General features: G+C 40.4%; 4 protein-coding genes and 2 pseudogenes across 6 annotated transcripts in view; 2 read left to right on the plus strand and 4 right to left on the minus strand.

The window, feature by feature from the left end:
- The window catches only part of LOC105038594 (endoglucanase 12), a 9,183-nt gene extending 2,209 nt beyond the window's left edge, over positions 1-6,974 (plus strand). Inside the window, 4 exon segments of the mRNA XM_073260090.1 lie at positions 444-751; positions 1,937-2,534; positions 4,416-4,588; positions 6,303-6,974. Coding sequence (XP_073116191.1) covers positions 444-751; positions 1,937-2,534; positions 4,416-4,588; positions 6,303-6,704 — 1,481 coding nt within the window. The 3' untranslated portion in view covers positions 6,705-6,974.
- Positions 6,975-7,479: 505 nt separating this feature from the next.
- LOC105038595 (uncharacterized) lies at positions 7,480-8,232 on the minus strand. The gene has a single exon (XM_010914444.4). It carries the CDS (start codon positions 8,211-8,213, stop codon positions 7,629-7,631), a length of 585 nt encoding a protein of 194 aa, XP_010912746.1. The 5' UTR covers positions 8,214-8,232; the 3' UTR covers positions 7,480-7,628.
- Positions 8,233-12,757: 4,525 nt separating this feature from the next.
- LOC105038596 (uncharacterized) lies at positions 12,758-25,425 on the minus strand. Its single transcript, XM_010914446.4, has 6 exons — positions 25,081-25,425; positions 23,083-23,277; positions 22,197-22,313; positions 21,941-22,090; positions 13,968-14,026; positions 12,758-13,086 (listed from the first exon to the last, which is right to left on the minus strand). Exons 1-6 carry the CDS (start codon positions 25,264-25,266, stop codon positions 12,951-12,953), a joined length of 843 nt encoding a protein of 280 aa, XP_010912748.1. The 5' UTR covers positions 25,267-25,425; the 3' UTR covers positions 12,758-12,950.
- A 16,697-nt stretch (positions 25,426-42,122) lies between these two features.
- LOC105038597 (FRIGIDA-like protein 3) lies at positions 42,123-59,752 on the minus strand. 3 transcript variants are annotated; one of them, XM_073260139.1, is made up of 5 exons: positions 59,596-59,721; positions 59,339-59,384; positions 56,272-57,322; positions 53,398-53,567; positions 42,123-42,791 (listed from the first exon to the last, which is right to left on the minus strand). In XM_073260139.1, exons 2-5 carry the CDS (start codon positions 59,366-59,368, stop codon positions 42,381-42,383), a joined length of 1,662 nt encoding a protein of 553 aa, XP_073116240.1. In that variant the 5' UTR covers positions 59,369-59,384; positions 59,596-59,721; the 3' UTR covers positions 42,123-42,380. The 3 variants fall into 3 exon arrangements, with proteins under 3 accessions (XP_073116240.1, XP_073116242.1, XP_010912749.2); XM_073260141.1 differs by lacking the exon at positions 59,339-59,384 and adding an exon at positions 57,801-57,864 and having other exon boundaries at positions 59,596-59,713; XM_010914447.2 differs by lacking the exon at positions 59,339-59,384 and having other exon boundaries at positions 59,596-59,752.
- On the minus strand, positions 45,796-49,598 carry LOC140858851 (uncharacterized; annotated as a pseudogene).
- Positions 59,753-67,243: 7,491 nt separating the features above from the next.
- Positions 67,244-69,409, plus strand: LOC114913886 (polygalacturonase-like; annotated as a pseudogene).
- The last annotated feature ends 2,680 nt before the right edge of the window (positions 69,410-72,089 follow it).

The raw sequence follows: 72,089 nt of genomic DNA on the forward strand, positions 1-72,089 counted from the left end.
GTAAGATGAATTGAGTTATATGGCAAAGGTTGCTCTTCTCCACTGCAGTTTTTCCAGTTTCTGTGATAACTGATGGTTCCTTCTTATATTGGGCATTTATTTTTTCTTGGATGAAGACTTTCTTATAATAAGCTGGTGAGAAAAAGAAAATTGTCTAATTGCTGCACTAGTTAATCACCTCTGTTTCTTCAGATCAAACAACTAAGACTCTGAAAGTATTCAAAATATACATAAAAAGGATGTCTTATTTACTGCTCTCTGTCGATATTTAAAAACACTGATGAGACTAGAGGCTCTGTTTTGAGTCGCAGGAAACTAAAAGATTTGTTTCTCAGAGCACTGGGTTCAAGCACCAAAGCAATTTTCTGAACTCAATATCCGCTCTAGAGATTAAAGTTATGAATTAATTATCTAATTTTTCAGTTGTTGACTCTTTTGATCAGCTGGTCGCTTGCCAAAGAACAATGGCATCCCATGGCGTGGAAATTCTGGCCTCAAAGATGGTTTCGATCAACCAGATATCAAAGGTGGGCTTGTTGGAGGATACTATGATGCCGGGGACAATATAAAATTTCACTTCCCCATGGCCTACTCCATGACACTCCTGAGTTGGTCAGTGATAGAATACAGTCATAAATACAAAGCAATTGGAGAGTACAACCACATCAGAGAACTTATAAAATGGGGGACTGATTACTTGCTTAAAACCTTCAATTCTTCTGCCTCAACCATTGACAAAATCTATAGCCAGGTAAGAAGGAAACTATCATTGTGGTTATGCTCTGGTGATGCATGCTTTCAGGTCTCTAATATAAGGAAAACCTCTGCTCTATTAGAATGGTTGAATTTTTCGTGCCGATTAAGATGACAGACAATTTATTCAAAACTTACTGAGTCAGAACTTTATTCTGAATTCATATGTTTCAATGGAAGTTTAACTTATTGATATTCAATTTTGCTGAGTTCTTTATTTTTTGTTTTTGTTTTTGTTTTAGGATGTGCTCTATAATAGTTTTTTTAATGTAACATATGGTTTATAAGCTAATATGATCATTAAAGTCATTGCAATGTTCTATTGTCATTGCTTGGTACTTGTTTTAGATACATATATATCTCAAAACTATAATTTTTGATATCCCTTCCATTTAACTTCAAAATTTACCTCACAAAGTTTTGCTGAAGAAGTTTCTTCTTTGAGATTCTTCAAAATGTTTTCTTTAAATTATAAATGCAGAACCAATGGTTTTCTAGGATTACAATTGTCATAAAAAAAACATACTTCATTGTTATTCACATTTATGTTCATCCCATCAGTTTTTTTTAAAATTGCTAACTCAATCTTCCTAACAATTGGATGAGACTTCTGTCGTCTCTTAAATTTGGAAGAGCATTTTCCTTAGATGCAATGCCTTTGTTTACAACTAATTTAGGAGCTTGCTGTCTTCTCATTTTACCATCTAAGTGATGGTTTATTATTTTTAAATGTGGAAATAATCCATTCAATGGAATTCTGAAACTTCAGCACTTATCCAATAACCTTTTATTAATGAACAGAATCAAATATACAGGTCCAATGCAATGTGGCTAATAAAAGCCCACATATTGGCAATTGCCACTGCCTATAAGCACTACAGCTACTTTACATCATCTCCAATCAGTAAAATTCTTGCACTGCACAATCTATCAGTAAGCCTCAGCCTGAAAATATTTTATCTACTAACAGAGAATTTTGATCGATCTCTTGGAATCAATCAAGTAATCATTTAGATACTGTCCCTACCTTGTGGGATCAATTGTACAAATCCCTTTTTGCAAACTGTTTCCGTTAAGAGCGGCCTCTAGTGTTACATGAGACTTTTTGATATCTTCTCTTAGATTTAAATCCATGCTAGCTTCCTCTCTTTCAGGCTCTTAACTTCATATATTTGTCTGTTAGGTTGGTGAAGCAACAAATTCTTCAACCACACCAGATGACCACTACTGCTGGATGAGGCCTGAAGACATGGACTACCCCCGGAGAACACAAGTTGCCGGTTCTGCACCTGACTTGGGAGGTGAGATTGCTGCTGCACTTGCTGCTGCCTCCATTGTGTTCCGCGACGACGCCACCTACTCCGAGAAGCTCATCGGAGGAGCAGCAACAGTTTACAAGTTTGCAAGGTCAATGGGCCACCGGACGACCTACTCCCGGGGGAACCCATACATTGAGCCCTTCTACAACTCAACAGGCTACTGGGATGAGTACATGTGGAGTGCTGCATGGATGTACTACGCCACTGGCAATGGTAGCTACATGAGCTTTGCAACCGATCCAAGGTTACCGAGGAATGCCAAAGCCTTCATGCGGATCACAGACCTTGGGGTTCTCAGCTGGGACAACAAACTCCCAGCTGCCATGTTACTTTTAACAAGGTTCAGGATGTTCTTGAACCCGGGCTACCCTTATGAGGAGTCTCTCAGAGGATACCATAATGCCACAGGGCTCAACATGTGCTCAGGTTTTAAGGAATTCAATGTGTTCAACTGGACCCGAGGTAATGTGCTACTAGCATTTTTTCATGAATTCATGGTTCTTAGGTGTCTTTCAACTGAACTATTTAGAAGCTATGATAATTTTTTTGAGGAATAAAGCTGAAATGGTACATCCAGGTTCAAATCCTGGACCTCTCCCAAAAACAAGCTGTTAGAAGAGGGATTTATGAAATGAATGTGCCCCATGCATGAAACATGTGTAGCACATGGACGATGCACATTGAAAAAAGATAAGGATTGGCCTAATATTACTGAGCAAGAGTCAGGATGATGCTTGCCTTTTTCTTATTGTTCTTTTTGTTTGCACAAGCCTATACATAGAGCAACGACTCATGATGGAGGTTTCCAGGTAGTTAAGTTCATAAAATCTACTAGTGTTGACACAAGCATTCCCCATGATTCATGATCTCGGTTAATCATCAATTGGCAGTTAGTTCTTCTCAGAAAAAAAAAAAAAAAAAAAAAGGAAAAACAACATCAAGAATAATACATTATTTCATAATTCACATTTACACCGTTAACGTGGAAGTGAGTCATTGTTAGTTTACCATGGGGAAGTCATTTTGATAGTTTATTTTTATCAGTTATGAATGTAGTTATAACAAGGTTAACTATGCTATTTTTTGAGCAAAATATTCTAATTCACCTAGTTATACACAGGTAAGAGGATCAAGTGAAGTAGGAGAAATAAAACTAAGTAGGAGAAATAAGTCACAGATAATCTGAGAAAGAATGACACAAATAAATTTATCAGACAAAAATAGAATTTAGCAATATATTTGAATTTGTGACGGGAAATGATATAAAACACTGATACATGATCCTTTCTTTATACTTTCTTCAAAGTATTTTTTTTGAATCTATTTACTTGAAATTTTTAAACTCAAATTTTCTGATTATTTTTTATTCTTTTTGAAGATTTTGATTTCTTTCGCACACAAATTTTTCCCCATAATAGATGGGACAACGTAGAAAGTTTAATTTAGAGATTAGCGAGTCATTCCTCTCCTTAGGACTCTATTGTGCATTGTCATCTCTCTAACGCTCTAAAATAAAAAAATATTTCTAAATACAAAAAAAAAAAACACATTACAAATGATAAAAATGAAAGTGGCAGCGAGGGGAGGAGAGGTGGCCGATGCAGTGGAGAGGCGATCGGTGCAGGAAGGAGCGATGGCGAAGGAGGAGATGATGAAAGAAGGGCCGACAGGCTGGCACTAGGAGAAGGCCAGCATGGGAGGCGGCAGACACGGGGAGAGGCGGCAGCGAGGGGAAGGGGAGGCGGCCGACGCGGAAGAGATGGGGGCGAGAGAATGATATGAGGAGAGGAGTTGGAGGAGAAGTAAAGATAGGGATTTTTTGTGATGTTTGATTTGAACTTTCCCATTAATACCTATCTAATAAAATATGCAAAAAGTAGATTAAATTACATAAAAAGGAAAAAGGAGTAGGAAGATATAGAGAGACACTTGGCAGTGGCGTGGTTTAGCATTTTTCTTCTTCTACTACGAGTTCTATTGTTGTTTTTCAGCATTTTAATCTGAATTTTAATTTCTTCCAATATCTTAATTTTTGCCATTGTATATTGGTTTATCTTTTCTCTACCAAACTCCAAATATGAGGTAGATCAGCGTCCACCACAATTTTTGTACATCCTAATTTTTGCTTTTAGTTTACAGTTTATCTCTTCTCGGCCAAAATCCAAAATCCAATCTGAAATATATCCGCTCCAAAGAGTCACTACAATTTTTGCACACATAGTAAAAGGAGACATTCAAATCATGTGATCTCACAATTATCACACAAATATTTTTCTCCAATAGCTTTTATTTTGAAATATTTTTTGCTCAATAATTTTCAAATGACACAATGGACGCATGCAGGTGGACTGGTCCAATTGAACCATGGGCGGCCTCAGCTACTACAGTATACGGCTTCTACGTCGTTCCTCGCTTCCCTCTATGCCGACTACATGGATGCTGCCAATGTCCCTGGCTGGTATTGCGGACCCTACTACTTCCCCACCAACTCTCTCCGGAGCTTTGCTGCCTCCCAGGTTCCGCTTGTTTAAGCTCTTCTTTTTTTTTTTCCACTACTTAATCTGCTTTCTTTCCCCCCTTCCATAAAAAATGGATGCCAGCGCTTGTGCAAGAAACAGAACACGAAAACAAGTGTCAGAACATGAAAGCTATGTGAGAAATGATGAACAATTTTGGAGTCAATTTTGCATTAAAAAATTATCTATCTTTCATTTTGTAAGAGAAGAATTATTATTTTATTTAATTTTTGCAAAACCACGTGATTCCGCAATGATTTTGACTTCTAGTCATTTGATACATATATTTTAAATATGAGTTTTGTTATGCTACTTCTTTAATAATTTTTTATTATGAAAAACATTTAAGACATTATACTATTATTTTTTTATATTTTATTATTTTTTAAAAAATAATATTTTATTATTTTTTATCCTCTTCCATCTTCTTCTTCGGCTTCTCCTCATCGTTGCCTACCTTTTTCTGGCCGTCTCCTTGCCACTGCACACTGCCCTTCATCATCCTCCTTCGCTTGCCTCTACACTGCTGCATGCCACCACCCATCCTCCTCCGCCTACCTCTCAGCTACCCAGACTGCCGCTGCAGCCTCCGTCGCCACTCGTCTCTCCACCACCGCTTGCTTCTCCATCACTGCCACTTAGTTCCCCACCCCTTTCACCTTTCGACGCTCGGGCTGTCACCTCCTTCATCCTTCGCCTCCGACGCTCGCCTTCCTGCGGCCATAATGCTGTCGCTCAAGCCCGCCATCCCCTTCCTCCTCCTCCGCCCACTTCTCTGCTGCTCGCCTTTCTGCCTCCACATGCCACTCTTTTCTGTCTCCTCCTCTGACCCCCTCTTCCTCCAACCTTAGCAAAAACCCAAGCTCCCCCTCCTCAATCTTTGGTGATGATCCCATCGCCCCAATCCTCTTCTTATACCCACGATGCACACCCCCCGTCCTCCTCCTCCCTCTCCTCTTCCTCTACCCTTGGCGACGACCCCGACGTCCTGCTCCTTGTCCTCCACCCTTGATGCATACCCCACCTCCTCCTCCCTCTCCTTTTCCTCTGCTCTTGGTGACAACACCAAGGCCCCGCCCCTTCTCCTTTGCCCTCAGTGCACAACCCCTCAACTCCTCTTCGGATCTTCTCCAACTCTACCACCCACCTCCATCAGAAAATCATGATTTGAAAGAGGAGGGGTGGCAAGAACACTTTTGGAAAAAAAAAGACTTGATATTCAATTTAACTATGATCTTTGAGGTCTTTACTCTACCAGCCACACATCTAATACTTCAATTGATTGCCGATGAAAAAATTAAATCATCTATTTTTAATTTAACGGTCAAAAATTGATCAGTTATAAAAAGATCAAACAACTCTTTGGAGTACTGCAGTAAAACCCTTAAAATGTATACTCCTCTGAAAGCTCAATATACAATACATAAGCGTGTGTGCGTCTCTCTCTCTCTATATATATATATACACACGCACGCACGCACGCACTACCATCTCTCGAAACAACGTTATAAGGGGAACCTAGATGATTGTTTTGTGCAAAATCTATTCTGAATAGAATTAAAGACGGGAAAGATGATATCGGGAAACTTCCGTTTCCCATTTTTTTTTCTTTTCAATTAAGCAAGCTTTGAAAATAACGCGATTCCCATTCCCATCCCTTTAACCCCCCACCCCCTTCTCTCTCTCTAATGAGCCATCCTTGCATCACGTACAGGTGAACTACATCTTAGGAGACAACCCCAAGAAGATGAGTTATGTGGTGGGTTATGGCAAGAACTACCCGAAGCACGTCCACCACCGTGGCGCCTCCATCCCCGATGACGGCGTCAAGTACTCATGCACCATCGGGTGGAAGTGGTTCCACGCCAAATCGCCCAATCCCAATGTGATCACCGGCGCCATGGTCGGCGGCCCTGACCGTTTCGATGGCTTCAAGGACGCGAGGCAGAGCTATGGCTACACCGAGCCCACACTAGCCGGCAATGCAGGCCTCGTCGCAGCCCTCGTGTCAGTAACAAGCAGCGGGGGTGCCGGCGTCGACAAGAACACCATGTTCTCCGCTGTGCCACCACTCTTCCCGGCAGCACCACCCCCTCCACCACCCTGGAGGCCATAAGAGCTCATTGGTTTGAGTTGGTTCGAGGAGCTCCTTGGCTTTTATACGTTCGTGTAGGTTTTTTTTTTTTTTTTTTCCTTTGTCATTGTGTTGTTTTGTATATAGGATATTGATGGAAAGTTTGTGTCATAGCTGAGAGTTGGATGTTTCAACTTGGAACCATGTCAGAAATAACTTGATTTGAAATGCTTGCAGCTGTAAACTACTAAACCGGGTTCCTTATGGGATCCATGCACATGAACACCGAGAACTGAAAAAAGTTTAGCACAATGAGTTGAAGTTAACTGGGGAGATTTAGAAAGATATATAATCCTTCTTATTATTCAATAACAATCACACACAATTAAAAGAGAGAAAAAACAGAGGAGAGAAAAATATGCAAACCAAGGCTTACGGCAGTTATCATGCCACACCATTTTTTTTTTTTGATAGAAGCCCCTTTGTAATTTACTTCAGAACGGGAATAATCCTCTCCCAATACCACTAAACATAATCCTCAAGAAGACAGCACGTTCGCCATCTCGGTACCGGAATCCATATGATGCCGATACACGGTTCGATACAATATGAAATGGTATACCGACTGTGACACCATATGGGTACAAGACCGGTACAATATGATACGAGATGTATCACACGATTCAGCCGGGTATAGCATTCCATGATCTCAATTAACGGGCTTTATATGATTTAGTACATAGGAGTGATTAATGTCACTTTATATGATTTACTACATGTAATCCAATCCATCCATTTCTGATGAAACAGTCGGGAATTGTGAAAGATATAATATTTCATATTAATAAGAAGACAGGATCAAATTATCCGTACGATCGGAAATTCATAGGGAAAAATAATAATACACATGAGAAATTGAAGGATGAAAGAAGAGGGGAGGGTGAAAAGGAACACCGAGTAATATTATCAGAAGAAGTCTTGGACGCCCTTGCCGGCGAAGAAGCTGTCGGATATCTCGGCGAGGATGGCGTTGACGGTGAGAAGAGCGATGCTGGAGCCGGCGATGACGGCTAGGACGACGCCGGTGGTGCCTAGGACCCTCCCAAACGCTGGCCACTCGATCTCCCTCACCTCCTCCGCCACCCCTCCCCACAGATCCGGCGCCGACGACGACTTCTTCCTCCTCGCCTCCATCATCTCCTTGAGCTGCTCTGTTTGCTCCGCACTCTCTGTCTTCTTTCCAGAAGTCTCCTCACCCGCCGCTGCATCCTCCTCCTCTAGGGTTTCGGATGAGCCGTCGTTTTTTTGGGCTGAGGAGCGAGAGGGTCGGCGGACGGATGTGAAAGCGAGGACCGGAGGGAGCCGCGACGGTGGTGGCCGGATCTGGATGAGGCGGTGAACAAGACGCGCCGGCCGGGAAAAGGTGGCGCGCGGTGGCGGTGGGGTTTGGGGAAGAAGACGAGAGAAGCATAGGACGATCATGCTGCCCCAGGCTCTCTCACATCCACACACTCTATGCCGGTGGGTGGTCTGGATCCAGCACAGTCGCATAGAAGATAGGGGCCCGTTTTAGTTTACCATTTTGATAGTTTATTTTATCAGCCATTACTGTAGTTATAACAAAAGTTTACTATTTTTGGAGCAAAATATCTCATTTGTTATACACAGATAAGAGGACCGGAGAAATAAAACTAAGCAGGAGAAATAAGTCATAGATAATGTGAGAAAGAATGCACGAACAACTTTATCAGAAAAAAATAGAATCAAGTTTAACAACGTTGTGATATAAAATGATCTTAAATATATGCATCCGGGTATTTCTCTTTCTTTATACTTTCTTTTGAGTATTTTTTTAAAATCTATTTACTTAAAATTTTTAAACTCTTCATAAATATTTGTCTTCTCAAATTTTTTGATTTTTCTTTATTCTTTTGATTTTTTGGCACGTGTGGAATTGGAGTTGTTATAGAAAATTCAGCTAATAGTAGATGTATGCTGGGCAAATTTTTCTGTTCAAAAAAGATGGGATAATATAAAAAATTTAATTTAAAACGAACAAGATTCATCATAAAAAAAAAATATATATTTTATAATGAGATGATATTCTTCGAGTCCGGTCATTATCTTCTCTAATGCTTTAAAGTTAACGGAACATCCCGGCACAACAAAGCTGTGCTTCGTTGGACAACGCTCTTGTCTACATAGAGACAGTTGACAGTGGAGTTGATCTCACGATTATCACACAAATATTTTTCTCCAATAGCTTTTATTTGAAAATATTTTTTGCTCATTAATTTTCAAATGACACAGTGGGCGCAGGTGGACTAGTCCAATTGAACCATGGGCGGCCTCGCCCAATGTCCCTGGCTGGTATTGCGGAACCTACTACTACTCCACCAACTCTCTCCGGGGCTTTGCTGCCTCCCAGTTTCCTCTTCTCTTTCTTCAACTGATGCCGCACTTAATTTACTTTCTTTACAGTTTCCACCTACAATAAAAAAATTAGATGCCAGCACTTGTGCAAGAAACTGAGAACATGAAACAAGTGTTGGAACATGAAAGCTCTGTGAGAAATGATGAACAATTTTGGAGTGAGTTTTGCATTAAAAAATTATCTGTTGTTGATTTTGTAAGAGAAGAATTGTCATTTTATTTCATTTTTGCAAAACCACATGAATCCCTAGACGATTTTGACTTCTAAATACAAGTCACCTGATACGTATATTTAAAATATATACTTCCCCAAAACCTCAATATGCAATAATACATAAACGTATACACACCCATGCGCGCATATATATATATATATATATATATATATATATATATATATATATATATATATATATATATTTAGATAAGGTGATTGGATTTGGACTTATATCCAATCAGATCAAAACTAAATAATGAAGGTCTTACATTGATGATCTAAATCGTTGGATATAATTATATTAAAAAAAAAAAAAAAAAAAAAAAAAAATAATCTACTATCTCAAAATTAATTAAAAAATATAATTTAATTTTATTTAGATGCATAGATTAAAATCTCTAAATTATATAATTTTATGCATACAAATAATTTTAGATTTCTTATGTTCTTCCTTTTCTATGCAGCAAGCTTTGAAAATAATGTGTTTCCCATCCCTTTAATCTTGTCTACATTGCAGCTGTTACAGGTGAACTGCATCTTAGGAGACAACCCAAGAAAGATGAGTTATGTGGTGGGTAATGGCAAAAACTATCCGAAGCACATCTAACATCGTGGTGCCTCAACATTGCAGTCAAAAGCTCATAGTTCGGCATGTGAGGTATAGGGCTATTCATAATTCGGTTTCAGATCGAAACTCGGCCCAAACCGAATCAAACAATCGAATCGAAATCAAATCGAATATAGATCGGTTTGATTTTCGACTTTCATTTTCAAAAATTTTGATTTTCAATTCGATTAAAAATTAAAAAATTTAAAAATTGAACAAAAAATCGAAGTCATAATTTAAATTTATGTTGTTTAATATTTTAAGAACTTGTTGGTTACATGGACGGATGATTGAATATTAAATTTGATCTATTATTATAATTTGCTGTGATACTTGATTGTTTGTTTGTATTGTATATAATGTATTTTTATATATTATATTTTATTTATTATTGATTTATTATTTATTAATTACTAAATATCATTATTTATTAATTATTGATTTTTAATGTAAAAAATTATCGAACAACAAATTCAATAGATCCTGAATTTAATTAAATGTAATGTAACAAACTACCATGAATCGATAATAATTATTTGAATATATTGTATCAAAAATAGATAATTAAAATAAAAAATTATAAAAAAATAATAATCGAACCAAATCGAAATTCTCGGTTCGATTTCGATTCGATTCCTCTCTTATTCGGGTCGGTTTTTGATTGTCATTTTTTTGTTATTCAATTTTTGGATCGAGTCGGTTCGAATCGGATTGGGTTGGTCCAAACCGAATGAACAGTCCTAGTGAGGTATTGTCCGTTTAGCCTATGGCCCATAGATCGGAGGCTATATGAGCTGTTCTTGGGCTTTACAGTATCTCATGTGGGAAGGATACTCTCTTCCTAAATAAATTAGATTCTTCTTTGACTCCAACCAATATGGACTAATGATGTCCTTTCTTCTATACACAAATAATCCTCCAGTTAATAGGAATCTGTATACTCTATAGGCCGTCTCTGTATACTTCTATAAAGTGATGTCTAGGCAAAATGGCCTCACAATCCATTAAGATGATATCCTTTCTTTAGTATCAATATTGCAGTTAAGAGCTCATATACGTGAAGTATTATCTGTTTTAATCTACGGCCTATACGATGATGTCAAATACTCATGCACCACCGGGTGAAAGTGGTTCTGTGCCAAATTGCCCAATCCCAATGTGATCACCGGCGTCATAGTTGGTGGCCTGACCATTTTGATGAGTTCAAGGCCGTGAGTCAGAGCTATGGCTACACTGAGCCCACACTAGCCAGCAATGCAGGCCGCGTCGCAGCCCTCGTGTCACTGACGAGCAGTGATAGGTCGTAGACGCCATGCTCCTTGCCCGGGCAGCACCACCACCACCATGGAGGCCATGAGAGCTTATTGGTTTGAGTTGGTTGGACCAAGACCTTGGCTTTTATACGTTTACGTAGGTTCTTCTATTTTGTTATTGTGTTATTTTGTATATAAGATATTGATGGAAAGTTTGTGTTACATGGATGTTTATAACTTAATTTGAAATGCTTGTGCCGGGTGGCATACTCTCTGCTTCCCTTTCACTCAAAAAAAAAAAAATGAAATGCTTGTAGCTGTAAACCGGTTTCCTTATGGGATCCATGCACCGAAAACTGAAAAAAAAGTTTAGTACGCGATCTCGTCCAAATAGAATGAGTTGAAGTTAACTGGGGAGATTTAGAAAGATATATAATCCTTCTTATCATCCAATAACAATCACCCAAAAATAAAAGAGAGAAAAACAGAGGAGAGAAGAAGATGCAAACCAAGGCTTACTGTGGTTATCATGACATATCTTTGTTTTTTTTATTTTTTTGATAGACGCCCCTTTGTAATTTACTTCAGAATACCACTAACCATAGCACTCAAGAAAACAGCATCTTAATCAAGGGATTTGAAAACGGCACATTCAAAGATTTTGCTTTAAAAATGATAATGTTAAATTGGATTACAGTTTTGCGGTCAAAACTATTGGACTTCAATCTATATTCAACTTCCCCCCACAACGTCTTTACTTCCATCGATATTCAACTTTGCCGGAGTTTTGCACCCTTCTCCCTCCGTCTCCAAACGTTCTCATTAAGTTATGCACCCTGGATTTTCATGATTAAAGCATGATCACCACACAGCAGGTTGCAAACATGAATATAATAATAGATAGGAATTATGTCTTTCTTAGGTTTGATCCAATTCTTAGCTAAATACAGCCCAACTTTTCCGCATTGCAGATTCACATTTTCTTTTCCTTTTTTTTTTTTTTAATTGTGGGGCGGGTGGGGGGTTGGGGTAAGGCAAGCAAGTCCAATTTTTAAAATACACCCAGCCAAGATCATATATGATGGAGTTTAATGCACATCATTTTTTAAGAAAATATTGAATGCAAATATTTTGTTGGTGAATGTGCCTTTTTTTTTAAAAATTATGGATGTATATATTTTCCATAATGAGTGCACATTCTTAGGCTGCAGTGTATATTCACATGCTGAATATCTTTGTAAAGCAAGGACAAAAGTGTGCAAAAATTTTAAAACTGGTCATTCGTGATTTCTTGCAGAAAAATAGATAAGATCTGATCGACAAAACCTTTTTTTTTTTTAAAAGTAGGTTATTTCTAAAAAAAATTTATAGCTGAAATTGTCCTTATGAGCTATTTGACTGTATTAGCACACTACCAAGCCCTAAAGATGCAACAGTATCACTCAGAGAGCCAGAAAGAGATGTTCCTTTGAAGACTTGCATTGGAATTATGACCCAAAAGTAAACAAAATACTTGCGACAAAAACCATGGCCTTTGACAGCAAAATAAATATCTCGCATGCACCAATAAATATTTACTGCTCCATTGCATCTTCAACCATCTTTTATTGAAGAATAGGAATAATTAGAAGCCTCCTTTTTAAGCCCAAGGACAAATACACCTAATTCCCCCCTCCAAAACATCAAGGGAGTAAAAAAGAACAAAGTAATTGAGGGATCCCCATCTTCCAGCCTATAAACAAAAATTAGATTGAATCTCTCATCATTCTATATGGAGATCAATCCAAGTAAAATAGAGTAACAATTTTTCGAAGATTCTTCGCCTCCTGGCAGGTCTCCATGAGCAATCTGCTATCATGAAATGCAAAACAGATGACTTGCTGTACCTTTGAGAGAATGTCCATGTTGCAGAGCCTGTTGTTCCAGCATTGACGTGTTAGCAGAATATCAGTCCCTTCCAGAAACAGACCCAAAAATATATTATGCATTCATGCTCCAATAAATATCAGAAGCAAGGATGCCGTGAACTAAGACAAATAAAGTCATCCATTCCCTGCATTTCCTATTATTCCTACAAATAATGAACATCCAAGAAAGTGTGGTAACTGAGGGTTGAACCCCCACAAATAATGGAGGACATAGCTTCATCATGAAATAAACTTTGACACAGCCTGATTCCTTTTGGAGTTGATCCAGTTAGTATGTTTCTCACAGCTCCGAAATTATACAGGCTATTTGGGAACACTGATTCTTTTCAACAATTAAAACAAAAACTGTGCATATCTTTGGGTACTATTAGAACAAGGTTGACAGTCAAATTTTAGCAAAAATTGAGCAAGAACGGGAGTAGTTTTCCTTCATATTATATCTTAATGGAGATAATCTAGAATAATGTGGCAAGGGAGTTTGATTCTATTATGCTTTTCAACAATTCGCTCGTGGTAGAAGTAACTGTCATGGTGCAACAGTAACTGGGTGCGAAATTTCCTAAGCAGGGTTGAAGTTAGAGAGAAAATGGATATGATAGGTTGATCCTACGGATCTAACAATGGGCTGAAACATTGTAGAAAGATAATCATGCTCGTCTCAATTCAGGGCCAACATAATTGTAAAAGAACAAACTGATGCATTCATAAATTAGTAAGAATTAATTAGCAGTACCAAATCCAATCTCTACTAGGTCAGCAAGACAGCTGAAAGTTCAACTTGGGTGTAACTTTGTCGGATTGGTAATGTAGTTCTTCAAATTTAGGGATTATGGACAACAAAAAGGTAAATACACCGCCAGAACATACCTGCTAGCTTCAATCAATGGCAGATGATCATTCTCAGGTTTCTCAATCAGATTTTTGACCTGCAATTTTTTTTAAAAAAAAAAAAAAAGAGTTAATGAAAGAACAAAAAAGATTAACTTTTCAAGATATAACTGACTAAACAATCTCATAAGTATACCAAAAAATTAACATAACTTGTTCAAGCAGAAGTAGAAATTAATTTCTTTTGCACTAAAAGAAGCATAAAGCATGTCTTCAGATGTATATGCAACCCAGAAATTAGTCAACTTGATTATCCCAGTCATGATGCTAAATGTATAAGGGCTGCTAAGGTGGATGATGTTTTAAGAAGTTTCAGATTTCAAATAATGGTACGGTATCTAAACTAGCATGATACAACAGATTTCAGAAAATTCTGCATAGATGGTGTCATACGCCTCCAGCCACAATGTCAACAGCCACCCTTAGAATGATGGATCTTCATAACCTCATCATCATATCACATATTCCAGAGTTTGGTCCTGACAACTTCACCCTCTTTTACTTTCCGCATGAAAATGTTTGCAAACATCTTTTAGTCCTTAATTGCTTATTATCTATCTTTTACTTAGATAATACAAAAATCAAAGCATTGCGGTTGGCTATTCATATACAAAAGGTTAGTAAAATAAAAAAGAAAAAGAAAAGGGGGCACTTTTGAAGGTGGTTGAACCATGATATGTTCATATTTAATTTCTGAACCATTAGTAATCAAAATGAGGAAGTTACTGAAAGAAGAACACCTCCAAAACACCCTCCATGCTAAGAGAAGCACCCACTTTATGGAAGCCACATACGCACAGGTTTTGCAATGCTGTTATCAAAGTAGAGTAATTTTCTCTGCTTCATTTGCTTCACCCAATACCTTTTGTTTTTCAAAGGAAGAACTTGATTCCCAACCCCCACCCCAAGCATTCAATTTCATCCATGCAAATCTGTTGGTGCATAGTGCATATAGAATCATAGATAGCATCATCAGTGCTCCCAGACAAATCATAGCACTACTACCAGGATGTGGAGGGGATGAACAAGCATTTTGCTAGTGCTCTTGTCCTTTTTCATGGTTGCACAAGACTTCCCTGGAGATTCTCAATGCCAAAATTTGGCAGGGGTGCAGTCGGTTTCTGCTTCCAAGCCTATTTTGATATCTTCTAGCCGGGTTTTAATTCCCAGAATTACTTTGTATGATACTTGGATAGATGGTTCTATCCATCAGGAAAGAAGACATCTGAAAACTGTGATAAATTAAAAAAGAAAAGGATCTTTTAGGTGTTTTGATGCACAGCAACATGAGGCACTAGCATCCTAAGCTTTGCCCTTAAATAGACATGATGGCCAGGCCCATGTAGCTGATTTACAATGGTCTACTAGTGATTTGGCCGGTGTTCTAAAAGCAGTCACATTATGCAGCAAGTAGTTGCTTAGGTAAATGCAAGCCACATAGGTAAATGCATACTTAGATGTACTTAAAAAAGCATTTAAATTTTAATCAAATCTCATGTGCATAAAAAAACAAAATTAGAATAAAAAGTAGAATAAAAATAAACATGGAATGGAAAATTAAGGAAATATTGTTATACTTAAGGACCTGCATTAGTTTAGCAAGACATGTTAACTACTAACATTACCATTTTTTTCCCAAAATACACAAAAGTATTTATCAATCACCCAGAGAACAACTGATCCAGATGAGTTAATGCAACAGGCAACTCTATCGCATGATGAGGAACCTATATCATGTCACCAAGGATTTTTAGCAGAAATAAGAGATGCGGAGTTATAACCTCCTCGCCTACAACAGTTGACAATCCAACCTGTCTGCCTAATACCCAGCCAATTGAGAAAAAGAGAAAAGAAAGTCAAATCTAACTCACCTGAGACACCTAGGTCTGTGCAGTTTGCCTGGCACTTGTTCGGTGATTGGCCTACATAAACCTAGGCAGCTAGGCCTAAGCAGTCCAAAGATGGGATACATTAAAGCTGGGCAGCTAAATTCTAACTATAGCGGGGCTCAAACTCATAGTACTTTCTCTATTTTCATCAATGTAAAACAGCATATATAACGTCCAAGAGGAGAACTCACATTGCTTGACGTTATGGATAACTAGGTAACTAAAACATGCTATACATGAGCCATTCAGTAGCTTAATTATTTAAGAAATTTATTAAAATCTAGCTCATAGCTGTGCTTCTTTATTTTCATGACCAACAATGAAAAAAAAAATCTTTAGAGATTCATTTTAAAAAAAGATCAAAAGCTTAAAAAGGAAATATGACTCATTAGTAGCATAAGTGACCTTAGAAAGAACAATTAAGCTCTGGTTAATTTTCATTGCTATAAATAATCTGGAGCAGTTGATGCGAAAACTAGTTTGCAAACAACCAATTTAAATAATTGATGGAGATGACTAGCTCGAATATTGAATATGTCAATGACCTTGCATTTTCACATTTGAGAGAAAACGTAAATAACTTCTCCATGCCATCCATGCATATCACATAATAAAAATTACCTTGCAAACTCCATCATAAATAATAATCATTCGAATTGCAAATGGAAGAACCCTTCAAAGTCAACACTTTCAAAACATAGTGTTATCTATTTTCAATTTTCATAATGAGTTTACAATGATTAATGTTATCCTTATCTCTCAAACCATAGAGGCTTATTCAGTAATTCTATAACATTCTTAAACTAGGAACATATGAAACATAACATTAATCGAGCATCATTCGATGCTATGGTACTCCCTTAGTTTCCTTGTGGTATAAGGTGAGTTAAACAGCTGTTATTCTTTTATTGACCAATGACTCAAAATGACAGCGGGTTGCCAACCATGTCTTGGTAGAATTATAAGTTGAAGTATTGGTTGATTTGTATTTTTGCGAAGTACTAGTGCTGGATGCAACAGTCTATGAATGGCCCAACCATATGAGTCTCACCAACTCATACCATGTTGACTCAGCAATCATCTCGTTCAAGATATGCCGTCTCGGTACTAGACCCCGTACCAGTGCTACCCTGTTACTATGTCAGTATGCCCGATACAAGGGCCAGTTTGGCATACAAAGTGTCGGTATGCCCACCGAACCATGTACCAGTTCAGTACTGATACAGTACACCCCCTACCATCAGGATTAGTATGGTATGGTATATCTTGAACTGAATAAAACCCCTACCATATCTTGTATCACGATAATACATTGAATCTGCACTATAATAATGGGAATAGGATTCCACCCTCCTTTTGACTCTTTTTGCAATAACTACCGAACTGCCATGTCATCTCCAAAACAGCTCTGAGTATATCATAGCATTGGGCATTTTCACTATTTTTGCCCTATCACATCCATGTGCTTTTCATGTGCCCTGTACTAGTTCAACAGTAATTCTTGAAAGGGACCATTGGACAGCTAAGACCATGAGAAGACACCAATGCATAAAGAGAGGAAGGGAAGAGATGGCATTCTGCATGAGGTAAGGGTTAGCATTCTGCATTTGTTTATTTGTTTATCTATTTTTGAGGACAGAAGGAGCCCAACTCCATGTAAAACGAGCCAGCTTAGCACCGCCTCAACCTAAGGTCAAGCATAGCTGGATTAGGCGGAGCCGGAGCCCACTGATATGCAATGATGGGTTACACTTAAGAAGGAGTCACTGAGGCAACAGCCTAAGTGCAAACCAGTAGCAGGCCAAAAGGACCAACCCATTAAACCACACAGTAGGTGGAGGACACCAACATCCCTACCAAAGCTGCCTCGATCTTAAGGCCTTTTCCTCCGAATCTGGCCACTGGATTGACTTGACTCCCCATCTAAGTAATGGGAACATGGATATAAACCAATGGTATTTCCATGCTTCAGACAGCTGGAGAACCTTCCACATCCGAGCACAACACTTGCTGGAACAAGAAAATGAATGGTAGAACAGCCTCCAAAAACTCCACTGTCTCTTCTTGAAGCTCTTATACTATAACTCCTTCGCTCCCCAAATTACTGGAGTATGGTAATGTAGAAATGCCCCATGCACCTCATCGAGCATGGATATGGACCATCGCACAGGCTGAGAAGAAAACAATCAATTCAGATGGGGAGAGGATAAACATTATGATTGCCGAAATATATCCAGGACCAGTTGGGGTCATGGAAAGCGCAAAAAGGAAGTAGCAGCCAGAAAGGGCAGATATTCAGCCAGAAAACGAACAAAAGAAAGGTTTCTTAGAAAATTTAGCAAGGGCCAAGCAGAACACCACCTTCTCCCAGAGCTTCTCTATTAAAGGATTTCCAAAGAGATCCCAAATTCTTTGTGGAGAGAGGCTAGCATTAATTGCTCAGATGTAATGGTGCAAAAATGGTATTAGGAGAATTGCTTTTAAGCCAATAAAGCTTAAAAGCAGAAAAAATGGGGCATGGATGGAAATAAATAAGTTGTTTAAATTTTTCTTTTAGGCAGATAAGGATATTGGGAACCATCAAAAACTTCGTAAAGAAGATAAAATGCTGCAAATTGATGACACAACAAGAAAGATAAAGGCTAGAGTTGCACCATAACGAGTTTCACTGATATATGTGAGAGGAGTCAGGTTCAATAGAAATATAAAAGAAAATTTACATTTAGATATAAGTATTTTTTTTAAAGCAATGACAAATTTTACAAACTAATTGTGAAGACCAAGACTAATGGTTGTCTTTGAAAATTACTCACATGCAAAAAAAAAAACCTCACATGCAAAAAAAAAAAAAAAAAAGAGAAAATGGTTAAAAGCTACAAATACAAATCAAGATATTATAATAATAAAACATAAAATAAGGAAATAAATAATTGAATACAAAATTGACTATAAGAGAAGGAAAATGAAAAGTAACAAACTAGAGAAATAAAATAAAGTGACTAGCATCCACATTCAAACTTTTCTAGGTAACTCTCAATTTTTCTCTGAAATCTAATAAGGTAATAAAAATAAAAACGGTATGAAGGCTAAACACGATTGGATTTTGAGAATATCAAAAGATCATCTTGAGTGAGTGGACTGAAATGAGACAAAAGAAAAGGGAGAAGATCTGCACACAATCTAAGCGGATTTGTTCGGATCAGAGAGCTTTCTTCTTCTTTTTTTTTTTTTTGGCGAGTCTTTTTCCTCATTTTATCTAGTATGGGGAGAGTATCGTAGTTTAGAAACCAAGGGCATTTTCGATAAAAAAGTTGATAGATAGAATCCTACAAGGAAAGTTCCAAGATTCATATTTCCTTCTCATAATATTTTATTATTTTTCTTCTAATTCTGATAAATTAATTTCAGTAAAAATCATATAAGAAAGTACACAAGATGATAAGCTCTATGAGCATCTAACTTATGTAAGGTTCAGAATATGAGAACCACAAGGCAGGTCGTTACAATTTTCTCACATGATTACCCCATCTGATGTGTATTGGATCACAATATGACAATGATGTGTATTGGATCACAATATGACAATGATGTGTATTGGATCACAATATGGCAATGTGAATTCCTCAGGATATCTTTCAGAAACTGAACTCATGCCCCATCAATTCTCTACAAAACTTTCATCTAGTTCAAGTTCTGGACCTGCCCAATTATAAACTCAACCTTCAAACTTTGCATCCATCCCCCTTCATGAATCTAGTGTGAGCCTATCTAACTTGTGTTGGCCCTGGGTAACATGATGAGCACACAGCTAGGTTGGTGGTGCTTTTGGAATGACCAGCACAACCTTCACATTGCTTATGCCAAGCATTCAAAAGCTAAGGACCTGCACCTGCTGGAGGCTGAGGCAACATCTCTGCTTAAAGGAATGGAATTAGCAATAGAACACCATATTATCTCCATACTGGTACTGCTAATATATTGTAAAGTTCTCCGTGCAATCTTCAACCATGGGTGAACTCCACATTGGCATATCCACCACATCTTGAACCATATCCACCGCTATTGACTCAAGTTTACTACACATAATATCATTAAGATTCCCTGAAAAAAGCAGCAGATTGGCAGGTCCAAGCAGCTTGAGTTGAGCAATGTAATACCTATTATATAAATCCTCATTTTATTCCTTTAAATCTTCAGAAATTAGCTACGGAGGACTTTTTGTAATATTTTAATAATATACAAATGAATGCTTGTTGGCCGCTTCTTATCAATAAACAAAGGTGGCTTACACCTAAATCCTCTGCAAGGAAACCACCATTAGCAAATAGGACTACAACATGACCAAATGACCAAATGCTATAGTGTCATTATATGGAACTTAATAAAGAAGTGAAGTGGACAATTCTAGTGTAGGGGTGATCATATGACACCTTTTTTTCTGGATCTTACATAAGTACAAAAAAGGAGTACTGTAAAGTGGAAAAGATACAAAAGGTGGGGAAACCCATACAATCACACCAAGCAGAAAACTGTAAGTTCTAAAAGGGCCAAGAATAAGTAAAAAGGTAAACATAATAAATAAGAAATGACCAAACATAGAGAAGAACAGAATTGCAGGCAAATTTACTTTAATTTCCTAAGCAGGCCGTAGAATAAGCACCCAATGGCTATCAACAAGTGCATGTCCATTCCAATTAAGTTTATCATATATTACCAAAAGGAGCTCAAAAAATAAACCTTGCACATCTTATTCCTTCCAAATAGCCTAACGAAATTATCAAGCCACAATGCATCAAGGCTTGAAGAAACAACCCTTTAGCAACAGTTGTCTTCAGGACAGACTAATTCACAAACAAGTCAATTCATTTGATGGGCAAAAGCACTTATGGAAAAATTTGCTCATAATTTCACGGTTGGAAAGGCAAAATGGATAACTTTTTGGCAGAAGTAACCCAGGTTTCCACATGGTGATTACTCCTAATGACGAAGCTGGATTTCACAATGGATGTTGGTGGACCAATATAATTCTACAGCTTGTTATATAATTGAGTGAAACTCCAAAAACATACACTCTGGCTCACATCTTTTTCGTGGATTGGTTTTTGGGTTGGGGGTTTGCAGACCAATCGATGCGATCACCCAAACAACCTGTATAAACAAAGATACAAAGTCCCCCGCAAAAAAAAAAAAAAAGAAAAGAAAAAGAGAGAGAGAGAGAGAGAGAGAGAGAGAGAAAAGAAAAAAAATCATAAAAAATTTCTACATGACAGGACTACTATTAAACCTACTTAAGTTTCACCAATATGATTTGATTAAGTAAAAACAGCAAAGCTCTGTTTCAAAGCATCCAAGTAATCTAAGAGCATCCAATAATTACGCTCCAAGAGTTACATTTGGACTTTAATACCCTATGATTACAAAGCATCACAAGCAATTATGAAACTATACAAGCTTTCTTGCTCTTTCACCCTGTGCCTCTACCACCACCTTCCCACTAGAGCCATACTGAAACTAAGTCTCTTAATTTCCAGCCCATATGAAGCCTTAGATAGGCAAAAAGCATACTAAGCTAATAATGAGTACATTGAAGGAAGCTTAGGTGCTACAAGAACAAACAACATATATATTTGGCTTGCATAGTGTCATTATGCACATGAATGCATGAGATTACCTTTAAGAATATCTAAAGAAACCAATATAAGAGCTGTGGAGAAGTTTTACAATAAAATGCAATTACCAATGATATAACTGTCAGGAAACAACAGACAAAACATAATTAGAATATTTTACTAAAATGGGACCATGCTTCTTTACCACATATATAATCATATCATCGCTGAGTATGAAAGGAAAATTATTAAACATCATTCATCATTAAATTTTGATGACTGTCACAGAAACAGCAAGAAACAGAATCCAAATGAGACGACCCATAAGTAAATGGACTTTTCAAAGTGCATGCTCCACAGCAAGTGTTGAACTGTGGGAACAAGACATATTCAGCTCACTTTTGTATAAATGTCATTCAAAATGGAAGGGGTACGCAAAAACCCTTGGTCTTACTTTAGACAATAATTCCTGGCTCTCTGGTGGTTGCATTTTCAGGCTTTGAGGCAAGATTACAGTAAGCAACTCTGGCTTCTCTGCTCTTAGAGCACCTCTGATAACAGCTGCATTAGTCCCAGATGCTCCTGAAGTAAAAATATGATTTTTCTGCAGTGACATTAACAGGTTTTAATGTCCAGAACTATGATTAAAAGAAAAAAGGATTGAAAGAATAATAAGTAGCCAGAATGGCAGTAAAGATATAAAATCCTACCGTTATCACCATAGCATAGCTCAGAATCTCAATAAGCTGCTGATGCATAAATCCCATATTACGAGTCCCAAAGAAACCGATTGCTCTAGGTCCTTGTTGTTGAATGGCTAATAATTCCTGCAAAAACAAGGATAAGAAATGAACTGAGAAGAAAACAACCCTTATCCTCTCTGTGTATAGCGATGCATTGCTATCTGTGTAAGGAAAAACAATGTATGTGCACAGAGGTATAAGCTAAAAAGTTTAAGCACTGTTTTCATATGTGCACATGAATGCAGAGAACTGATCTGCAAGTTCACAAGAACAAGTAAAGATTGAAAAGAACACAAGTTGTAATATCTACTCTCCAAGCTATGCGAATATTTGTTCTTAAATATCAACAAACTACTGAAACTATCAGTTAACAAGCATAATGTGAAGAATACTCAAGATGGATGCAGTATACTTTTGTTTTACTTACTATGCTAAGTTATTAACCATCTTCCTTTCTGTGATGGGTAATCAAAGTTTAAATCTATGACAAAATGGTGCTAATGCGCTTGCTTACCATCTAAATTATGAGTAAAAAACATCATTTGTATTTAATACCGAAGTAACTGAACTATATACAATAGTTACAGCAATGTATCAGGGAACAAAAATAATCAGCTTCTCACTTAAGGAGTACCATGTGTTTATGTCACCCGAAGATATTTAAAGCTCATTTATTGGTTTGTGACTCTACCAAGGAAATTCACTGCAGCCTTTCCCTGAATACAAGTTAAAATGCCCCATCCAATGATTTATAATTGCATTGCCAAATCGAATGTTGACGACAGGACATCTGATAAAACTTACTGTGAGCTGGACATGCCATGATATTAAACCTCAGTGATGAAAAAGATACCTGCAGATAATCGATATCAGGAATGGGCTTGTACTCTGATACAACAACTGTGCTCGAGCCTTCAACAACAGACTGAACTTGTGTAGGAACTTGGACCCCATTCTCCTCATCAGACCCAAACAATATTGCCTCATCCCTGTGTTGATTTCCCCAATTACTTTCGACCCTGTTTGCTCTCAAACATCCGCAAAGCCACTATACCAGTACATAAAAAAAACAGTCCCTGGTAGTAAATCATAAGTGAAAACCAAATATATTACAAGACCCTAAAATTAACAAAGCACACAATAAAAGAACATAAGCTTCTAACGGAAAAGGATATAATATGTGAGAAAGCATGGAGAACTCAGTAATTTGTTTCACCTAAATTCTGCACTTTGAAAGTCAACAGACACTTTTGGCATGAAAAAGAGAAAGCATGATTCAGTAGCCCTTGACATATCCTCCAGAACAATAACTCATGTGAAACTTCGATAAAAGATGCATTGTCCTATTATACAGTAGAATGTTATTTTGGCATGAAAAAGAGAAAGCATGATTCAGTAGCCCTTCACATATCCAAAGAACAATAACTCGTGTGAAACTTCAATAAAAGCTGCACTGTGGTCTTATACAGTAGATGCTAAAAATGAAGAAACATAGAATCCTCATCTGACCTATATGGCGCCAACTAGAAGCTACAGATAGTCCTCTTTTTAAGCGAAAAAAAAAAACTAAAAATACATAATTTATTACTTCGTTTATCATTCAGGGATGTCTACTTCTGTTTTTCTTCAATGTTTTTTTTTTTTAATAACTTATGTGTAATTTTTTGACAAGACTAATCTTAAGCTTGAATATAGAACTAAGATCTGAGATGTCTATTGACTGGTAACAAGTATTAATGATGAGAATCAACATCTAGTCTTTAAATAACAAAATGAAATTCACAAAGCTATACTTTCCCAATGTATGGGCAGTATATATATAGGTTCTACAATAGGAAATAATAAAGATTAATGCTTCATTGTCATGAAAGACAACATTGTTAAAGTCTCTTAAAGCCCTTAAGACTGAAGTTGCATCATATTGATAAACAACACTGAAGTTGTATCATATTGATAGAATACCCAGTACCCAATGTAAGATACTATACATTATATTTTTTCCAATATTTGAATGTGACATTTCATATTAGAAGTTTATCTTCAAGTGCCAAAATCTTTTGGGCATTTGTATGCACAGTTAAAGCCTGCTAGAACATTGTATGGCCACTCCTCTCAAGAAAATTTTATCCAACATCTTCTATTTCAACTTTATACGACTTATCTGCACAGAAATGCAAACTGTTTTCTTACCAGAATGAAACCAAGTCCCTATCATATGCAAGCAATCCTACTTCCAAATATTGCATAAAATTCAAGAGATAGCGCAGACTACAGAGAAGAATGCAAAACCATAGCCATAAAAAAACAAAAAAAAAAAAAATCAATACTTCTCTAATAAAAAAATACAATCAACGCTGAAAGCACTTCCAAAAACAATATCTAAGTATCACATTTGATATTAGATAATCTTTTGGGTATTTGCATGCATAGGTAAGCCCCGCTAGAACATGATATCTCCACTCCACTCAAGAAAAGCCTCATCTAACATTTCCTATTTCGACTCTTTATCCCCCATCGGAGTTGTCGTATGATCTCCAAGATACGAACTTTTCTTTACCAACATGAATCTAAATCCCTAAACAGTCTACCATAGACAAGGAATCCAACTCCCAAAAATTGCACCAACATTCACGAGATAACTCAGACAGGGAGAAGAATGTAAAACCCTAGTCTTGGGGGGGAAAAATAAAAAACAAACCAATCCTTGTCTGGTCGAAAGAAAACCATCCACGCCAAACCCACTTCCCAAACTTCAAATAGGGGGAGAAAAGGGGGGGTCCTAAGTTCGGCAAAAACAGAGCCAAAATTCCTCCTTTAGATAGAAAAACAGAGGGAAAGAAGAGAGCGTTACCGTGCGTCTCGAATTGATAGCGTCGCGAGGTCTCTTGGCTCCGACCCATCCCAAACGAAAGGAAGAAGCATCGAGAGGGGAGCAGGGAAAGCTAGGGTTTTGAGGGGCGAAGCAAGGGCGGAGGAAGAGAGAAAGCGCCGAGTTTGGAGGCCGCAGGAGAAGACCCAGGGGAGGAGAAGAACCCATTCCTTCTCCCCTGACTCTTATTATTTCCAATCTCTGTTGAAAGAAAAAATAATAGAGAGAGAGAAAGAGAGAGGAATCCAAGGAAAAGAGAAATGACTGGTTAACAAACCCCCCTCCCTTCTGCCATGCACGCTCCTAGTTTTGTCTGCTTGTCATCAGGAGAGTAGTTCTGCTTTGGCTTTGGTATCTTGTTTGTTATGTGATATATCCTTGAAATTTTATCAAGGATTTTTGGGACCCAAAAGCTGGCCAGAAAGGTAGAAAGATGTTCCCCTTTTCAGTTTTCCCCGCCCTTCAAGCTGGCACTAGAGTTGTGGGCTGTCATGGAAATTTACTTTCGTGCAGGGGTTACATTGACAATTGGACTCCCAGAATGTAAACCAGGTATGTTATGGACGCTTGGGTCTAGTTTTGGGGCACTAGAGGATGTTAAGAGATGCTTGGGGTTGCATTGACAATTGGATCACCTCTATGCAGGGAGGCAAATGTCCCAAGCCAATCCAAGTAGAAAGGCTGCTGAGACTCCTGGTTTTTATATAAGAAATATGAAATTGTTGGGGGATACTGACCGACCCCGCTCACGACGGCTTATGATCGGACATATCCGACCGACCGACGGACCGATCGACCGACCGATCGACCGACGGACCGACCGACCGGACGCCATCACCGGCCGATTAACGGCCCTTTACCGACTGAGGATATGTCGGTCGGACGGACCTTTCCCACTCTCCCGACCGACTGAACCGGGAAGACTGATGGCCGACTCTCGCAACATATCCGACTGATTATCAAAGGGGCCCGAATCTTCGTCCGACGCCACACAAATGGCCACCGATCTAGGGTCGGTCGACTCCTCCGATCGTCGTACAGTTGCCAGAGACTGTCAGCCCTGACAGCGACATGCGGCACTGCCACCTAAGGGCATTATCCCACCTAGGGCATTGTCAACCCTAGTGATTTGACAGCCCCACGGCGATGTGACACTTTCACGGCGACTCTGATAGTCTACAGTGAGTTGACAATTCCTCAATTGTCCGCGCCATTAATGACGGCACCATACCACGCTCCACTATATATACCGGGGAAGGCAACAGTGCAAGGGGCCCGGGGAAACAACAGGCTTGCACCCTCTCTCTCTCTCCCTCCCTCTCTCTCTCTCGATTGAGCCCTTTGTCTTCATTTCACTGTTGCCCAGTCACCTCTCTGACTTGACCGTCGGAGGGTCCCCGCCGGAGCCGCCTCCGGTCAGTGTGGACTTCCCTTTTTGCAGGCGCTCGTTCCCGGCGACCAGGAGACGAGGAGATTGGCCGCAACAGATTGGCGCGCCAGCAGGGGGGAGGCGGCACCAAGCCTTCTCAAGCAGAAGATACTAATGACAAAGACAAGAGCCCAACGATCGAGGGTCACAGGGTCGGCGAGGCGCTCTCCCCGCCGGGAAGAGGCCTCTCCGCCACCCTCCGCGGCGGAACCCAGCTCTCCGCACCCCGCGGTGACCACGGAGGCGCAGATCGCGGCAATCGTACGGCAGATGACCGTGCTGACGGACGCGGTCAAGAGTCTCCAGCAACAACCGGCGGCACGTCCGATGCCCTCCAGGAGCAGCCGCCGACGCCCGCGCCGATCTCCGTCGTCTCTGCACGAGCGCCTGCCACAGTGCTCCCACGGAGAGGAGGAGGGGCGGCCACGGCGTGATGCCCGTCAGTCCCAGCAGCCCTCTCCTTCCCTGCTGGAACGGGCGAGGAAGGAGAAACGACCGCGGACGCCGTCCGCCTCCCTCTCGGAATCTTCCGGAGACTCCACTCCTGGGGTCTCCCAGCACCGACGGACGGACGACTACGAACGTAGGTTCAAGGAAATCGACCGTCGGCTTGCGCAGTTGCAGGTGGACGGGCAGAAGTCTTCGAACGACGTCGACTTCCAGACCGCCCAACCTCTCTCCCGACTCATTCTCGACGAACCGATCCCCAGTCGGTTCAAGATGCCGCACGTGGAGCCCTACGATGGCTCCACCGACCCAATCGACTACCTGGAGAGCTATAAAGCTCTCATGACGATTCAGGGGGCAACCGACGCTCTCTTTTGCATCGGCTTCTCCGCCACACTCCGCAAGGCTGCCAAGACCTGGTACTCCGGTCTTCGATCGGGAAGTATCCACTCCTTCGGACAGCTCGAGCACTCCTTCGTGGCTTACTTCAGCACCAGCCGAAAGCCGCCGCGAACGTCGAACAGCCTTTTCTCCCTCAAACAGGGAGAAAATGAGACGCTCCGACACTTCGTGGCGCGATTCAATATAGCCACGCTTGAGGTCCGGGACCTCAACGAAGACATGGCTATCTCAGCCATGAAACGAGGGCTGAGGGCATCCCGATTCACCTACTTCCTGGACAAGACCCTCCCCCGCACATATGCCGAATTGCTGGAGCGCGCGTACAAGTATATGCGCGCAGACGAAGGGGCCTCCGACCGACGCTCGATCGAGTTCAAGGGTCCGAAGGAAAAACGAAGGAAGGGTCGGGACCCCGCCGAACCTAGTAAGCCCCCGACCGATGGTCGGGTCTCGCCACCACGACGGAACCAAAAGTCGCCCCGGCGGCAGACTCCAAGGCCGGCACGCCCCAGGTATGACTCCTACACTCCTCTCTCCGCTCCCCGTGCGCAGATTTTAATGGAGATCGAGGGGGAAGAATACCTGCGACGGCCTCCGCCTTTGAAGGCAAAAGGCCTCGACCGACGGAAGTACTACCGATTCCACCGGGGCCACGGCCACAATACCGAGCAATGCATTCAGCTTAAGGATGAGATCGAAGCTCTCATCCGCCGAGGGTATCTCGATAAATTCTGGAGGAACCCGCCGACTCGACCTGTGGCCGACCGACGACCCCAGCCGACTGAGGAAGCGACCACCAATCAGCCGACGGTCGGGGTCATCAATATGATTTCCAAACGACTTGGCCCGGGGACGTCTGCTAAAGGGGAGCCCATGAAGAAGCTGCGCCCGGACGACGTGATTGCTTTTACAGAAAAAGACGTTCGGGGCATCCAAACTCCCCACGACGACGCTGTTGTCGTTTCAGCAACAATAGCAAACTATGATGTAAAAAAAAATTTTATAGATAATGGAAGTTCGACAAATGTTTTGTTTTACTCGACCTTCTCCCGGATGCGACTATCTACCGACCGACTCAAGAGGGTCTCTACGTCCTTGATAGGTTTTGCCGGGGACGCCATCTCAACGGAAGGTGAAGTTACCCTGCCCGTGACGGTCGGCTCCGAACCACGACAAAGCACGGTTTATTTGACTTTTGCGGTCGTCCAAGTGCCTTCGACCTACAACGCCATACTGGGAAGACTAGGACTTAACGCCCTCAAGGCGATCGTCTCGACGTACCATCTCCTCGTTTGGTTTCCGACAAGGAATGGGGTCGGGGAGATGCGCGGGGACCAACAGCTCGCTCGTCGATGCTTCCAGATCTCTGCTCAGAGCGACGAGTTGGGGGGTTCCCTGACGATCGACAAACTAGACCAGCGGGAGGAGGAAGAACGGGGCTCGCCGGCCGAACAACTCGTGTCAATCCCGATTGCAGGAGACCCCGACCGGAAGGTATGGGTCGGGTCTCAACTGTCGGAACCCGAACGGCGACGGTTGACGGAGCTGCTAACGGCCAATGCCGACGTATTTGCTTGGTCGGCAGCAGATATGTCGGGCATCCCCCCAGAGACAATAACCCACCGACTCAACATCGACCCGACGATGAGGCCGGTGAGGCAGAAGAAAAGGTCCTTCGCTCCCGAAAGACAGAGAGCCATCGACGAAGAAGTGGACAAGCTGCTCGAGGCGGGCTTCATCAGAGAAGCCACGTATCCCGATTGGCTCGCCAATGTTGTCATGGTCAAGAAAGCCAACGGAAAGTGGAGGATTTACATCGACTACACCGACCTGAATCGGGCCTGTCCAAAAGATAGCTTTCCACTTCCAAAGATCGACCAGCTGGTGGATGCGACGTCCGGATTTCGACTGCTCAGCTTCATGGATGCTTTTGTCGGGTACAATCAGATCCAGATGGCACCTGAAGACGAGGAGCACACTGCCTTCATGACCCCCAAGGGCCTCTACTATTATCGAGTGATGCCCTTCGGGCTGAAGAACGCCGGCGCCACCTACCAACGACTTGTCAATAAGGTCTTTAAAGACCAGATCGGGCGCAACATGGAGGTATATGTGGACGACATGCTGGTGAAAAGTGCGCAGATTCTAGATCACGCTCAGGATCTCGAAGAGACCTTCCGCACTCTACGACAACATCGAATGAAGCTGAATCCAACTAAGTGCGCTTTTGGGGTGACCTCGGGGAAGTTTCTCGGATTCCTCATTTCTCAGAGGAAATCGAGGCCAACTCTGAGAAGATAAAGGCGATCATCGACATGCGTCATCCGAACACCAAGAAGGAGGTCCAGCAGCTGAACGGAAAAATCGTCGCTCTCAGCCGGTTCATTTCTCGATCAGCTGAGAGGTGCCTCCTGTTTTTCAAAACTTTGCGGCAGGCGAAGGGTTTTTCTTGGTCGGATGAGTGCCAACGGGCCTTCGAAGATCTGAAGAAGTACTTGGCTTCCCCATCGCTGCTCGTGAAGCCGCAGGTCAGGGAGACCTTGTATCTCTATTTGGCCACCTCCTCTGAGGCGGTCAGTTCGGTGCTCGTCCGAGAAAACGAGAGTCGAACCCATCAGCCTATCTACTATACCAGCAAAGTACTCCGCGGCGCTGAAGCCCGATATTCGGAGACGAAAAGATGATTTTCGCCTTGACCGTCTCCGCACAACGACTCCGCCCATACTTCCAGGCTCATGCCATAGTGGTTCTCACCAACCAGCCCCTGAGGGCGATATTGCGCCGACCGGACACATCGGGATGACTGACGAAGTGGGCGATGAAGCTCAGCGAGTTTGACATACAGTACCGACCGCGGCCTGCTTTAAAGGCTCAGGTCCTGGCCGACTTCATCGTCGAATGCCCGACCACCGACCAATGGTCGGGAGCTGCGGACCCGGGACGAGACGCGGTCTCCGAGCCAGACCCAGTCTCCACCTGGGTACTGCACATCGACGGAGCTTCAAACGCTCAGGGGAGCGGGGCTGGGTTCCTGCTCACCAATTCGGATGGGGTAGTCACCGAATACGCCTCCGATTCGACTTCAAAGCCTCAATAACCAAGCCGAGTACGAAGCGCTCCTCGCCGGCTTGAGGATGGCGAGGGAACTGGGCGTCGACAGCCTCCAGGCATTCTTCGATTCTCAGCTGATCGTGGGGCAAGTCAAAGGTGAATTCGAGGCGCGAGATCCGGCCATGGCCAAATATCTCCAGAAAGTGAAGGACCTCATAGTGCACCTCAGGTATTTTGAATTTCCCACATCCCTAGGTCAGAGAACGCCCGTGCCGACGCACTCTCCAGACTGGCGACTTCGGCTTTCGACTCTTTGGGTAGGACGTTCGTGGAGAACCTCGAGCAGTCGAGCATCGATCGGGTCGAAGAAGTACTACAACTAACAGCCGAACCAAGCTGGATGGATCCGATTGTCCGATTCCTGACTGACGGGACCGGCCCTGAAGACCCCACGGAGGCCAGGCGGCTCCGATGGTCGGCTTCCCAATATGTGATCATGGATGGCCGACTCTACAAAAAGTCGTTCTCCCTTCCTTGCTTAGGTGCTTGGGACCGACCGACGCAGACTATGCTCTCCGAGAAGTGCACGAAGGGATCTGCGGGAATCACTTGGGGGGCAAGTCTCTGGCCTACAAGGTCCTGCGACAGGACTACTACTGGCCCACCATGAGGAAAGATGCGGCTGAGTTGGTCCGGAGGTGCGAACCTTGCCAGAAATACGCTAACGTGCAGTACCGACCGGCCAGCCAAATCACCCCTATCGTCGCTCCATGGCCCTTTGCCCAGTGGGGGGTCAACATTCTCGATCCTTTCCCTCCAACATCGGGTCAAAGAAAGTTCATAGTTGTCGCCATCGACTACTTCACTAAGTGGGTGGAGGCCGAGCCCCTGGCACAGATCATCGAGCGAAAGATGGAGGACTTTGTCCAAAAATCCATCATCTTCAGGTTCGGGTTGCCGCATACCATTATCACCGACAATGGGCGGCAATTCGATAATCAAGACTTCAGGGATTTCTACGCAAGGTTTCACATCACGCACCGACTGACTTCAGTCGGGCACCCACAGTCCAATGACGAAGTCGAGGTGACCAACCGGACCATATACACGGGCTCAAAATCCGATTAAACGAAGCCAAAGACCTCTGGGTCGACGAGCTAGGCTCCTTCTGTGGGCTTACCGAACGACCCCCCACGTACCGACCGGGAAGTCGCCTTTCGATTTGGCCTATGGGACGGAAGCGATGATCCTACTCGAGATCGGGCTGCCGTCTACAAGGGTCGAGCGGTATCAAGAGCCGGACAACTCTGATTGTCGGAGAGCCGACTTAGACCTCCTCCCCGAACTGCGAAACGAGGCTCAACTTCGCATGGCTTCATATCGACAGAAGGTGGCCCGGTATTACAACGCCAAAGTCAGACCGAAGCTTTTCAGGCCTGGTGACTTAGTCCTGAGAAAGGCGGAGGTCTCGAAGCCCTTGGACCAAGAAAACTGGCCCCGAACTGGGAAGGGCCCTACGTGGTAGCAGACACCTATGGGCCAAGGGCTTACCGACTAGAGACTTTGGAAGGGAAACCCATTCCCCGAACATGGAACGCCGACAACCTGAAGTTGTATCACCAATGAACTTTGTACTCGTTCATTCGGAATACAAATCCAGTTTGAAATCTCAGAGTTTTAACTCTTCGACTGACGATCGGCGCTCACCAAGGTCGAGCCCCGACGTGCCGACTCGGACTTGGTATCTGCCTGAGACCGACGGCACCATCGTCGACGAAACATCGGACTCTTACAAAGATCGATATATCTACATGGGCGGGAGTCACACTCCTTCGACGATCGACGAAACATCGGACCCTCACAAGGACTGATATATCTATATTGACGGGAGTTGACACTCCTTCTACAATCGTACTTTCGGGCCAGACAATCGGCTAACCTACCGACTGGGCCCCGACCAAAGAAAGGCGGAATGCCTACGCGACCGCCCTCGCGACTTACCGACCTAGCTACGGCCGGTCGAAGGATATTCGGCTTGCCACCGTCTATCGCACGATGCGACCTCAGTCGCATCCATGACTCACCGACCGAGCTACGGCCGGTCGGAAGATATTCGGTTTACCACCGTATATCATGAGGCGCAGTATAGATACCCGACACAAGGGTATCGGGATCCAACTTATCGATGCTCCCTCGACTAGATGCACCGGACGACATTCGACTGAATGCGTCGAAAGAGACCCGACTACCGAATCTTTATCCGCGGTCGGTCGACTTCCGACTCAACGAACGCGCCCGACTCACGGTCGGGGGAAGGACGCCCGACTTACGACCTCGACCATCGAAGGCCGATCCAAAGTCGGGACTTGTTCTACCTTCGTGGCGGCGCGAGTTGCCGAACGTCCTAAACGACCTATGCGAGTTGGCAACTTACGTGTTCAGATGCATTCTACAACGCATGAAAGAAAGAAAGACAGGCAGAAGGAAAAAAGGTTTAAGTCCAAGACTGATTTCATTCAAGATCAAAAGAAGCTTACAAAGTTAGACCGAAGCCCAGTTACAAGTGTTCTAAGAAGAAAAAACAAAAAGGATAAAAGATGACGAGACCGCGGTCATCCTTCCGAGTCAATCTCCTAGACCGATGGAAGGTCGGGGATGACCGGCGTGTCCACCGCGATCGGTACTGGGTCGACGGCCGAAGCAGGATCATCGGTCGGCAAGGGACAGACAGTTGGCGACGGGTCACGAGTCGCAGCCGTCTCTCCTTCGGCAGCTTGTTCCTGGACGGCCTCTCCCGCCACGGCGATGCCTCCCGACGACGGGTCTGCCATCTCTTCCGTGGCTTGGTCCTCGGCTCCCGACGGGACGATACTGCTGAGGTCCAGCTCCGGGTACAGGGCTTGGACCGCATCCCGACCGTCCTCGTACCCCACCCGGTACGACGCGAAGCCGGACTCCAATAGCTCTTCCCGGTACTGGTCGGTGGCGCGGAAGTCATCCACCGCCCGACTCGCCGACTCCTTCGCCGACCTTGCTTCCGCTTCCGCCCGGCCGAGTGAGTCCTTTGCCGACTCTGCCTCTGCCTTCGATATGTCGGCGTCGGCCAGGGCGATTGACAGATCCTCCTCAGCTTTGGCGAGCTTCTCCAGGCTGACCCGGAGCTGCCCGCGCTCGCCCTCGAGTTCGGCGGCAACGCCGTCACGCTCGCGCCGCAGACGGTGCACGGTTCGACTCTTGCGTTTGACTTCTTTTCGGGCCGACTTTAGCTCGGACCCAAGATGAGAGACCTCGTCCACCAACTTCGCCTCCCGATCGGTCGACTGCTTCAGATGGTCGACCAGCATTGCCCGATCGGCTTCGGCCGCGCCGCCCTGTCTTTCCAAGCCGTCCGGACGTTCCCGAACCTCCGGTACCCGGCTTCAAGTTCGGACATGGTGTAGATCAGCTGCCGACATGAGCGTTTCGTCAGGAAAGCAAAATAATGAAAATATTAAGGAAAGAGGAGGCGAAGCGGTACCTACCTCGACCATGGTCGGGTAGAACGACGATAACATCTCGGTCACTTGTCGAGACCTCAGTGCCTCCACGTCGGCTGGGAGGAGGATCTCCTGGCACAGCCTCCTGGCCAGGTTGTGGTCGGCCAGTGCCGACGCCCCTTCGGGGAACTGAGCGCTGGGCGGCACTGTGCGACTCCCCGACCGAGTGTCGTCCGCGGGGTCCATCGGGGCTTTCCCCCGATCGGCCACCCCGACCAATGGATCCGGTAGGGAGGGGATGCTCGAGTTTGACGCGGCACCCCCCGTTGCGGCTGCGGATGCCGTCGGATGATGTTCGGGTTCCCGAACGTCGTCCGACGCCACACCTGCCGGCGAAGCCGTCGATGTCCCTTCCGCCGCTTCCTCCGCCTGCCGCTCCTCCGGTTGCACAGCCAGAGCTTCGAGTGCTATCACCGGCTCCGACTGGTCAGTCGCCGATGCCTCGACGGTCGGTGCCGGTGTGGTGGGCTTCTTCGGCGGACGCGAAGGTCCTGCCCCTGATGCCGGCCTCTTCCTCGCCGCGTACTGTTGGATTTCAGCATCGGTCGGCCTCATCCTCGGAGGTGTCCCTGCGATACCGACAGAAATATTAATATAAGGACAGAACGAAAGCCGAATGAAAAGACAATCGATGGATCGGGCGATACCTAGACGGGGGACCAAGCTCAGGCCAGCGTCATAGAGGGCTTGTTCGGTAACAAGCTCCCTCTGCTTCGGGACCGACATGTCCTTGAGTCAGTGGACGTCCTCCCGGTCGTCCGCCTCCACCCGGCTGTTCTCGTTTGCTTCGGTTCGGGGCACACTCCAGTGAGATGGAAAGCCCCAGGGAGAAGAAGATGAGACGAAGAAAAACTGGTTCTTCCACTCGTGGATGGACGATGGAAGACCAGTGATGAAGGAAAGACCCTTCCGGGGGTTGAAGAGCCACCACCCTCGGGCCTTAGGGTGGGGTCGGAGTACAAAGAATGCCCGAAGAGAGAAATGCGAGGGTTGGTCGGCAGAAGCTGACACAACAAGGCGAAGCTGATTATTAGTCGGACAGAGTTCGACGCCAGTTGCGCTGGACAAAGTTCATAATAATCCAGTAGATTCCGGACGAACTCCGGAATCGAAAGCCGAAGACCCGCGTGAAGATCTTCGACGTACAACGCCAATTGACCCGGCGGAGGGTTGTTAACCCGACCGCCGACCCCTGGGCGGAGAGTTGAAACTGCTCCAGGATGCGATACTGATCCCGAAGCCGATCAACGTTCGGCCCCGAAAGCGAGGAAACCTCAACTTCCGGAGTCGACCGAGGGTCTTCGGTCGGGTTTCCCGACCGAGCCCCCCGAGATGGGTTTCCGACCATCGCACCAGAACCGAGGGAAAGGCGAGGCCGAAGAAGAAGAAGAAGAAGAAGAAGAAAGAAGAGAAGATTTAAACAGAAACCACGGCTGAGGGAAAGGATCACGAACCCGAAACGGACCCTTTAGAAAGCGAAAGGGGAGACGACTGCCGGCGACGACGGAGGGAGTACTCGGACAGAGTCTCTGCAGCAAATTGTTCAGGGTGGGGCTTCGAGCGCAGGTGGTCCTATATATATAGGGCCGTTCAATGGCCAAGATGACCCCGCACCGACCGAGGTCCCCCGGATGGGCGACACGTGGCGGCGTCCGGGCCCTCCTTTTGACCCGATGGTCCGACGCGCCCATCCCGGGAAGGCCGCACCACCCTCATTTAATACGGAGGACGCCGGCCCCAACCACCTCCGACACATGGCAAGAGGGCCGCGGTTCCGAATTTAATCGCCCACGGCGATCCGCGTTCCCGATGAGACGCCTGACAGCGCCCGCGCTCCCAGGACCGACGCCTGGCGGCGATTTGCGTTCCCCAAAAGGCGCCGGACACCCGACCACCTGACACCAAATCGTCCGGCACCCGATTGCCTGACACCAAATCGTCCGGCACTCAAACACCGACGTAACACCTGACACCGACAGGACGGGACGTCTGACACCGACGTAACACCTGACGTCGACAGGATGGGACGTCTGACATCGACGTAACACCTGACGCCAGCGAATCGCTCGGCATTTATGAGACACCTGACGTCGTATCAACTCGCGGTACGGTCAGAATTTGGCCTGCGGTGAATCCACTCCTTTTCGCCCGACGTTGCTGTCCAAACGGAGGCATCGGCCAGCGCACCATCCGACTCAGGAGTGGAGGGGGGCAACTGTTGGGGGATACCGACCGACCCCGCTCACGACGGCTTATGATCGGACATATCCGACTGACCGACCGATCGATCGACCGACGGACCGATCGACCGACCGATCGACCGACGGACCGGACGCCATCACCGACCGATTAACGGCCCTTTACCGACTGAGGATATGTCGGTCGGGCAGACCTTTCCCACTCTCCCGACCGACTGAACCAAGAAGACTGATGGCCGACTCTCGCAACATGCCCGACTGATTATCAGAGGGGCCCGAATCTTCGCCCGACGCCACACAAATGGCCACCGACCTAGGGTCGGTCGACTCCTCCGATCGCCGTACAGCTGCCAGAGACTGTCAGCCCTGATAGCGACATGCGGCACTGCCACCTAAGGGCATTATCCCACCTAGGGCATTATCAACCCTAGTGATTTGACAGCCCCACGGCGATGTGACACTTTCATGGCGACTCTGATAGTCTACAGTGAGTTGACAATTCCTCAATTATCTGCGCCATTAATGACGGCGCCATACCACGCTCCACTATATATACCGGGGAAGGCAACAGTGCAAGGGGCCCAGAGAAACAACAGGCTTGCACCCTCTCTCTCTCTCCCCCTCCCTCTCTCTCTCTCTCTCGATTGAGCCCTTTGTCTTCATTTCACTGTTGCCCAGTCACCTCTCTGACTTGACCGTCGGAGGGTCCCCGCCGGAGCCGCCTCTGGTCAGTGTGGACTTCCCTTTTTGCAGGCGCTCGTTCCCGACGATCAGGAGACGAGGAGATTGGCCGCAACAGAAATCAAGCTTAAGTCGAGCTTGACAAAGTATGTTATTGCTCGATTCATTCATTACTTACTGTTTAGGGTATGTTTGATAGAGGAGATTGGGACTCTAGAATTGGAAGAAGAATGAATGATTCTCATTTTAGCCATTTAGTTGAAAAAATTTCATTTCTAGTCCAATTTTAGAAGAGAATGAGAATGTTCTAATCCTTCGAAATCCAATTCTGACTGTTGGATGGATGTCTGACCAGGACACCACCTTCCAAGACCTTTTCAGTACCACGCGATGCAGCAGGAAGAAAGAAAAAATAAAATAAAAATAATCAAAATACGTGGATCAGCCACAAAAGGACTCACCTCCATGGGGCATGCAAACTTCACTATAAAAAAAAAATTTTACAAGAGGAGACCTCATCCTCAATCCTTGTACACCCAATTCTCTCTCACTAGAAGTTCTCCTCTCAAAAGCTCTCTCTCTCTTGGAAGACCCCCTGAACCCCTGAAGTGACCGGCGTCCGCTATCCAAGAGCCTCCTGCTCCTTCTCTCACAGCATACAGCCTTCTCTCTCCTTCACGGATTTCGTACGGCTCCGTACGATGGTTTGCGGATAAACCAGAAGACCACCACCCTCTTTTTGTGCCTCACAGGCCATTTTAAAGGGTTAAATATGACTTAGATTAGGTTTAGGACTCCTTAATCAACCTAAATCAAGTTCCAAATTGTTGGATCAAGATCGAAAACTCCCTGGACCGTCCGATCACGATCAATCCATGGAATAATACCATGGACTGCAAGAAACGCGTGAGAAATGCCCACACGGTTCACGCGGTCTGCCATGGACCTCCCGGTCCACGATGGATCGGGGTACAAGGCCCAGGCAAGGCGCCTGGGCCTGGGCCGGCCCGCGCGCGTGGGCCTGGGCTGCGGCCACGCACGGGTTGGGCCGCACACCTAAGTCACGCGTCCCGCGCATTGGCCCCGCCTGGGCCGCGCGCCGCCGTCGCTCCGTCGGCCTGCCGCCGGTCCTCTGCCGCCTTGGATCTCGTGCCGACTTCAAAAGCTCGAATTTCCTCCATCCGAGCTCCATTTGAGATGATCTTGATCTTGTTGGAATCCATTTTTCGTCGCGAACCTCGCTGTGGGCTCAATGTGGACTGAATCTCAAAGCATCAAATCTTAACACTGACTTTTACCTAGTATTCAAATCTTATTTCAATTCTAATTTTCATTTAGTCACAAGCCAAATGCATCAAGGGATATAACCATTCTGATTTTTTTTTTATTCATTTTAATTCTGATTCCAACTTCAATCATGAACCATAGACAATGAATCCATCCAACTTCTGAATAGTTATGCAAACTTAAGATGTCTAAGCTCATTTAAGAATTGAGTCTTCTAAAAGTAAAAGAGTAGCTTATTTTCTAATGAACCAAGTTCCAATGAGCAATTATCAAGCCCGAACTATTCTTGAATAGCTTGATTCAATTTAAATTCCTAATTTTACGATATGTAATCATCATTAGTCCATATTCGATGCATGGCTAGCTATAATAAAAGAAGGCTTTCATGGATAAATTTTGTAGAATTTTATCACCTGGCCATCAATAAGGCTCTACATCATGAGCAAACCAGGTGAATCATAACAAAGCGTTCATGCTTAATTGGACAACCAGTGATTAGTATTAGTTAATTTACTCAAAATAATGTGCTTTCATCAGGTAAGTAATTAGGGGATACTAGACTAGACCTGCTTATCAAGCAGGCTATGTTGGGCTAAACCCAAGGTACAAAAGCGATTTTTCAAATCCGACTTAGCCTTCATGCCTCCTTCCCAAGCACAAGCCCACTCCATATCAGGCTTTGGGATTTCGGGCCGAGCCTCGAGGGAGGTAGGGAGGAGGTTGGGGAGAGGAAAAGAGGCGGAGAATAGGCTAGAGCCAGACAGGTGGGGATGACACGGAGAGGCAGGGAGAGCGAGAAGCTACAAGGAGAGGTTGGGAGGTTGAGATGATGCAAGGAGGAGACGAAGAGGACAAGACAGCACATAGAGGAGGCAAGGAGGATGGGACAATGTGAGGATGAGGCAAAAATATCGGGAAGGAGGTGAGCATGCTGAGTAGGTGGCAAGAAAGCAGGGAGGAACAATCCTAGGTTATATTTGGTAGCTGGCAATCTATTCAAATTACTGATAATTTAAAATGAGCCCACTAAATTACTGTATTTAGTATACTTTTTGAATGGCAATCCAGATTGCCTGAGTAATTCAGATTACCTCTCAGAAGGTAATCTATATTATCTTGAAGAAAGATAACTATCCAGATTACCACTTGTTTGGCAATATTATAAAAAAATTTTGAACAAAATTATCTTTAAAAAAAATCACATAAAATCCATCCCTCCACTGTCCTCCCCTAACGGCTCTCACCCTCCTCTTATTATATATAATAATATGATATAATATATTATAATATAATATATTATTATTATATTTTTATAGTAAATATATTATATTACAATAATATAGTATATGATAATATATATTATATAAATCCTATTATATATAACAATAAATTATATTATATAATATTATATTGTTATATAATATTATAATACTATATATTATTATTATATTATTATTATAACATATATAATAATATATATTATATTATATTAATATCTTATATTAATATAAATAATATATAATATAATATAATATTATTATATATAATAATATAGTATATTATATTATAATAATTTATTATTGTATTATCATATAATGTTATATATTATATTAATACATTATAATATATATTATATAAATATTATTCTATATGACAATATATTAATTATATTGTTATATTATTATATTATAATATATTGTAATATATTAATGTATGAGTATTATAATATATTATAATAATATCTTTTATTAATATAACATAATATATAATATAATATTATTATATATAATAATATAGTATAATATAATATATTATATTATTAAAATAATATAACATATTATATGATATTATCATAGTTTATTATAATATCATAATATAATATTATAATATACTATATTAAAATATATTATATTAATTATATAAATATCATTAATATTATTTGACTATATATTACTATATTATTATTATAATATATTATATTATACTATATAATATATTAGATAATTATACTATATTATAATATAGTATATAATATAATAATATTATATATAATATTATATTATATTATATTAATTTATTATTATATTATCATATAAAATTATGTATTATACTAATATATTGTAATATATATTATATAAATATTATTCTATATAACAATATATTAATTATATTATTTACTATTATATTATAATATATTGTAATATATTAATGTATTGATATCATAATATATTATAATAATATCTTTTATTAATATAATATAATGTATACTATAATATTATTATATATAATAATATAGTAAATATATTATATTATTATATTATTAACATAATGTAATATAATATATTATAATAGTTTATTATAATATCATATTATAATATTATAATATATTATATTAAAATATATTATGTTATATCATAATAATTATATAAATATCATTATATATAATATAATATAATATTATTATTACAAGGTTAAGGGGGTATTTTAGGAATTTGATTTCATATTACCGGTAATTCGATTGCTATATCAAACGTGTCAATCAAAATTTTCAGTAATTTTACTACAACATTATCTATATGTACCAAACACAGTAATCAACATTACTAGCAATTTAGTGGTGGCAATCTATCTTGAAGGCAATCTAGATTATCTTCCAAGATTCTCTGGTGATGCACGAAATGCAACCTTAGAGTTATTACTGCTCCTTTTTGGGACCTTCCTTCTAATCATGATTTGTGATGAAATAATAGAGGGAAGAGCCAAAAAGGAAATTAGGGATCCGAATCATCCACTTGGGATATCAATTCAGGTCGGATCCAGGTTAGGTCGGCATAAATGAAGCTCGGCCTGTTTAAAATGCGAGTTTGATTTTTAGGCATGATCTGACCCACATGGCTGAACAATATGTTCCAATTCTATTTTGAAGGAGCTGGGCTTGGGTGGGCCCATTATATGAGTTGGTCTATACTAGACAAAGAGTGCCCGACCAATAATATGGGCAAATTCTTTATGCACCACAGACGGTATAAAAATTCTGATATAGAGCACACCATTTTATCCGATTGATGCACGTAGTCATCATTTTTCAATGCACATTTAATACCTGTACATCATTCTTTTCGTTTAAAATTTTTATATAATAAAAATATCTATATTCTTTGATAAAATTATGATATCTAGTAAGAACCGGGCCGAATCAAATCACACAATTTATGAAATAAGACCATCATCAAAATGCCAAGGCTATCTACATTATTAAGTACAATTTTTAGATCCAAACCTCATCACAATTTTTTTTTTTTGGATCATGCATCGACAAATGGCATTGAAATATGGGTTTTTTAATCCTTTATACCAAAAGGACTGGAGATGAAAGAACCAACGGACCTGGAACCCAGTCGAATTCGACAATTTCCAGTTATCTTTGCTCTACTTCCCATTTTTCTTCCTGGATTCACTGTACTCCCGGTCACCTAATTCTTCAGAATTTACACAGGTTTCTCAGCTACAAACTAGACTAACCAGACCAACCGAAAAGAGATTTCTTTTCTTCTTTCTTCTTCTTCTTTGCTAAGGAAAATAGGGTTAATCCAGAGCAGCTACATCCTAGGAAAAACTGTGTGACGTGTATAGGTACACCAGAGGGAAAGGAAGCTAGAGAAGCAAAGTTGCTTATCCACCAGTTGGCCACATCCATCCGAGGCATTGAAGACGGGATACCCGTATGAAATCTTCCGTGAAAATCCCATCAAAAAGAGCTCTTTTAAGTCCAGTACGTGATAAATAATGGATGACAATATCTACCCTCTCCACGATAGCTTAACTGAATGCCACATAATCAAGATACTGGATATTCGTTCACAAATCATTCCAGTGTACCAAAAACATTTCATTAGATCCATTAACTACAAAGGTCAGCATGTACCTTGTGTGCCCGGTTCAGCTGAAATCAAGTTAGTCTTTTGAACAGCATGCATCAAGTAAACAATTCCGTCAGAAACAAAGCGCATAATCTTGGAACCACCGGGCAAAAGACCATAAAATAGTCACAACCAGATATCAGAAGCATGCTATCAGTCACAAGGATAAGAACATAAGCTTTTCACAACTCACGATTAACAAACACTTACAACACAAGGAACAGACTACTTTTGAGCTACTTAGACTTCAGTTAATCCATATATTGGAGCACCCGATGGGTTAAAAGCTAGTAGTAGTTAGGTAAAACCATGAACATCTACGCCTGCTCCATTAGTGTAGATAGGTGGCTTGGTACTGGACCTGGTAGCCATTTCCATAGTATGTGGTATGAGTTGGAGATATGGTATAGGGAGCCGAACCCATCAGCGAAGGAGGATGGGTTTCTGCTGGGTACACATACTGCCTGTCATATGGATATGGGTATCTCTCGAGCGGTGCTCGGTAGAAGCTTTTGTCAGGAATGCCGGTGACACGAGGAGCATAAGTAGTGCCATTGGCACGGGGCCTCTTGGACTGTGGCTTTGCAGCTTCAGCAGCCCTCCTCTTGTCAGCCTTGGCCTTCTCTAGCTGGAGGATTCTTTTCTGGAGTGGATCAATTGGGTATTGGTCCTCAAGCTTGTGCTCCTCAATACACTTGATGATAGCTTTAAGGGCAGACAGCTCACGTTCATTTGTTTCAGTCTGGAGTGTGAAAAATGGTCAGTTCAGCATGGAAGTAACAGTAAGTACGCGACACAATATTCCTACTACTCAAGGTGATTGTAGCTTGATTATCTTATAATTCTGGTCTGGACAACCACTTTTAAAGTAGAAAAGGAAATCAGCATCCACAGAAAACCAACAAGATTGGTTTTTCCATTCTACAAGTATTCAGCACAACCTATGCACATGAAGTAACCACAAGGGGAGAGAGAACATTATTGATGGATGTAATTACATCAGGACAATTTTAGCTTTTTTTTTCCCCCCACAACTACACAAGTTTATAAATATTTCACCACTTTTCTTTTGTGCACATCTTTTTCTTTCCCCCTAAGAAACTACTTGAAAGGGAGTCCCAGTGGGTGTTAAAGGGAGTACTCATTTAAAGAGGGGAGAAATTTAGCTTCACGTGCCAACATTCAGCCACACTTGGAAGTTCACATTATGAATAGAGATCTGTTAATCACGAGTCCCAACCTTCAGGTCATGTATTTTGATGGTCAAAAGCTGGTCAAGATATCCTGGTGTGAATCAGATTGGCTATAAATCAAGCAAACACTATCATAACCATGTTGAATCAGGAAACATCTTCTGGCAACCTCCTAAAAGCTAGTCAGGAAACATCTACAAGAAAAGACCAGACCATCTAATTTTGAATGCCACATGAGCACTCTGCATATTACTCACAAAAGTTTGAATTTGTGAGCTCATTACTCACAAAAGTTTGAATTTGTGAGCGTCCTGTACACTCATTACAAAGAGTTGAAGGCCTCCATCTGATACCACTCTCAGCATCTTTTTATTCCAAGTGTTGAGATGACTGTGAACTTCCACTATTTACTCATCTTGTAACCTTCTCATTCATGGAACAGGACAAAATTTCGTAAAAGAATATATCAGTAAAGATGTCCCTCTATTCTCTAGTTCACACAACCGAGTCGGGGGAAGGATGATAGGCCACTGGCTAGGCTTCACTAGAGATCTAGTGGACATATATATTAATTTTGAATGTCCTTATTCACCAACAGATCTCTGTTGGGAATATATGCCAAATTGTCCTTAAATGGAAAGCTGGTTAAAAAAATCACACCATCAAAATCATGAAATAAGTGTCAATTTATGCAGAAAGATAGAATAAGCCCATGGTAAATGTCTTTTGCAGTTGATACGGGAAAAGGATAAATATTTTGTGCAAGATGTAGAATACCACATAGATCAGAGTACAGGAAGCAACTTCAAGGGAGATAAAAGTGAAGTCAAGGAGGAAATTAGCATCAACTACAAGAAATCCCCCAAATGAAATGTCACCATTAGCTTAAATCCATCATATAAAAGAATTCAGGTATAGACAAAGTCAAATAAAAATTTAATAGGTTATGCGGTTGAAGTTGGAAGTACCTCAAAAGTATTAACACAAATTCCATCGGATGTCCATAGGACAACCAGAGGACAAACATAAAGGACTTGGTCAAAGTGGCTGGATAAGCATAGATGATTAGAGTAACAATGACCACCTTCAATTAATTCCTTAATAGCAACAATGACCACCTGCCATTAATTCCTTAATAGCGCTTCAAACACAAGGGGACACCTTCGAGGAAACGATACAGGACTAGCAAAAAGGCAACAACTGGAAAACAGCCTAAGAGAGTATATGACCTAAGATTTCAGATTGCTGACAATTCCATATTGGAGTAACACTCCCATATGTTGCATCATCCAACCCCACATCAATTTTTACAATTTGCAACATCACTCAGCCCCAACTCTCCTGAGAAAAATTATGGAATATGAAATGACCTTATTTCCTCCACGATTCACATTATAGACATCTGTGCAGCTTCTCTTATATTCATCTTGTCCTTTCTAATAATCCTCCCTACACAACAATGGAAACTCGCATTGTTTCCATTTCAAAGGTTAAAATTCTTTCAAACACCTATATCCTAAAATTCTTTCAAAGTCACCTCTGGACATATGCTAACTAAAACCGTACAAAATATGAATTGAAGAGGATGAGGGTGGGGACAATCCTCAAACCGCTAACCAAAACTGTACAGAATAACTAGGAAGAGCCCTAGCCACCAACGAAGGAGGGGCAGGTGAAGATAATGGATTCTGAGTCAGTGCAATCTCTCAAGAGTTTTGGGCACTAGATATCTCTTCTTACAGCATCCAGCACTCTGCCTCCTTTATAATTTTTCATTAGAAATAGATTTTAACAGACATCTTAACCAAATTATCATACTTCATTTATAAACCAAAAGCTACAACTTTCCTACTTTGTGTCTTATTAATATTGTAAAATTGCTAAGTTACCGCAAGAATTTTCAAGGACCATAACATAAAGACTCAGAATTCTGTGATCTTTTTTCCCCCTTACTGCCTGTTGTCACAAACTTCAAATTACATAACTCAAAAAAACCAATTTATATCTTTCAACGTCCTTTAGCAAAACCACAATCTCCATTTCACAAACTCTCTCTCTCACACACACATCACAAACTATCAAATGTTATGCACCTGATACATTGAGTAAAAAAAACTGTCATTACTCATCATTCATCTTAAGATGTCTTCAATGATATCAAACCCCAATTTATATGCATTAACATGGAAGGATTCAAGAGGAACATACTTAAGATCAAAGAAGTACAAAATTATTACATTTTTAAATTTATGTATATTAAGAATATAATGATTAATCTCAACAGAATGGCAACTAACATAATAGTAGACAAGCTAGACAAACATAGATATTTATTATATACAAATAATTAATCTCATTAATTTAATTGCATCCAAGATTTGCTGTATCGGTATCGGACAGCGTGCCGGTGCCGGACCGGTATGGTACGATATCGGTACCATACCGTACCGACATACAGTACGCCCGAGCGTACCGGCATATAATTTTTTTCGATTTTCAATTTTTTTTTTTATTTTTAAAGTTAATAATTGATAAATACAACCTCAATGTGGCATTATATTGCATATTATTGACATATTTGGGTTCAATTTGGAGTTAGGTTGCGGTACAAAGACTCTTGATCCAAAATTTCAAACATATATTTATTTACATTATATTTCAACTATGTCATCTTAAAACTAAAAAATATATATATAAAATACGCATTAAAATGTATCTAAATATTTAAGTACAAAGCGTAATAACTGATATACGAACCTTAAGATGTACTCTGCATTTAATTTCTTGTCGAGTGTCTGTGACGCTCGTAGATACCTGGATCATCAACATAGTCTGAAGGGACATCAGTCCAACCCTCTAGCCAAGCTGCACCGTACTCTCGAATATTCATCCCATAAGGCATCCTCTCTGGATTGTAAGACATCTCAGATCTCCCGCTAAAATTCTGACTCTGAGAAGTATCCTCAAGATGATGGTACGGTTGTGGAGGAGCCCATCCAAATATGCCAGTAGCAAAATCTAATCCTGGAGCTGCTCCAGGCTGCATAGGGTAGTAACCACTAGAAGATGATGCCTCAGATGCATCATATGCATATGGACCATAAGGTGGCTGTGGATAATAGGATCCATAATACTAGGATGATCCAGATACATCCATGGACCCTACTCCACGTGCAAGATCGTCCGCAGCTGCATCATATGCTGGACGACCTCTAGGAACCCATCGTCTATATGAAATCGGCTCCCCACGATCTCTACCGACTCGTCCACCATGATCCCTATCCTGTGTGACATGCGTAAATATGCGTAAATTGAGACTCACCGATGAATCAAATATCACCCTGTGGCTGTATCTCATAAACGGTGGTCTTCTATCCTCCAGTTCCTCCCTGATCATCAGATCCATGGCTACTACTACCAGTATCATCATCACTCTCTCTGATGTCCGTATCTGAACCAGATAGCTCCTGTACTCTCGAGAGTGGTGCACGTGCAATTGTCTTTTCCTTTCCCCCCTTGTGCCCCTCTGTGACTGAATTTCCTGTGATTAGGAGGATGGATGCCTTCTTGCTGGCTGCCGGGAGGAACGTCTATACATCTCTCGCTCGAATCTCTAAAAGATGTATCGGATAGCGAGTCATGTGATGAATGAGTCCCTTGTGTCCCCTCAGACTGTGGCTGATCAGCTGGAACCCTATGTGAAATATTTTTTTCTGCCCATTATCCTCGATCCACCCTGATCTCCCTTGCCACCACACTGGCTGGTCGTGGAGGAAATCCTGGCTCATCAAGCTCTGGCTCCTGCTGCTGACCTGCAAGCCATCCGATGATCGGATCGTCATCCTCGTTGGCATAATCATCCAGCGTCGGATCAGTGTACTTCAACTGAACTTCTTCCTGAATACATTTTAGCCTCAACCTCAGATTGTAGTGAACATATACAAGATCGTCGAGGTATTTTTGTGTCAGACGATTTCTCTATTTGCTGTGGATAAGGGCGAAAGTGAACCAATTACGCTCACAGCCACTAGCAGAGACCGTCTGAGAAAGAATACGGACAGCCATATGTCTCAAATTTTCTGCTGACGTTCCAAAATGAATCCACCATTCAGCTACAAAAGCAAAATTATATATCAAATTTGATGATATTATTAAGCAAAATTAATATCAATCTACATTGCTCATTATTGATATGTAATTTACCTGGATTCATCTGCTTTTTGCTTACGACAGCTGATGGGACTCTAAAACTGTCTGATCCCTTTCTAAACTGTTTCATTTGAAATAAAATATATTTATTATTTATAAATATATCAGATCGAATTCAGTTGAATAATTACATCTGTTTTAAACTAGCATACCTCTTGCAGACACAACGACGCGATTTCTGGATCGGGCACCATCTTATATATGACATTGCGAAGAGCAACAAGAAGCTCGCTATCCATATCTATCCCCGAAATAGTATCCTGAAATCTCAGATTCAAGTAATAAACTGCAGATAAATTTCAAGACTGATTAAGCACAATTTTATTTTCATGCTTCGAAAAAATATTTTAAAACATTCTTGAATCCAAACTTACCAGCTAGATGCAAATCTCTGCCCATCTAATAATCCCAACAGCGCTCAATAATGTTAATGAATTCTTGAGCATGCTTGGGATCATTCTCACTGATCTGTTTCTTTGCCCTCTCCATCATGTAATATAGGAAGCCCATCTGGGGGTATCTCTCGCTGTCTACGATGCGAAGCACCTCATATAAAGACTTGATAGCCTTCACTATCTTCTCACCCGCTGCCAAAATGACTGACTCGTCACCAAGTTCTCCACATGACTTCCATCAGTGCCGGCCCTCGCATATCTGCTCTCCTGCCACTCGGCACTGACAAACATCTGACGTAGGACTGTTTTCTTCTGAAGAAGACTATCAAGTGCTATGTAGTTGGTAGCAAACCGTGTGATATCCGGTCGTAAGATCTTCCCCCCAGTATACGTCCGCATCAATGAAAAAACCCATGTGTGGTTGTAGATGAATCTAGTAATGGTCTGGGCAATCTCCACTACCTACTGCACCCTGCGAATCTTTTCGATATCCACCAATATAAGATCAATGCAATGTGCAGCACATGGGGTCCAGTATATCTGCAGTCGTTGCTCCATCAGCAACTCTCCGGCAGCCTTATATTGTGGTCTGTTATCTGTGATGACCTGCACGACATGCTGCTCACCCACTGAATCAATCACCTCCTCCATCAGACCAAGATATATGTGGCATCATGCATCTTATCTGAAGCATCGATTGATTTGTAAAAAAATATTTTTCCATCACAGTATGTCAAAAAATTAATGATGCTCCGCCTAGTAGGACCTGTCCAACCATCACACATCACTGTTAGACCGTATGTAGGCCATTTATTTTTGTAAGAAGCAATCCATCTCTGCAGATCCTCCTTATTGCTGTCAAGAAACTGACCATAGATGTCCTTAGATCCTGGAGGATATACACCCTGGCCGGCAGCCTCTATAACTGAAATAGCAGATCGGTAGTAAGGATTGGCTGCTGCATTTGCTGGAATATGGCTGAAATGAAACCATGATCCAATAGCTCGCCACATATCCTTCTTATCTTTTTTCAGCATACTGTCAATTCTCTGCTGCTTTGAATCCTTGCTGGACAAAGCATGTGGATCCAAATCCTGAATGCTGGCTCATGCTGGAATATCTCTGGAGGACCTCCTCCTACTGCCAAAAGCTCCCAACAAAGAAGACGTGTTGCGTCTGCTCCCTCTACCACCAGGCTCTCTGACTGAGGTAGTCCTCCTGAACTCAAATTCTCCCCTACCAGTCGCTGATCCAGATCCTGATTCGTAGCATGATGGTCCGAATTGGTCTCTGTACCGGACCATCTCCTCCTGCTGGTACTGATCCGCCAAGTTCGCATGAATGGCAGTCTCAATCTGTGCCTCCTCATCATCTGGAGCAGAAGCCTCCTCTGACTCTCTAGAGTGATAAGAAGGTGGCTCTGCAGCTCGACGGTCTACTTCGGTCTTTTTCTGCTTTGCCCTTTCCTTCGCTGCTTTCGAATCAGCAAAGTACTTTTTCATCAATTATCGGACCTCTTGCGGATATTTCCGACACATCGACACATCAGGATAACCACCAGCTAGATGCTGCTTCAACCTAGTCACTCCTCCTCCCTTGAACTCTGTGTTGCACCATTTGCATCTCCAATGATGCCGAACCGAGAGCATCTCGCCATGATCCCAATCGATGTCACGCTCTTGATCTTTCTTCTTACTCATTTCTGCAGATATAACAAAATATTAATTATTTCGAATTACCTGTAATATAACACTAATTACATATATTTTTTATTTGATAATATTTTTTACTATTTAAATGTTTACAAAAAAAATTTCAAAAAAATCTCAAGTTAGATTCAAATATTTCAATTGTTTTGAATCATTCTAAACATTATTCTCAATTTCAAAACTAATACTGATTTTTTATTTTTTTAATAATTTTTATATAAATAAATATATACTATAAAATAGCTGATTAATTAAAGTGAACGAACGTCATGCTCTAAATTTTTTTTCTTATAAATATATGCAAGTATAACAAAACACGATAGTTAAACGATAATTAAAATAATTATATATAATTTTAAAATAATTTTAATAATTATTTTAAAACTTATAAATTCAAAATAAATATGTTATATGCTTCAAATAATATTTTTAAATTAACTAAATTATAACACTATTTTTATATATTTTTTATTTTATAATTAAATTTTTAAATTTAAATAATTAAAAAAAATAATTTTTTAATTTCAAATATTTGAAAAAAAATTAGAAATTACATTTAAGTAGCTTGAATCATTCTAAACATGATTCTCAAACTCTGATTTTTTTCTAAAATTTAATTTTTTTTAATTTTTAAATAAATAAATATTTAAAAATATTTAAAAAATATATAATTAACAAAAATTAATAATTTTAGTATCATCGTGTAGATCTTCCAAAGATCTATCACATATAATTAAATCATCCCAAAATCACAAGATTTTGGCATGATTTTCTTTTATTTTCATTCTTTCTCATTCTTATCCTATTTTTAACAACAAAAATAAAAAAAAATATTTCCTAAGAAAATAACACATTATCTTACCTCCGGCCAAAGATCAGCCTCTCCTCGAACCACTCCTACAATTTGATGGAGTTTTTTCTTTTTTTCTAATTTTTCGGAGATCTCAATGGTTTCGTTGAGACCTTCGCAACTTTCGGACCCTCGGGAGTTCTCTGAGACATGTCAGAGAACTCCAAACATTCTCCTTTTATGCATGTGGTCTCCGACCCCACCCCCCTCCCCCTCCTCACTTTATTCACATGGGACGGTCGGTACGGTTCGGTTCACGCCGAACCGGACCGAAACGAACCATACCGTCCATTTTGGACGGTATGGAAGCGAACCGGACCGAACCTCTCGGTTCGGTACCGGTTCGAGGTGTTTCTCGAAAAAAAGGTCCGAACCGGACCGTTTGAGCACCGGTCCGGCTTGGTACGCCCTGTACCGGGCAGTTCGGCCCGGTACAGCGAACCCTGATTGCATCAAATGTTGATTTAATCTGTTAAAATATAAACCATAATGATTTTGCTCAAAAATTTCCCATGGTTTGTTTGGCATTGCTTCTGCCCTGGAAAATGAGGAGAAGAAACTAGAATTTAGGCTTCTCCTAAAAGTGCATTATTGACTTTTTTTTTTATGTAGAACGACTTTTAGATGATGTTACTGAACACATTTTTTCCATGATGTGAAGTGCTTTTTTCGCTTTAGAAGTCACAGAAGAACATTTTTCAAAAAAACCCCAAACATGCCCCTAGTGTCACTAGAGACAATGACATCCTGGTGCAACGAAATGAATAGTCATGCTGAGAATCATGAAGTATCTTAAGGCTCGAAGAAATACAAAAAAGATAAAAGAAAAGTAACCAAGTTACAGTTTTTACAATTAGAAAAGCTCTAAACCACTTGATGCATCTCTAATTGTTACCTTGGGGCACGTAACTACATGCATTGCAGCCTTCATAAGGTTGCAAGGTTACCCAAAGTCAAAATATGGTTTTCATCTACCTTTCCCTCTCTTAGCATGAGTAGACATGTGAACATATGATTTTTGGAGAATCAATGAACACTTGCAAACCTGCTGACACTTTGAAATCTTCATGGCACATATCTTGTATGCAACAAAATATGCCCTCAAACAGAAAAAACAGATGCCTTCTTTCACATAAAGTTACCTACGATAAGCTACCTCATGCCTTCTTTCACATAAAGTTACTTGCCGACAAGCTATATCACACTTAAGCATGCTAAACAAGAAATTTAGCACTTTCGTAAGGCTGTCCCTCCATCAAGATAGGAGTGCAAATGAGTCGAGCCGCTGGCAAGCTATTCGAGCTTGACTCGAATCCAAGCTCGACTTAACTCGATTATTATCGAGCTTGAGTCAAGCTCGAGTAGCAAAATACTCGATTGATATTCGAGTCGAGTCGAGTTCAAGTTTTGTTTATTTTTCATTGAGCCGAGCTAAAGCTTGGAACATTAAAGTTTAATCGATCTCGAACCGAGTTTCGAGCCCGATTATTCTAAGTCGAGTCGAGCTCGAGCTTCCAACTACTCGACTCGACTCGGCTCGATTGCACCCCTAAATTCAAGACTTAACCTGATAATCGTGCTTCCATATAGAAATAAGACCATTTGAACTATAAGATCATTTGAACTAGTTTCCAATTTAGATTCCTAGACAAGTCCAAACAACACAAACTCCAAAGAAGGCATGCAACCACTTCCTTTTTTATTATGCATCAACTGATTAAGTATCAAGCATATGGATAGTGCCAATATTTTTTATTTTAACAAATGGTACATCAGGTCCCAGGTACGCAAGAATGAGCAATGATTGCCTGATTGCTACTACCACAGTCCAGAAATGAAACATTAACAGATCAGCATGGTGACTCTGGTGCACCTCAACTCAGCCTTATCTTTCTCAGGTAAATTCTAGTGGCCCCTACACCCAGCTTGACTTTCCTACCTCCTCATTCATTATTCTCTGAATATCTCTCCTCCATTTGATACTGCGACAATTTAATAAACAGAAAGTTTTGCCCACTATTCGGATTCATTGATTCAGTCAACTTCCACTGTTACATGGACACTTAAAAATCTGGATTTTTTGCCATGTAGAGACACCTGGACATGTCATCACACTCCTTGACACTTCAAAACAGTTAACCATGATGTGATCATGGTTACATACTTACATATCAACTTCTGGAACCTATATCGAGAAGTTTTCAAGTATATTAGAACATTTAGCAAAGATTTTATAAATTCTATGAAATTACAAAACAACTAATCCATCCAACTATTTCGTTATATACATATATTTGTACATATCTAAGGACATATCTATACAACCTGTGCATGTCCCCATGTCCAATTTTATGAAAGATCCCATATCCAACACCACTGGACACTCGACACCCATGTCACATATCCAGGTAACAAATTATAAGATATTGTGACCCTTCACATAAATGAAAAATGTACAACCATAGGCAACAAGCTCTATTGAACTATAAGGATAGAACATCTACCATGAAATAAATCAATTGGTTGCACTATAAGCCAGGTAATTGACATCAACACAAAGCAAAAGATTCATCGAGTTGGTGAAGATGTCGAGGATACATAGCATCAACATTCTAAACTAAGGAACATCTAATGCTTGAGAATTCCAGGCCCAAGTTGTTCACGCAACACCAGCCTCTCAAGTTTAACAATGACCACTTTACGAGTAAGGCTTTGTTAGTTATTTGACAAAAGACTAGACAAATGATGAACTGAAATTTAGAAGGTAATTAGAATCAGATCAACAAAACAAAATGGACCTAAAAGTGAGTCCATTTTTGTGTTTCTGATTCTTTTTATCAGTTGGCATCAGAAAATTATTTCCACTTCCATCTACACTTCCAAAACTTGAAAGACCTCTTTCCAGAACTTGCTCAAGTTACAAAATTCAAAAGTTGTTAGGATAAATCAATATAAAATAATACTGTAACAAATCAGCAAATAAAAAGCCCACCTGTGCACTAGGAGATGTGTTTCCAGCTTTGATTTGTGACACTTTCCTTGCTTCCTTCAAATATGCCTTCAATAATGGCACAGGTGCGTATTGCTCCGTTAACTCAAATGCATATGCAAGATTAACAGCCTCAATTTGCCTTCCGCTATTCAAAAGCACCTCGATCACACCTAAGGAATAGATATTATTTGTCAGAAAAGAAATAAAAACAATATAGGAGAAAAATACTAGAAGCATCGACAAAAAGAATATTCTAAGCTCAATATAGTGATATTTGTATTCATAAATAACAGCCCTGTATGAATTTGAGCAAATCAACAAGGAAATTAGTGTGAGAGAGAAGGAAACATCATTAAACTCTCCAAAACAGTGGAAAGATCCTACATATCTTTGCAACTATTGTACAATGGTACACCATGATCAGACCACTAGGCAGGGTGTGAATGTCATCATCATGTTATCTCCTTGAAAAACTGTGTCATGAACACAAAAAACCATGCACTTCATCAAAGTAGAGAAGATCTATTCATGAGGCAAGAGTTTGGATTCAGCCTTTGCAATTGCACTGGAGAATGGTGACTGATACAAGTTTTTAGCAGTCCATTATATCAACGTTAAGGACATCAAGCTGGAGAGGAAAAAGTTGAATGTTTAGAAGGGAACAAACCACTTTATAACATTATCCCGCAGCAAATTGAGCACATTCAAGACATTCAATTGTTTTATGATTGACAAGTTAACTGACATATACATCCATAAACAACAATAAAATAAAAAAAAAAGGGGCACCAATAAAACACACTAAAGAATAGTGATTAGCAGCAATAACTACAATGATAATAATAGCAATAGTAACCTCAGCAAACCTAATTCAAAACTAAGAATCCCTAATTCGTTAAAGATCAACAAGAAGATGAAAAGGAACATCAGGTGAAGAAGAAAAAGATGAGAGAGGTTCACATTGTTGTTCTCTCAGACGTTTTAAGACTCAGATCAAGTAAAGCATCCATCCATATGTGATCTTGACCCCGAATCTAGATGGAACAAAAAAACAGGGCAAGTGGGGATATGTCAACAGGACAGATGACTAAATCATTCTATTGGGGAAAAATCAAAAAATAAGTATAGGAAGGCACTGACCTGCCCCCCTCCTACACATGTTTTCCTAGTAATAGACCCAATGAAAAGGAGAACAGCATTGCGTGATTGTCTTGTCCTTCCCTCCTTTCTCTATAGCCCAAAGGGGGGGACCACACTCACATTGATGGCTCCTCTAATATCTCTTGGAAAGAAAGGCCATCTTCTTTATCATCCCTTCCTCTTATGCACCATTGGCAAGACCTCAATACTTCTTCATGTCTTAATTGGTCTAGAAAACCTTAATTTACAAGCCTTACCCCAGCTATATGATTTTGGGTAGATAAATTATAATATATTCTATACAAGCTTGTGCACTTTCTAGAAACTTTTTTCTTTCAGATTAACAGTTCACAAATTGATCGTAAATTCTCGGTCAAGGAAACAATGCAAGAAGGATGCCCTACATAAAAACCAAGATGATTATTTGGCATTAAGAAAAACTTGTTTGGTTAATCAGTCGAATTTCATGCAATTGATAGCAAAGCTCAAGCATTTACCCAAACCTTGGAAAGATTCTACATAAGGATGCGTACGGCATGGTATGATGGAGAACTAATTTATCTCTGAACTTTTTTTCAACAAAATGAGAAATATAGCATAGGAAGTGGCTACCGTTAGCATGCATGTACAAGGGTGTCTCTCCCCTTCTGATCAGAAGGAACAGAAATAAATAAGTGATCATCTACTAATTTCTCAAAAGACGAAATGAGTAATGTGTGAGAGATAAGAGGCATCACCTCTTGCCAATAACCTTTGAAAAGGAATCAAGACAGTTAATTCCATTTCATAATTGCAGTCACAATGTTCAAGAAAGCATTTCAGAAATCTTCCAAATGAACCTTGTGTTTGTATGAGTTTGATCAGCTAAGTCAACAAGGGTTTTGGCAAATTAAATCAACCTGCCAGATTTGTGAAGTAACTATTCTACATATGCTGTAAAATTTTCAAAATACATAATGAAGGTCCAAAAGCATATGAGATGTTAACTTACCCATCAAAAGTTTGAATCTGCTATAATCATGATATTTACACTGTTGTTATGCACACTTGTCATACCAAGTCAATCATCATCTAATTGATTCTACTACAAACAACATATATAACATGAACAGAAAAAGAAGTTCTACAGAAAAGGTCTGGATGTTATACAGGCCTTGTCTATTTCCTGTAATGGAAATTAATGAACACCTAGAACTATATGATTCAAGATAAAGACTTTTCTCCAAATCATGTATCCCTGTTATAATTGTCACAATCGACCATCACAAACAGAACTTGCATGGCATTCAATTATTGTCTACAACATGTCTATGCAATATGCATCCCAAAGACCTTTGCATAACCACATGGTGTGTGACTTGCATGCGAAGAGTTCATGATCACCCAAAAACAAAAAAGAAAAAAGAAAGAGACCATAGTTGGTGAATAGACACATTATATTATAGTATTAGCCAAAAACATGCATGAGACTACCAAGCACCATAGGACAGGTCAGAGTCAGAATGACTTAGGAAGATCAAATTACATCTTAATGCCAGGCTTGCCATATTCCAGAAATGATATTTGCAGTTCACCAAACTGACTCTATCATAATTGTCATACAGCACAGAAAACCAGTATTGCTATAACAAAGCATCGGTTAGGGCAGAGGCAAATTCAAAAATCAGCAATGATGCTCAGATTTCTAGTCCTGAGATGAGAAATACAGAAGGCTAAACATAAAGAATGACCAACCTGGCATTTTATGCGACAATCCAAGTGAACGACATAGATCAACTGCTTGACGGCGCCGGGTGACAGCTGGGATCAATTTGCATATTTCATCTTGATCAAATTCAGAAGCAATTCCAAAGGTAGCCAAAAGCTGAAGAAATGCATGAGCTTCCAAGGAGTTTCCACTGCTTGCATCAATGTCAAGATCATCCAACTTTGGCTTCCACTCTGTAGCAATTGCCTTTGCTTGCTCTCTAATTTCTAATGTCAGCATTTGATTATCAGAGAGAGAACCCAATACAGAATCTGCCAGTAGTTGTCCAAGAGATTCCATTAGCATGAGACAAGTCCTTCGTAGGCCCAAAAGGTTCCCATCCTTCTTCCCATCTAATCCTAAAATCTCTCCAGAGTAAAAGTCTTTCAGGGAATCCAAAACCAAAGTGAAAGGGTTGGTCGCACTTCTTAACGCAATCGGGATTTCCTCACGAATGGAACTCAAGTTCTTACGATTGTCTGAAATGAACTTTTGGAGTCCTTCTGCATCCATTTCTTCACATAATTTTACTAACTCAGAGTGAGGCTTGGCATCTGCATTACCATTTTCAGCAGGCTTCACATCTTCAGAGCAAGATTTGGCAGCCTTAACATCTAAATTTTCTTCAACTATATTAGCAGGCACACCATTACCCATGCCATTAGTGCTGGGCTCTGAAGCAGAAGGTTTGTGCTTCTCAAATATAGCAGATAAAGCAGCATCTCTTTTCTCCTGCAGCCAGTCCAAAGAAGCAAGTTCCTTGGCCACAACCACTGCTTCCTGCTTCTCCAACATCTCTTGGGCCTCTGTGACCTTAGTTACATATTCCATTTCCTGATCTTTCACCTCATGAAATCTTTTATTTAACGACTTCTCAAGCCCATGAAAGTGTTCTTCAAGTTCTTTCCATTTCAAATTTAATGATATGGCACTATGGCTTTCAAGTACAGCAAAAGCCTGCTGCAGTTGCTGTATTTTAGATGTTGTAGAATCAATAAGTGTAGCAACAGACTGCATATCAGCCATGGCATAATATCCCTATCACAACCAGCAAAGGCTCACTCATATCAAATTTTAGATGACTTAGAAAGTTTAAAAACTACACTGTTCAATACAGCATCACAAGATGTTGCTCATCATAAAACATGTGTAGACACCAAACTACAAATGGTATTTTTTTTTCTTATTCTTGAGCTGGATTTCACGACTCATTCACTTTTTTTCCTCTTCTTTCATTTTTTTTTTCACGGCATCTCTACTTACCACTGCGATATAAATCACAATGTTTTATGTCAAGTTCATACAAAACATTTCCACCAAGTAGAGTGATGATGGAAGCATGTCATTGATGACATAAAACACTTGATCAATTCAAGAAATACAAGAAAGAAGCAAGAAGGCTGAAGCTAAATTTACTGGCATGACCGATAGTGACAAGGATTAATGTGCAATCAAGACACATTTCTGTCACCAACATCAAAACCTGAGTTTGTGTCTTGGAAACGAGTTATCTCACCCTATCTCTGTGATAATGAAGACCAGAAGGTTTTTCACACTATCATGGGCCTGCTATCCACTGCCTGTCATGAAGCACCCCCAAGAAGGTCAATCCAATAAAGAAGATCATATATCAAGGTTGAAATTTACATAAGACAACATCATTCACAATCTCAAGTCATTCATGACTATCTCCTTCACCACACCTTCGCATCCCCAGGGTCAAGCATGATTGATTATTTGCCACTAGAAAAGGCAACTTGAAAGGCAACAACTATAGCACCAATTATCAAGTCAATGTTCATTGAGGTTCCATAATCCAGTGGTGCAGATAACAAAGAAAGCATTCAGACCACATGAAATCTTAGACTTACCAGGAGCAGAAAGTGATCCAATAAGAAGCAGCAGCATGACACCCATAATATTATTTGATTATTATGAAAATATGTTTTGCAATTAATCAAAAAATCTTTTTGTTATTCCATTCATGCATATTTTAGCTTTCGGATGCAGGACCTAGGATGTCGATAATTCTTTGCCAAATCATTGGAAAAACTTGAGGGCAAGACTCATCAGGCAAAAGTAATTAGTGAAGCAAAAATCGTGCACACGTTAGAATTTTCATTAGTTTAGCTTGAATTTCATATTTATTATACTGAAAAGAACCTTCACAAGTTCTAGCAGCTCAAGCTGAGTGTCCCTAACTCATATCAGACAAGGGAGGCTCTAACATCACAGTCTGGTGAATTTCAGATATGCTGGTTTTGACTTTTGACTTCAAAGCTTAATTGATTGGATGGGCTTGCTGCAAGAAGGATTAGCACAGGAGGATTACAAAAGGCCAATTTTTAGCTTCCACATTCTGAAAGCAGTGACCAAATATAATACAAAATCCATCCAATCTTCCATATTGGGACAAATTTCCACACAGGAAATATATTACCCTGATCATGGTCCCACAGATTATTCAATCATACTTCAATGCTAGGAAATCACCTTAACCTCACTTGTTTAAGCAATGACCATGAAGGCCTTCACTTTTGGCATCTAACTCCATCTTGAGTCCTAATAGCATGACCCAACAGCCCAATATGCATGAGACAACCATCTACTTATCTCCATACATTGGCCAGTCTCTACCAAATAGCAGAGACGGATTAAACTACCACGCAAACTAATTAATCAAAGACCGCTCCCTCAAAATCTCATTAAAAAATCACATCCAAGTTTTGCCAAATAGCTTTTTTATAACTACCTAAAATAATTTCTTAACTCACTCCATAGAACCCAATCTGTAATCACCCAGGGCTGGCTTAACAATATCGCCCTTCCTCAAGTTCTTCCCAGTCCCCAAAAAAGATTTTTTTAAAAAAATTAAAGAAATCAGACACCGGCGGCCAGATCCACGCATCAAAACTTGACACACAGGCGTCCAGATCCACGCAACAATACTCGACACATCATTCAACTAAACAATATACAAAGGCAATTATAACCCACTCATAAAAAACCCATTCACGACGACAAGAACCCCAGAACCCTAACCCCCAAACCAACCTTCAACAGGGGATCCACCCGTAACGCCATTAAACCGAGAGAAACCCTACACCAAGAATCAATCCATCAAACCCACACCCCAAATCAACAAATCAAAACAACACAACCATAAAAAAAGAAGAACCAAAATTCATCAACCTACTTGCCTAAAATCAACCTTCTAGCTCAAATTCATCAAAATAACCAAAGAAAACACGGATCGAATCAAGAATCAAAGACGTGAACTGAAAAGGAGGGGATTTGGGGGTAAAACTCACAGGAATTCCGCAAAGGAATCAGTCCGCCCGTCGGAATTAGGGGAACACGAGAAGGGGCGCAAAGCGGGCGTGGAAGCCACCCCACCACCTCATCGAAACAGTGAATGAAAGAGAGAGGAGAGAAAGAAGGCGCAACGGTTTCCGACGCCTCCCTCTTATAGTGGAAACAGTAGAAAGGAACAGTGACTGCTCCTGCGCTTCCCCGGTAAATTTCCTCAGACCAGCTTAAATCCAGTGAACCCGGTTATTTTGTCTATAAAGGTGACAAGAACAGCGGTTCACAATCCTTCGGGGAACATTTTCGGATACAATATTTTCCAATAACAAGTACTAATAAGCTTTGCTTTATTATTTAATTCTGGAATCGTAGCCGTTTATCAATCGGGTTGTAGATGAGGGGAGGTGGCGCGGACTTTGGGGCGGGCTGATGCGATGGGGGTGCACCATGGAGATCGTGTGCAGACAATGGTCGTGGTTCTATCATGAAGCCCAGCATGATGGATGGGGTCAGGGACGCATGATGGATGGATTAAGGTTGTATTGTCCCATGGGTTGAGGATCATGCACAAATCACAACTTTTTTTTTTTTAATATTCCATATTGCCAACCATTTGAATCTAAATTGATGGTGGATTTCAATCTTCGACCGTGAGAAACAGTACAAACATATGTTTAGTCCCACATCGACCATATAATGAATAGATTCTGAATATTTATATAAAATTAAAGAATCTAAATAAGATCATTTGTTGGATAAGATTCTAGATTATGATTATTAGTATAATCATAAGTTGATCATAATATTTATAATTAGATTTGATTGAATTTAGACCATTAACATAATGAAGGCAGCAGTCTTTAAACAAAAAAAAGTATCTAAGAGCCCATGTGGGGTGTCTCTAGGTCCTACATCAATAATACAAAAAGTAGATATTGAGTATGATATAAGATTAAAGAATCCAAATAATGCTTTCTAGCTGATTTTTGCATGATGTTATAGGTTGTTACATAAAATATTAAAGTCAATCCGACGCATGACCTATATGAACTAGAGTACACTATAATATGAGCCCAATTTAGACCAATCATGAGCTAATCATGGTGTTTGTAATTATATTTGAATTCTTACCTAATAAGAATCTACATTTAAATACAATGAGTATGTGAAGATTTATACGAACATATGTTTAGTCCTACATTATGCTCTAGATATATTTTGGATAGTCACACAAATCCAACGAACCTAAATAATACTTCATGACTATTTTTTTGGATGGAGTTATAGGTTTGTGATGGCCACTATGGCAATAGGCACTGCCACCACTGCATTTGAACTGATGACATTTTCAAGCCCCCTAGGTGTAACTCTTGCAATTGATGTCACCCTCATTCAGTTTGACATGTTGGAAGAAGTTGAAATTGGACTTCATGCCAAATATTGCTTTAAGTTGCTTTGCAGCATTAGGAGGGTTTGAATGCTCCTTGGCAGCCACTGCATCAACCTTTTTAGGAAGGCTGTGGTCTTTGCATCAGAAGATTTCTGAGTGACACTAAGAGTTGTCGCTCCTACTCTATTAACTTCATTGATTTCGATTCCATCAACTGATAATAAGGCTGCAGTGTCTGCATTGAACAAAACAAGCATCAATGGATAAAGCCCAAAACATTAAAAGAAAAGAAAAGGCAAGGGAATACTACACTGCAAATGTATGATATGATACTGATAAGGAATTATGATAGGAGAACTTATTTATATGTCCTAGTTTGTAAGATGTTTATGCCCTGTTCTGGTTGGAAGTTTTTCCCACTTTTTTTAACTTTCTGGATGGGCAATCCATAGAAGCTGGATATAAAATATATTGCCTGCTCCTGGGAGCAACAATTACATTATTACAGACATTTACAACACTTAACAAATTGAAGACAGAATCCCAAGTTTCTGGACAGTCCAGTACTCTCCTCTTTTTAGCAAGCAATCTGCAAGCAGGACTAGTTCCGAATTCTTTTATATGAGAAACTTTGTGGTCATCAAAGGTTTTGAGGAGAGTTGGGAGTTTGCTTGTTAAGGTCATCATAGTCTGGTTTTGCACAGTGACCATATCATTGTGAGATGTATTGTTGTTTCCCACCATCATGATATAATCAAGCACATACTTTGACCATGTATCGATATTTATGGACTCAATATCGTCCAGTAGCAGCCAGTTTTTTGGTCCAGTGCGCAATGATGCACAACAGCATGCAGTGAAGTATATTCATGTTTCTATATAGATTAGACGTGACTGATCACATCAGATTTTGTGTTTTTCAGTTGCTAACTTGGTGTGCCAAATGTCTAAATGATGTCTGTAAAATTAAACAAAATTATCACATATTTGACAAGCTCATGTCTTTCAATGTGTTCATCAAATTAAAATGTATATTAAAGCTCAAGGTATAAGTTTACACAGTAAAGCTTTGAAGCTAGTCATCTTCATATTGCAAATCTTTAAAAATTGAAGCAAGTTCTCTAAAGAAATAATTCCTTCTAGCATATTTCGAGGTCAAGATCTTTTCTCTCCGTATTGATATATTCCTACTTCCTGGTATCAACAATACAAGGACAACATGCAACATTTACAACCTTAACCCATATAAAGCCATTTAAAGTCGCTCGCAAACAAAGATGCTGATAAAAAGGATAAATTAGTGAGATAATTTAATAAGCATAACCTCTAAGATGCCTTTTAATTAATCTTATCATACTTTATTCTGCACCTGTAATTACCATCGAAGATTATATCATCACAATCAAGGAAAGATATAGTTAGCATGCACACATCCATTGTTAGTGAGAACCGTATCTATGATGTTGACTGATCAGATACAATGTCAAGCTCAACTAACTCACATAATCTGAGGCCATGTAAATTTAATATTTATTGATAATTAAACCTAAGACTACAATTAAGAACGATGATGCCCCAAAACATATGTAAATGAACAAACTTTTCTAACTCGCAACTTTCTCAAGGTGCAACTATACACATTATTTGTGTATCACACTCAATGAACAACAGTTCACAAAGTATAGTTCAATCTGAAAGCATAAAGCACTCCTCACACAAGATGCAGTAAAAACGTACTACATAATGATGTAATAAAGTTGAGTATCATTGCTATTAAAATATGTATGCTGAAATTAACGGCGTACTCCAAAACATTCATGACCACGTATTTGATAACGAGCTATCATTCAAACATCCGGAACTGGGGTCTTTTTTCTAATTACTCTATATAAATCCAAGTTCAACTGTGATTAGCTAAGAAAATAGATTCAAACCCCAAAAATTAAATTGGAAAACAGAGATCCCCTTGCATGAGTGAAACATTTAGTTATTAAAAGAGAGAGAAAAAAGACAATAATTTGTGCATCTATAAGAACTGTGGCTTCAACAATAAAACATGTCAGTTTAGAGGAACACAGCTTAGAAAACCAAGTGGGAACAGTTGAATGTCAACATGGTTGCAATCAGAGAGCAGTCATACATCCATGAGGTCATGCCTTCACGCATATTTGAAACAAACTTTACAGACTGAGGTAGGATATGAAATCACAACTCCCACAAAATGATATATAGAAGAATAGGGACTAATCTATATAAAGTGTGATAAACCAAGTGAAGTGATCAACATATAATTATTTAAAATCAAGGATGACTAGGAATAGACTATTCATTGTAGATGATTAGATGGAATAAAGGATTAGTACTTCTCTAGAGTATGAGACACCGTTTGCATGATTATGGATGAGATCAGGCCTTTACATGAATATATGTAATGGCAATATTGTAAAATAGATTCTGGCAGAAAAAAATTGAGAAAAGAACAGTAATTCCACTCTTTTCTGATGTTACAGGTAGTAAATTAGTAACTGAATTGAAGTAGAAGATGAACGCATGAAACAGAATCCAGTAGCTAATTTTTTTGGGTGTGTTTGGTTACACTTTTGGATTTTTGATTTTTAAAAAATATTTTTTTAAAAATTTTTGCTATTGAGTAAAAACAAAAAAATAAAAAATATGTTTGGTAACTATGTTGCTATAAAGCAAAAAGCAACGTTTAGGGACGGAAGGTGAAGAGTTCGAGAGGGAGAAGAATTCGAAAAGAAAGGGAGAATGAGGTGGGGAGGTGAAGAGCTCGACGAGGGAGAATGATTCGGGTCCTTTACTTTTTGGTTTGGTATTTTAGAGGTGGAGAAGCAAAAAAAAAAAAAAAACAAAAAAAGCAAGTTTTGAAAAACAAAAAATTTTTGCTTTGAATATAAAATAATTATTTTATTTTTTTTTTATTTTTGCCTTTTGCTTTTCATAGTGTTATCAAACATTATTTTTTGATTTTTATTTTTTAAAAATCAAAAAATAAAAAAAAAAAATAATGGCTAACCAAACGATATAGAAGTTTCTTGTGAACATAATCAAGGTACAAAAATGGTAGAATCCATGACTTCATTCTAGGATTATGATTCTTGTTGCTTGAAAGCCTAATTATTAAGTTCTAGCCCACTAAACAGGTTTGCGATATCTTAGGCTAAATTAAGGTATAAATGATTTTGTTAAGACATACCAAGGAAAATGACTGTCATGAAGCTAAATCAAGCTGTAATTTGGGTAGGTCCCTTTTTTTTAGCCCCTGATACAGGTAATAAGCTCATCCATACACTGGCAAGTGCTAGTTTACCAGACTACAAAAGTCTCTTGATGATTGTACCATAGTTCCAATTTTATGTGTTCAAATCTTGGCTTCAGTATGACCATGTGTGTCCTCACTTAAATTAAAGAAAGGCAATAAATAGAGCAATGATGATAGACAGTTTTTTCTTTTTCCCTGTTTTGACTATCAAAAAGGATGCTGAATAATTATGATGTTGATCAATGCTACCATATGAATTGAATTATTGAATTGTGAAAAACCATTGGCGCATATTATGCTGGCAAATATAATGGTGGAAAAGGTCATAAGGGTTAAATGAGTTTGGATCCTTTGCACTGCACCTTTTGCACCGCAGATGCTTGTACCACCCTGGATAGCTGCTATGTCATCAATCTTTGAGATGAATGGCTACCATTCGTTGCAAGAATCCAAGCGGTCATACTTGATGCCATACACAGAACATACCTCAGATGAGCGACAGCCATCCATCTTTAAGATGGATGGCATAGCGGCTATCCAGGGTGGTATAGCACTCTGTGGTGCAAAAGATGCACCGTAAAGGATCATAGATCAGGTTTAACAGGCTACAAAGTTTGAACTTTGTTTTCTAGTTGTGAATGCCTTCATTATATTAGCTTCTGGAGCATCAACAGGAAAAGTTCTCAAAGCCTTTGTTAGTGATGTATTATGAGCTCAAATCAGAAAGAGTAAAATTTTTCATATGATCAAATAGCTCCTCTCACCAGTAATTTATCCGAGTGCGGACAGATTCTCCAATTTGCTATCCAATATCCATGTAAAGCATATTGGAGCAATCAGTGAACCCTACTGACATTTAATCAAGTAGACTCAATTTGGAGGAGTATTCAAGAAGCGAAATTTGTAAGCTTTGCACCCTTTGGCGGTGTGGGAGACCATCTTCTTCTAATTTTAATTTGGATGGATGGTTTCTATTTTTTTTTTTTTTTTTGTCCATAAAAATTCTTGGGCAGGTGTCCATCTCAAATTAGAGTTGCAATCTCTCTCTAAACAGAAAAAGAAAAGGAAAAAACATAGGAAGACAGACCTTGGAACATGGCTGCCAGTCTACATGCGCTTGATGTGGCTGCTTAAATAACAAGTTAACAAAAGAGCAGGTGATACTCAAGGTCTTGCTTCATGCTTCTCAAGTTGACTTGAGACAACATTCTTGCGGTCCAATACTTTCTATTCTCCACATAAGCGTTAGCTTGACTTTTCTTAAAAGACTTGCAAGCAACCTTCTGATTGGATCCTCCAAGCACCATTGTGTTTCAAAGGTTAAAAGATGCATGCATTCTCATATTAGTCAATGTTTACTCAATGGTGTCCATCTTATTGTATGGCTATAACCACAAATTCTTGTTCAAATTGAATACTCTGACATGCTATAATCAATTCCCATGCACATGGGGTTTGCTGCTGAGTTGGTTCTAGAAATGGTGGAGTCATATGGTTGCTACTTTATTTTAACTTCTTGACACAACTACTTAAGGAAAAAAACTGATCTCTAGATTTGTGATTTATAAGAAAAACTAATACACATATTAGATGCATCTTTCAAAATTTAAGAAAATCCACAAACTCATTGGCAATTGGTAAATAAAAAAGGGAAACACGCAGGAGCCTATTGTTAATTGAAGTATGAAATTTTTTTATGTCATGATTTATCATATGGTAAGCTTTATCATATACTAGTTGATGCAGCATCTAATGAAGATAACAAGTACTGACCAATTGGACCATGCCAAGCTTTAAAAGAGCCAGCGGATTCATGAGTGAAGACTTCAACAAGCAAATTTTTTCCATTAAAGATGAGTTTCTATATTGTGGTAGAAATTCTAGCATGCTTCCTTATTGTGGACTCCTATTTTTAGTATGATTTTGTACTCAGTTTAATGCTGAATTATAATTAGAGGTCATTCCTATACATGCATCTAATATATTGTATGTGGCAGCCATTCGACATATCGATAAAATTTCCCGAAAAGAACTTCCTTCACTAGATGAACGATTTTCAATCTAGCTTGCTTCAATTTGTGTGTTCATTTTCAAAATTTAATCCCAATTATCAAATCTCCCTCCATCCTTCTTTTGCATCATATACTAGTTCAACAAGAAGAAGTAGCATACTATAAATCCTTTGAGGTTTATCATCTTTTAGGATAAAATTATAGCAATTGATTGAACAAAATGCAAGAGCAACTCCTTATGTTATAGTCAAGTAGAAGTATTGCATCAAGTGTTCCTTAGCATAGGGCTTGGTGCCCAAAGTCATTATAGTCACATGGGTGCTCTGACTTAATCTATTTTCCAAGCTCCTTAGCCAATAAATCAAAGCAACCGAAAGAATACATGAATTTCCTTCGATGCATGCATTAATTCCTTATTTGAACTAGTGTTTCTTAGAACTAGTATCACCACAATTTTCTGTTTAAATTGTTTTATACTCTTCCATCATATTATCTTATAAGATGATCAAATCTTCAAGCTATGTCCAAACTATAAGAAGTAATATATTGATGAAGATGGTTTTTTGACAAGAAAATGAATATAACAGAGGAAAAAATTATTCATCTCTACCCATACCTTTTGGTCATAGAAAAAGAAAGTTATACTTTAAAAATGAAGGCAAAGAACTTATCGGCAGCCTCCAATGTCTAAATGAAGCAACATCAACACAAAATGTTAACTTCAGAATAGTTTGGCATGTGACCCTTTGCAACACAAACCATGTACCCCTTCTGAAACCTTTGACCTTCCAAAAACTGCTTGTTATTATTCTGCCCATTAAGATTAGCTGACAAGCATCCCTTCAACACTTCATTTCCTCCACCATAAAATGACAAATTAAACCTTCAAGACAACCCTATAAATACACCCCAAAAGACCCAACTTCTCCATCAAATTTTCCTCCAACCTCTAAGTAACACCTCCCTATCTCCCTCTCTCTCCATCTGTTGATGTAAACCAGTCTAATGGCACAATTCAGGGCCTTTCTTCTCATAATTCTCTTTATCTGCTCCTTCACAAGCGCAATGGCAGCCTACAACATTGCAGATTTTGGCGCCAAACCCGACGGTCAAACCGACTCGGCTAAGCCATTGCTCAATGCATGGGCTGCTGCTTGTGGTTCCAACGAGCCTGCAACTATCATTGTGCCCACTGGCAGGTTTCTCCTTAGCCAGGCCCTCTTCCAGGGGCCATGCAAGAACAGCAATATAAGGATCTTTATCAGTGGGACTATTGTGGCTCCCTCTGGCTATGGTTCTAACACAGCATGGATAGCATTCAACTATGTCCAAGGCTTATCCATCTTCGGTGGGACACTCGACGGGCAAGGGCAGTCTTTCTGGGCCTGCAAGTTGGCTGGCCAGAGCTGTCCAAATGGCGCCACGGTAGGCGAATTTTTTCATAGCATTGGATACCTTGCATTTGATTCAAGGATTAAGAAAGCTGCTTAGCTTAAATGTTCCACATATAAAATCCCTGAGATATCTTGGTATGTGAGTGAACATGGGCTGAAATTAACTACTAAGCAAATTACAAGTCACTAAGATGACCAAGTCATAAACTTCATATAAAAAGTCAAATATTAAACTGCTACCAAGAATGCTAATATAAGATTGCTTGTGATTCCAAGTTTTCAACATTGTACTAATTCGGTTTCATTATAAATGCAGGGACTCTCGATCGCCGAATCGAAGAACATCCTGATCAGTGGCCTGACAATGATGAACAGTGAACTCTTCCACATCTCAATCTTTGGCAGCTCCGGTGTGACAGTTCAGGGCGCCAAGATCACCGCCCCAGAAAACAGCCCGAACACTGATGGCATCCACATCCAGAAGTCGAGCTTCATAACCATCAGTGGAAGCAGCATCCAGACCGGCGACGACTGCATTTCCATGGGCGAAGGTGCTACTAATGTCTGGATCGAGAGGATCAAGTGTGGCCCGGGTCACGGCATCAGGCAAGGATCACTGTTCCATCGATCATGTTCGAATGACCCCAACCAACGATTACTTCACTAACAAATGGTGTTCATTGATGCAGCATTGGAAGCTTAGGGGGTACGCCGCAGGAAGATGGTGTGCAGAACATTACAGTGAAATCGGTGGTGTTCACAGGGACGCAGAATGGGGTAAGGATCAAGACATGGGGAAAGCCTTATACTGGGTTCGTTAAGGGGGTCAGGTTTCAGTATGTCATCATGCAGAATGTCCAAATCCTGTAGTCATTGATCAGAACTACTGCCCTGACAACAAGAACTGCCCGGGCCAGGTAAAATTGTAGTCCCACCACCTATGTCATGCGCCTAAAGGGTTCGGGTTGGATCTTTTGCACGAACGAACGATTGATCCTTTCTTCGCGACATCAACTGTTGGATCACGTCTCGCACAGATTTCAAAGCAACTGAATCTGTTTCTTCCGATATTGTGCGATCCAACGGTTGACATCACGAAAGAAAGGGAATCATTCTTTCGCGTGAAAGATACAACCTAAACCCATGCTTAAATGGGCTAATCTAAGGATATCTTCTTCTAATTTCCTTTCATTGTTATGGTTTTAGAGCTCGGGAATTCAGATCAGTGAGGTGACGTTCAGTGACATCCATGGGTCATCGGCGACCCAAGTGGCGGTGAAGTTCGATTGCAGCCCGAGCAATCCATGCAGTGGAATTGTGTTGCAGAACATAAATCTTAATTACTTAAACAACCAGGCACAGTCCTACTGTAGGAATGTGCATGGGAGCACATCTGGCTTCGTTATTCCTCCAAGTTGCCTCTGATTTTTATTGGATTAGTATAAGAGTAGAAGTTGATGCTGGTGGCCGGCCGCTGAGCGCAGGATAGAATGCGTCGAAGAGGGAGCTGGGGAGATCCTGGAATAGCAAGGTTGGGTCCCGTTTCAGTATTAGTGGGAGGGTTCCCTATTGGACCAAATTCTATTATTTCATGTATACCTATTGATCATGTAAAGGTTTGGTGTTTGGATAAAACCCCTAGAAATTAATGTAATGAGGGGATATATGTCTTGCTTGTAGTCATGGAATGCATGCTTATTTATAAATATGAATAATTGTGACTTACAAAACAATGTTATTAACTTTCATATAAAGCAACAGCAATGCATATCTTAGATGTTTTTCTAAGATATGGGAAAAGAGTTCCTCTATGCAACGGAAATCCAAAAATGAACATGCTTTTCTAAGTCTCTAATAAAATATGCAGGAGACGAGTCTTTGCTACTTTGAGTATATCCAAGTCTTGTGTGTGAAGACTAGATATGTATAGTCCTATGCCGGTTATGCACTGGATCGATTTCAGATAATACCTTCCACCTAATTATGTTGGATGGCATCTTAGGTCCGACATTGTTGCTGACGAAGTCAATGGAAAAGGCTTCGGATTTTAAAGGCTTATCGTGAATTTTTGATTGCTCTATACTTGTTTGATGATTTCTTAGATCAGAATTAAAGGAGCGATCATGTGACCCTATCATTACTGCAACTAACCTGGCACCAAGTGGGACTTGATGATGGCATGTAGAGGCTCATCTAAAAGATTAAACTTTCCAAGGTTGCACATAGTGATGTTTGGATTAGCTTATCAAAGGTTCCATGCATTTCTTATTAGAATACGGTGCCATGTTTGCTATGTGAAGAATTTGAAACAGAGAACCAAGATCTAGAGCTCACATGCCACACTTATCTTCTATTTGTTAAGTTGGGACAGAAGAAAGTCCATATCCATTTCTCTGTTTTTGATGGAAGTCCATATCCATTTCACGGAGGAGCGATGCTAGGTTTACATATAATATCCTTGCCTTCTGGCCTGAGGAAGATTCAATGTAAAAACTCTTTGAATATGAAGGAAAGTTGAACTTCTCAATTAAATATCACACATACAATTAAATCAATGCAAAATGTCGAAAATTTCAACATCTATATCGGTCAAGAGAAAAAAAAAAAATATCGGCATCTATGACAAGCTACCTGGGCATGACGATACCATCTTATAATTCTTGTCTAACCTGCAACTAATGACATTCTCATTGAGATCCTCAATTCTAGCAATGATAATGTAAAATTGCAAGCCATTGATCTTTGTAGACTTTGTTTAAAAATTTGAATTAGTACCGGCATGGATTAAGGGCCTTAAAGAACCAAGCAATTAATTAACAATAGATTATTTCATTCATGGAACATGTACTCATAAACATGTACCAAGGAATCTCGATGGAGGTGTGAATTCTTTATACTAAACAAAAAACAAATTGGTTAGCCATATTTAGTAGTCATTTACCCAATGGTTAAAAATTAACAATAGACAGATTTGTTGAGTATGGTTTGTTGGACGCCTCAAATGATCCCTTTTTCTCCCCAAGGCCAAGCACATGGCAGCTCCGAGATTCGTGCTCTAGTACATTGAAAGGAACATGGCATGTTCCTCAGCATAGGTCAGCAAAGCCAATATTTGGTTGCCCCATGGAATAATAAACGTTAGCCGTTATGTAAGGCTAGTTGTATAAGTTAAGACATTGGCTTAGAAAAATTCTTATTAAAGGTCAAGTGTTTATTCTAATTCACTCTCACCATCCCACATGTGAACTAAGCTTAGTTACATCTATAATGGATTGCTTGTAGCTGACCTGAGTGGAGGGTTATTTATTTATTTATTTATTTTTTTTTTGTGTGTGTGTGTGGGTTTTGGGGTTGGTGGGGAGTGCCTTAACAGGAGATTGCACTCCCTGAATTTTCAAGATATGAATTTTACCGACAATTCATTAAATTCTATGGTGATCGGATGGCTAATTTTAGAATCTACATAAGATCATCAAACCCTGAGACTTAATCCAGACTGATGCTTAATGAACAAGGGTTTGAACTCTTAAGGGTTTGTTTGGTGCCATATTAGGATTGCTGCTGGCAAAAATTCAAGTCAGACTTGGTATCTTTAAAACCAAGAGGACGATTGTAAACATTTGGTGGGGCGGTGGTGGGCTTTTTCTGACCTATGCTGAGGAACGTTTATTCTATGGGGCAACCAAATATTGGCTTTTATGACCAATCCTACGGAACGTCCCATATTCTTAGAACTACTGGAGCACCAATCTCGGAGTTGCCATAATAGTTGGTATCTTTAAAACCAAAAGGAGTTAACATAGATAGCAAGATTATAAACATTTTGTCCTTTGGATGAAGGACATTCTTTTCTTCATTTTTTTTTTTTTTTGATGGCAACCGGTAAGATGGGAGTAAGCTTGGAGGCAACCCATCCCAAGCAGGCCTAATGGGCTGCTCATCATGCATGCCATAGTCCTGCACTTCTTTCATTTTTTAACTTGCAGTTTGAGAGAGCAATGGATCGGATATAGATCAGGTCAACCAATATTTATATCTATCCTACAATTAAAAATTCTATATCTATATCCATTCCGTACCTAACTCTTATTAGATAAAACAGATAATGCAGGTCTGATCGGATCAGATAAGAAAATCATTATGCAAATATTCTAAAATAATTGTAACTTTGGATAGAAGGATTTAAATTAAAGTTATATTAGGTTACATTTAGGGTAAGACACATCATTATTCGTGCTTGATTTGGAGCTGATTTAAATATTTTATCTAAAATCCACACCCACTCCAAAGTTTAAAACAACCAGATAAAATCCGATCTGAATCTAGTGGGTCAACTATAATTACCACCCCTACTTACAATAGACCAATGGTGTGTGTGTGTGTGAGAGAGAGAGAGAGAGGGGGGGGGGGGGGGGGG

Source organism: Elaeis guineensis, chromosome 1 (genome assembly GCF_000442705.2).
Source record: "Elaeis guineensis isolate ETL-2024a chromosome 1, EG11, whole genome shotgun sequence".
Classification (NCBI taxonomy): domain Eukaryota; kingdom Viridiplantae; phylum Streptophyta; class Magnoliopsida; order Arecales; family Arecaceae; genus Elaeis; species Elaeis guineensis.

What these genes read in the sequence shown, in the direction of transcription:
- LOC105038595 (XM_010914444.4), bottom strand. Translation starts at nt 8,213, where the DNA reads ATGCGACTGTGCTGGATCCAGACCACCCACCGGCATAGAGTGTGTGGA.
- LOC105038597 (XM_073260139.1), bottom strand. Translation starts at nt 59,368, where the DNA reads ATGGCGTTACGGGTGGATCCCCTGTTGAAG. An exon ending in ATTGTCGCATAAAATGCCAG is followed by an intron (nt 53,568 to 56,271) that starts GTTGGTCATTCT and finishes TCTATTCCTTAG; the next exon opens with GTGTGATCGAGGTGCTTTTG. An exon ending in ACACATCTCCTAGTGCACAG is followed by an intron (nt 42,792 to 53,397) that starts GTGGGCTTTTTA and finishes TTCACACTCCAG; the next exon opens with ACTGAAACAAATGAACGTGA.
- LOC105038596 (XM_010914446.4), bottom strand. Translation starts at nt 25,266, where the DNA reads ATGGGTTCTTCTCCTCCCCTGGGTCTTCTCCTGCGGCCTCCAAACTCG. An exon ending in GCCAGGAATTATTGTCTAAA is followed by an intron (nt 14,027 to 21,940) that starts GTAAGACCAAGG and finishes AAAAAATTGCAG; the next exon opens with GTCAAAAATCTGATTGAGAA. An exon ending in CCATTGATTGAAGCTAGCAG is followed by an intron (nt 13,087 to 13,967) that starts GTATGTTCTGGC and finishes CTGGAACAACAG; the next exon opens with GCTCTGCAACATGGACATTC.